Consider the following 72,089-nt stretch of genomic DNA (forward strand, 5'->3'; position numbering starts at 1 on the left):
AAGCAAGAACTGATTTTAAAATCTTTACGGTTCATGTCTTTTCCTTGCAATGTTTCCAAGATGAGGACAGCTTTTAATGGATTCTCCAGCTTTCCCACTCCCAAGAGGCTCTCACAGTTATTGTTTTTGTTTGTTTCTCAAGTCAGTGCTCATTTCATCTCAGTGTGTGTAGGCTTCATTTTGGGGATGAGAACGTACAGTTAAATACTTTTAAGTGTATTTATTTGAAAGAGACACAAAAATAAATATCGTGCATCTACTGCTATACTCCCCAGTTTCCACGACAGGCAGGCTTGGGTCAGGCCAAAACCTCTTTTCCAGGACTCACTTCAGGTTCCCTTCCTGGCTACTATGCACCTGGGCACTTGAGTCATCATTTGCTGCCTTAGCTGGGTAAGCATTAGTAGGGAAGTAGGTTGCAAGTAAGGTCACCTGAGCTTGAATCAAACACTCGGATGTGGGATGTGGGTGTCCCAAGCAGCGATTTAACTTCCGCTGTACCACCCCCAGCTTGTTTTAAGCCAGCATCCTAACAGCCTGGGTGGAATTTATTATTATTAAGCCTGTTTGGATAGGGCTGAATATGATTTTGTGTGGGAGGAGAAAGGGAACAAGTTGCTTATGGGATTCATTTTAGTTGTTGTGAAATACCTGATGCTGGTGCTGTAGGCGCTGGCACAAGAGAACAAATGGAGGGGACAGGTGTAATGGTACAGTGGGTTAAGTTACCTCCTGCATATTCTCAATCTGAGTTCTAGTTCCAGCTCTGCTTCCATCTCAGCTTCCTGCTTACAGGCCTGGAAAAGCAGTGGCAGATGGCCCAAGTACCTGGGTCCTTGCCACTCATGCGGAAGACCTGGGTGGAATTTCAGACTGCTGGCATTGGCAATGACTGGTCTTGGACATCAGCAGCCATTTTAGGGGTGACCCAGAGGTCACTCTGACTCTCTATTCTCACTTTATGTCGTGTTACCTTTCAAATAAACAAATCTTTCAAAAGAGAGTAAATAGTGGTTCACTTAACGTATGGCTAAATGTTAGGCAAATACACCTTGGCAAATATACCATCATAAAAATGTGTACATCCTAGGTTTGTTTAAGTTCTTTTTCAGGTCCAGGTTTAAGTTTAAAATCCTTGGATTCCTCAGAGCTCTGTAACCGATTTGGGAGGACGTGGAGATCCAGTTTCTGATCCATGGCCTGTTTCTGCTCCTTCCTAGCCCCAGTTCAGCCAGATACATGAGAATCTTACACATGTATCCAAGCAGATGTTGGCCCACCTGTCTAGGCATGCCTTTCTGCTCCTCAGGGAGCTGGTTTTTGGCCCTTCTTCTACCAGGAGTGTTGGTCATCATTGGCTGCATGGTCAGACTAGAGCACAGGCCTGTGTGGAATTTGTGTGATATTTACCTACACAAATGTAAAAAGGAAGGGTGGAGGCCTGGATGGGGCACTTCTTCATCTGTACGGTTGCCTATTTCTTGGGGAGGTCCTGACCAGGAAGACCAGAACAGGAATCTTGGCTTTGTGATGAACAGAGCACAGCTTTTACGTACCCGAGTGAAAAGGAGTCACTGGTCCCACGCAGTTGTTTATCTTAGGTGTTGAAGAAGGAAATGCTATGTTAAGTTCATGGTGCTTTTCATATCATCCTTCCCAAGCCCCAAACACTTGTGAAGTACAACCATGATGATAGTGATGGCCTCCTGTCACTGGCTCTTAAAGATGGGTAGCTGGTGGGTCTCAGTTAAGGATGCCTGCAGAGTCTGAACTTCAGCAGAAGTCTAGAGTGAAGTTTATCTGCAGTTCCCTATGTGGCTCATAGAAAGTTCAGCCAAGGAACAGAGTGACTGAGCTCAGAGACAGGTGCTCCTGAGAGACTAGCACTTCTTTTAGCCACGTGTGGCATTTCATGATCGTGCTTCAGCAGTATCTAAGGAATCAAGGAATAAATGCATATCTTTTTTATAAATGATGACCAGCCCCAAATTATGGTGAGAAGAATGCTGTTTTAAATGTTTAACCAGTCTGAAAATTTTACTCACTGTTTCTAACATATAATCATGCAAATGCTAGTAGCAGCAACATTTTAAATTGTAGCTGAGATAATGAAGAAATTGATATCTCATATATTTATATGTAATTGTCAAATGTTGAGAGCACTGATTTTGTGTAAATCAGAGCTAATCATTGATTTCATTAGTGTTTCGACATCTTTTCAGTCTTCTGATTCAATATCTGATGATTCTCTTACAATGCAATTCTCTGCTTTTCACATAGAAACAATCTATGGGAAATTAGAATAATGACTTTGTAATTGTTGGTTTAATGAGTATATATTAGATATTGTAATGGGGGAAATTTTAAATGAGAATGGACATAAATACAATAAACTAGATGAGTACAAAATGCAGGTTAAAAATAGCTTTGTTCCCTCTTTGTGATTTTAGCGGTACTGCATTTATGTTGGTTCTTCATGTTCATCCCATCAGCTAAGCCTAGTGTATGGATTATTGCCCAGTTCCATGATAAGGAGAATTGGATTTTTTTTAAAGATTTATTTTTACTATTTTTTTATTGTAAAGGCGGATACACAAAGAGGAGAGACAGAGAGGAAGGTCTTCCGTCCGATGATTCACTCCCCAAGTGAGCGCAACGGCCGATGCTATGCCGGTCCGAAGCCAGGAGCCTCTTCCGGGTCTCCCATGCGGGTGCAGGATCCCAAAGCTTTGGGCCGTCCTCGACCGCCCTCCTGGGCCACAGGCAGGGAGCTGGAAGGGAAGTGGGGCTGCCGGGTTTAGAACCGGCGCCCACATGGGATCCTGGGCGTGCAAGGCGAGGACCTTAACCACCGCGCCAGGACCGAGAATTGGATTTTTAAAGAAACTCTTTGTCACTTTGTGTTTGGCAGTTCTATGTTTGATGACATCTGCTCTAATTATTTCCCTTACCTTAAGAATATTTTGCCATATTCTGTGTAGCCATTGCTAATCACAGAAATATTCTTCTTAAAATTTTCTGAATGAACATCATTTATCTTTGCTGTGTTTTCTACAGCGTCTTCTCCTTCTCTGAGGCTTTTGTTAACGCCCTCAGCCACTCCATTTCCTGGTGGCCAGGAAATAGGTTCCTCACCCCCTTGGGTCTGATGCAGCTGCCAGCTGTTCATGGGTCTGATGTCCTCATTGGCCATAGGTGTATTCTGGTTAGCCAGGACCTGTACATTGCTAACAGTTAAATATTTTTAAATTTCACCCTAGAAAATGACGTTTGGTCTCAGTCCTGACTCAACAAGATTATATTTTAGGAAAGTATTTGCGATCTTATTTATCTACATGTTTCTAAGCCTTTGGGTCAGAGTCACACAGTTTCAAGGGGACTACAATTGGGAAATAGTTGAAAACGGGGGCCATTTGTAAGAGCTGGTAATAAGATCACTATGAGTGGTTGATGCAGAAAGGAAAGAAGTCACACTCCTGGAAAGTTTACTGTGCTAAAATATGATCTCTTATCTGTGCATTTCCAAACTTGCTGCAGACTGAATTATTTATCTTCACTTTTAGCCAATATATTTTCAAATGAGTGGTTCTGAGAAATGGGATACTAAATTTTTATTCAGTTTAAGGCATTTGTTCAATTTTAGCACTGAATAAACTTGTTGAATGAAATAGCATAAATGAGTTGAAAACAGTGAAAACACATAAAAAGAGGGTTTTATTACCATGGCTTGTAGAACACTGGGGAGATGGCCAGGAGAGTTTAAATAAAAAGGGTGTTATTTAATGTACAAAATGGAGTGTTCAGCTGGTAGTGAGGGCCTTGGAAGATCCCTGTGTGTCTCTCCGTTGTTGCTGTAGGTCCTCCAGAAGTGGCAGCATGACTTGTTTTCATTCTTTCATCATCTTCCCACTCAGCACTGAGTAATCAACGCACATGAGCAAACAGCTTAGGGTGACTTTTCCCTGACATCCCAGGGAATGAGGTGATGCTCTTCTCGTCCCACTGAGCTTCAGCTTTTGGGTGGATTTCAGGAAGGCTGGGTTGGCTGGTGAGCTGCAGGAGGAGAAACGAGAGCTGGCATGCGTGCTGCACGGATGGACAGCCTTGTAGTGCAGACTTCTTTGAAGCTGACATAGCAGCAGAGAGCACCTTACACCTTCGCTTGCCAATCTGAATACTTGACTTCGCTGGGTCAAATATGAATACTTACCACTTGCCAGGTTGCTTCTCAGCTCAACCTCTGTACATCCCTTCTATGTGGTATGTGCTCCGAAGTTTTTCAGTCTCTATGTCTTGTCTTCCATGTGGAATTGGTAGTTCTTCTGTGTTTTGTAATTGCTGACCAGATATTCAATAAACGCTTACTCAAAAGGCATGTATTCTGGTAAACATATATCTAGCCTGACTGCATCTAATCTTGTTAGAACAGCATTGAAGAGAAATATAAACTTGACTATTACTATTGTTTTTACATGCTAGTTGTGGTTGACAATAGAATGCTCCTTGGAGTTGTTATATGAAGGGACTTCAAACAGTTTGTGGAAAAAAAATAGAATTAAAAAATAAATCTACTTGGTACAAAACTTTTTGAAATTCAGGCATAGTGTCTGTAGCATCTGAATTATTCATGATTTTTGAAATCCCTCATATATTCAGCTAACCAATTTTAATGTCAAGACAGTGCGTACAGAGTATAAAGAGGGGTGAGCGTTTTACTCTGTGGCTAAGATGCCACTGGGTACACATACATTTCCTATTGGAGTGCCTGGATTAGAATCCTGGCTCTGCTTGCAGTTCCAGTGTTTTCTTAATGTGCACCCTGGGAGGCAGCAGATAATGCTTCAAGTGCTTGGGTCCCTGCCACTAATGAAGGAGATCCAGTTGAAGTCTCTAGCTCCTGGCTCTGGCCTGGCCCGGCCCACCCACGATGGTAATGAGCATTTGGGGAGGAACCTAAGGATGAAAGAGGCCTCTCTTTAAAATAAAGCAAAAACAACCAGACAAAACCCTACCGTCTGCTTCTCCTCTCCTTAACTATGAATGGGTCTCTAAATTTTCTGATGGAAAGGATGATGCTTAACTGAGGGTCCCTTTGAAAGGGCAGCTTCCACCTGGGTCCCATGGGAGACACTCTGGAAACCTTCAGTCACAGCGTGAGCTGTCTGGCTGCCCTGAGGATGTCACATAGAGACATCCCCTGCAGAGACCAGCAGGAAGGTTAGGCCAGGGGCTCCATCCCTTTGGGACCCCAGCTGTTTGATTGCTTCTGGTCCAAGAGCCAAATCTGCAGGTAGATGAGCTTCCAGGATGGCCCGAAATACTGCCCTCTGCCACTGCCTGAGACATGCTGAACTCGGGCAACTGCCAAATCTGGCTGCGCATTCAGTGACTGCTGTGGCTTGAAGCTCCACTTGCATGGTGTGTGTTACTTTGCAAGAGGGACACATGGTGGGACATGGCCCTCAAAGTGCGTTAGCCAGTCTTTGCAGTCAGGATGTGGCTTCATCAGTGCGTCCATTTCCTTAGACTCACTTGATCCGTTATAATTAGGTAGACTAGGACTGGGACCATCGAGCTCATGGGATTGTGGTGAGGATTAGACAACAGGTAGAGAAGGTTTTTAAAAAACTAATAAAGCATATGAAAGGTGTGGTGTTAACTGTTTTTTTACATTGAACAGAAGGTTTTGATATACAGAAGACGTTGCGTAGCATCACGAATGCCACGTTTTCAGTAATAAAATGGATCAATTTTTCCCCCCTTAACATTCTATGAATTCTGAGGAACTGAGTGACAGATTTGGGTGGCTCATTTTGTCAAGTGAGTGAAATTGATGTAATAAAAGAAAATTCTGTGAGAATAGAAGTTTAAAATTCTGCATGTTTTTATCTGCTCTGTATGCTGCCCTCCCTCCCCCTCAAGCTTTAACACAGCGTGGATGTGTTTGGCACAGTTTTGTATTGGCAGTTCTGTTAAGATCTGCTTTCAGAATTGATTTCTGCACAGCCACCTGCATTTGGATGTGCCATCCACAAGATGGAGGTAAAGGTTTTCATTTGAGTCTGGCATGTCCTTCCCTAATATTTCATAGCGGAGCATGGAGTGCTTCAAAGATCTGTACTGCTCAAATGGAAGCCTTGGAACAAAGACCTAATCTCTTGTTAGGAACTTTCTTCCTGAAATAGCTACAGCACGGGAACCCATAGTCTCTGATCTGCAGATCAGTAAATTAGCACACTTACCATTAATTGCCAGAAACTTCAGTTATGAAACTGGGAGCCTCATGGTGAGTGTGAGTAAAGGAATAATTAGTTGCTGGCTCGGCCTAGTGAGAAAAGACTATTGGAAGAGATGGATAATGATGAAATAGCCCCTGGAAAAGGCAGCCTTTTGACTTGATTATCAATCACTAGGCTGCTTCAGGAAGAGAGAACATTTTCAGTCTGCAATTAAGGACAAAAATGCTGCAAATGCAATGCCAGACTGAGAAATGTATGATTGCTGTGGTGTGATCAGCTTTTAGCCATCAAGCCATTTAATTGAGCTCACATGCTTTCCTTTTCCTGATTGGGATGAGGGCACTTGCCTCTGAAGCCAGGATTTGTGAGACTGGCTGCATTGCAGGTTCCACTCCGAACTGGGAGTGGATATTTCTCCCCCTAAATCCCTGTATGATTTTGAGGAGCAGCCGGGGTTACGAATCACTGATCCATAGGACCGGTGGAAAGAAATGTACGAAGGGAGATCAGATGTAAAAATGACTTTGTAAGAGTTTGCATTTCTTTTTAGCTACTTCCACAAATGGGGAGTGGGTGAACTCTCCAGCTGGTTAAACTCTTATTGCACTATGGCTTCAGGCACTAAATGAAAGAAATGATGGCTTTTCACTTATTGTGTTTATATTTAACGTATTTTATTAAATGAGAGATAGGGGAGAAAAACACAGAGGGTGGATGGGGAGGGGGAATGTTCCTATCTTTTGACTCATTACCCAGCGTGAGTTCATGAGTCGTGCTTGGGTTAAGCTGAAGCCAGGAAATAAGAGCTCCATCTGAATCTCTCACATGGGCAGCAGGGACTCAACTACATGTGCCATATATCTCCCCGGATGCAGGATTGAAAATGGAGAAAGTGGGGATCAAATTAGGCACCCCAAGGCTGGATAAAGGCACCCCAGCAGTTTTTAAAAATGTATTTAAAAAGTTAAATGTATATCAAGGGAAAAATTTCACATATACTGTTTTAAGAATGTAGTGCTTCTTCCTAACCTACTCTCCCACTTTCTTCCTTTCTGTAAATTTTTCTGTAAATTTTTGCAGTGGTATATTTTCAATTTGCTTTATCATCACAAGCTTGACTAAAAGAATTGAGTACGTTGAAAAACCACAGCTGTGTCAGGTGAGCATCCCTGATTGCCTTCTGGAGTTCCTTCAGCAAAAATCTCCACGACTGTGCAGGTGGAATGTTAACACTGACCCTGTGAAGATCATTTAGCATGATGACGCTGGGGTATCTCTCAAGAGGCACCTGTAGGAGAACGAGGCATCCTGACAACAGCTTAATACGGTATTGTAAACACCTGCAACATTGTGACACAATTGAAAGCTTGTGTGATAGTTAAAGTTGACACGATCAACTTGGCTATGCGCCGGCATCTACTTGTTTGGTGAAAGAATCATCTAGACATGAGGGTGGCTCTGAGGGTGTTGGTACTTGTGATGAATCGTCGCCACCAGCTAACTTGAAGTAAAAACTACGGTGGGTAATGTGAGTTAGCTTCGTTCAGTTGAAGGTCAGTCAGTAAAAACTGAAGTTTCCCAGCAAAGAACTCTGTTACAACTATAATCTAAAAGTTCTGCCTTTATTTCCAGACTGTGAACCAGCCCTTAGATTTCACATTTCAGCATTCCAACTCAACACCTGGGTGAACCAGTTTCTTTCTTTTTTTTTTTTTTTTTGTCTAGATTTACTTTATTCTTTTGAAAGGCAGAGTTATAAGAGAGGGGGAGACACAGCTCTTCCACCTGTTAGTTCGCCTCCCAGATGGCTGCAATAACCTTGATTGGGCCAGGCTGAAGCCGAGAGCCACGGGCTTCTCCCAGGTCTCCAACATGGCCGCGGAGGCCCGGGCACTTGAGCCGTGTTCTGTGGTAAGCCAGTTTCTATTCCTTCATCTTTTAGTCTTCCTTTGGAGAACTTTGTCACACATGTAAATTCTGCTCTTAGATATAAAGAATAATTTCCTCGGATGTTTGCTTTGATGAGACAGGTTTTTGGAAGAAGGTAAAATTTGAAAAACTTAGGACTTGCAGTGTGAGAAGGGAACTAGTGAAATCAGCTATGGTTGACAGTAAACGGAAATGAAAAGGCATTTCTGTATTAGACTGCACTTGGGAAGTAATGTGTTTTGGCTGTGACTTTAGAAAAATGCCGATTCTAAGAAATCGAACAAATGTGGGTATGTTTGTGCGAGGACAATCCAAGATTAACATACTAAAATGACAATATTTGCATCAGCAGTTCTTCAAATCAGAAAAATGGTGAAAGGAATTCAGAGATTTCTGGGAAATATGGGGAGGAACCACAAAAGCGTTCATTTAGTCAATCATGTAATAATCTGTGACTAGTTAGTGACAAAATCCACCCAGTTCAGTCTGGTTATGTGCATAAATTCCTGATGACAGTCAGTTTACAGTAACCATGATCTGTACACCTGTCAGATAGGAGCAGAGCAGAATTTTAAAAATGAAATTCCCAGGAAAATAGTCTTTGGAAAGAAGGGGTTGGCGGCTACGTGCAGTTGAGAAACACTGAAGCTGTACGCAACAAACTGGGACTCTTCAAGAGTGAGGTTTGCACAGCTGCTTTGATTGGGGAACACGTGCCGCCAGCCGTACCCATCAACTGCTCAAGGGTGGAAGTGAAGTCCTAGCTCCTGATTGGTCACTTGCTAACTCTGCGTCGTGGCGGCACTGCTTTGCCTTGTGGAGTCTCTCCTCACATTTTCCCAATCATAGCAGCCTCCCAGATGTTTCAATTTCAGTCGTCCTTTCTCATTGAATAAGCTCGAAAGAACCTGAAACTGCTGCTTAGCTGTGTAATGGATAGGAGCTTCTTGACCTGATGGCAATTCAAGAACGGCTCTCTCGGGGGTTAGTTGCTTATTTTGGAATCTTTGTGAGAAGGCGGCCTCTCCTACCATGGCAGGTGCGAGGAGGTAGGTGTTGGACTGTTCAGTTCCTTGGAGTTAAAAGCATGAGCCCTTGACCTTGCCTCTGCTGGCGAATTGCTCCCTGCTGGGATTTATACGGTTGAAGAGTGATCGGGATGATTGCAGTTGACTTCACTGATTTTTCTGTGACCTCCACTTCGCCTCTGCTATGTATTCTGTATCTACATGAACTCTAATTCGCTGTTGCAGTCACTTCCACAGATACTTAGTTTTTAGTGGCATTTTTAAAAAATATTAGTTTCAGAGACACGTTTATTCCCAAAACATGATCTTACTCTCAAAGCACAATATGGTATTAGCATGTGACTTTAATTTTCCGTTGACAAAGAAGGTGCATGGAATGAATGTCAGGTATTGTATATCAACTTAAACAAGCTGAAAACCAATGTGCCTTCAGAACTTTACTCAATCAATTATTCTTGGGAGTCTTTGGGAAATATACCTGTTCTGGCCACAAAGCTTTTCCTTTTGCAATGCACAGACTACCTAATTAATGCTGTGAGACTACAGCTTGAAGCTGGAAGGAGCTTTCAAGTGACTTTGCCCTTTGTGTTTGTTTTGAAGAAGTGACTTCTTCCAGGCTCTGATGTGTGAAGGCTGGCAAACCCTTCCTTAATGGGTTCTGCGAGTTAGAGAATGGGGTTCTGTGTGCTGAGGTTTGTAAAGTGGATGTGCAATGCCATGTATCTTTTAGAGGGTAGCAGCATGGATCTAGAAAAAGCAGCGAGTTGCAAGGTTAAAGCTGCCTACTTCAAGTGTCCCAATCAAAGTGACAGGCATGGTGCTGAAAAGCAGCAGCATTTCCAGTCATGAATGTGGTTTGCAGTCATTTTATTTGGATGGAAAATTATTGTAAGAAGACATCAGACTTGACAGAAATAGGGCATATCCTTGCTGGTTCCACAGAAACCTGGTGGTCATTGCCCATTGCGGGTCCAGCCATAGACCTGTGAGAATAATGAAAAAGAGCATGCGTGTTAGAAAAATAAAGCTAACAGACCACTAGGCTCCCTGATGACGTATCTGGGAAGGCAGCAGAAGATGGCCCAAGGGTTTAGGTCCCTGTCACTCTTGTGGGAGAGCCTGATTAGCTCGTGGCTTCCGTCTGGCTTACAACTGGCTAACGTGGTCATCTTGGGGATGAATAAGCAGCTAAAAAATCGCTCTCTGTCTCTGCCTCTCTTTCTGTTCCTATTTCAGATAAATAAAACTCTCAAAGCATTTTAGGAAATGGAATTAAAACATTTATCTTGGTGAAAAATGGAAATCCAAGTATCTGAGAGATCTTCAAATAGCTAACCTAGTGTGATTGGCATGTGTTGAAATATTAGAGCATACGTCATAAAATGCACAAAATTTACATGCTAATAAAAATTTTTAAGAGAAAGTAATGACTAAGATGAATAAAAATGAGTATTTTGTACAGTTCGTAGACTTACTGTTTTATACCAAAATAATCTTTTAATTCCATTTTCTATGAACTTTTGAAGTACTCTTGTGTACGATTTGCCTGTGTAGCATTGCCCCCATGTCCATGAAAGCCTAACTCATGGACACAGGAAAGAAAGGTAAGAAAATCCCAAATAATTCAGACAGGTAAAACCACTCCTGTTATTACATCAAGGGATTGCTCTTTAGTTTTCCCCTTCAGAATAAAGATGCTTGTGGTTTTCTGCTCAATGAGAACAATTAGTCACTCCTGGGGCAAAAAAAAAAAAAAAAAAAAAAATGACCTCTAGTATGATAAGCATATTTCCCCATCAACAAATTTAGATGATAGTTTTTAATTTTAGTTAAGTACACAAGGGTGTGAGTTTCTGTCACATTATCATCTTTGTATTGTGGCAAAAGTTCCCTTCCCTCACCTTATTTTTTTATTTTTCAAGAAAGTATAATAGTTATATCTGCATGGGTTTCTCTCATAGGGTGACCGTTCTGTGCCAGGTGGGATTTAGTATCTAAAACTTTTTAATTTCATTGCACACTCTAGTCTTAAGGATGTCTGAAGTTAGCCAAATGCAGTTTCATAAGATCTCTAACTTTTCTCCATGCTTAATATTCTCATCCATAAAGTGAATTTGTTTCTATAATAAATAAGGTCTGTTTCCCATATCATAGAATATGATATTCATGGGTTCTACATTAAAGAAAAATCTACTTACCTAAGTAAGATAAGACAGTTGCATCAGAACTTTGGGACATTTTTCATTTCAGCATCAATCTGACAAAGAAAATGGAAAGTTTTAGTGACTGCGAAGTATTTTGAATGTAGATCTTAGGGAAGGTATTCATATTTTTGAGACACTGTTTAGAGAAAAAGATTCTGGCCAAAAAGTACTTTCGCACTGCTATTTTTATCGCCATTCTTCCCATTAGTTTAGGGCTAACCTATCTGTGCCTGGGTACAGTTAAGACTATTGGGAAAAACAAGAATCAATGGCAATGGTGTTTAGTAGTTGGTAATTATTGGCTGCATACAAAATGTCATTGGACAATGAAGGTGTGTGAGTGCCAGAGTAGTAAGTGTCTAAATTGAATCCTAAAGCCAAGTGAGACACTTGACTGGGACTGGCTTGAAAATGGTAGGACAATCTGGCCTGAGACACTATGTGCCAAGGCTAGGGGCAAGTTTTTTTTGTTTGGAAAACTGAAAAAAAATCAGCCAATGGTGATGTGTGGGCAGGCCTCAGAGAAAATCACATGCCAAACTCTGCAGTGTCTGTTCTTTCTTGGTTTAAAAAAATGACATTAGAAACAATGGAAGATTATTAGAGGAGTATACATATTTTGATGCAAATAGGAAAGCAATACTAATATATAGCAAAAAGGAAATCCTGAAGCAAGAGAAAAACGTAATTAGTGGAGGAAAATTTACAGTAAGATGAGAAAAATTTGGAAGACACGGTGGGCCTAGTATCAGTTTTGTTATTTTAACATTAGCTTTTTTTCTTTCAATTTGTATCAACAGTTCAGTAGTGTTTTTATATCAATATTTTCCTTTTGTCATCAATATTAAATTAGGGCTGAAATCTATGACAATAACATGAAATAAGAATCACTGCCTAATGTGGAATAATCATAATTTTTGTTCTGTCATATAACTACTAACTCTTATTTAAGCCATTTGTAAATGGAATATTCACATCGTACTTTGTATTTACATAGTATTAATCCATGAGTAGATACATATAAGACTACTAAAATTCTACTATGTGTCATAAATCTTATCTACTAAGAATACAGAAGTGAATATGTCAGTTTTCCACAAGTTTGAGGCAGGAAGGTGATGGAGAGTGGGTTGCTACGTCATCAGCCTCCTTTCTGCCCAACTTTCACAAGACCACCTGCATTTGTCTCTGCTTTCACGAATCCAGTAAGCACCTCCAGCACATCCCAGTGGCTCTGAGTACTGGGGAGTGCTTGCTGTCTGTCAGCACTCTGGGATGTTGCAAAGGAAGTATATTAGTGAGTTCCCAGGAGAACACAGGAGGATGAATGTGGGTGAAGAGAAAAAACAAAATTTCATGTCTTTCTTTAACTGTTGTGTTTTTCCATAGGCAAACAGGATTCTGTGACACACACAAATGGATTAGTCTTGAGAGTGCTATAGTAAATGAAGATTCTTGAGTGTGCCATGGAAAAGCCAGCAGAAAATTGAAGTGAGGGCTCTGTTTTTTTGATCATTGCAAGACGAGGACAAGGAAAAGGGTAGATTTTCACATAGTGAAACAATTTTAGGGGTCCAGAAGCCCCTTTGGCTACTCCTCTGACAGTTGTGCAAAGAATATTTGGAATTGTAAATAGAGATGCATATATGGCGATAAATACCTTGGCATGAGAAGAGTAGACTGCCATTACTTTTAAGGGGAAAAATGCCAAGCAAATACAGGAAAAGCAGATTCAACAGATTATGATCCAGGTAAGCTTAGGGTGATGAGCATCCACACTAAGCCCTGGGAATGACTGCTATTAGAACAGGTGAGCCCCTAGCATGAAGTCAGGAAAGCATGCTCTTCTTACTTAGCTGAGATCAGATTAGGAAGGCTGATGGAAACCCTAGAGGGTCTATTCTCAGCTATAAACAAACACAGAGGCTTAACTCTTGTCACATCTCATCTTCTTTCAGCAATTACTGAAAGATTGGTTATTAAGTAGCAACGTTACTGCTATACATGTAATGATCATAAAGCAACAAATTACAAAGTTACAAGCCTGCCTTCTCATTACAATGTTGAAATTTGGAAAATAGTTTGGAATAATAATGCAGGGGCACATCAAAAGATTCATATGAAATTTTTCCAAAAAAAAAAAATTGAATTAAAGCCAGGAGCTGGGAGTTTCGTATGGGTCTCTCCCATGGGTGCAGGGTCCCAGGGACTTGGGGCATTTTTTGTGGCCTTCCCAGGCCATAAACGGAGAGATGCATCAAATGTGGAGCAGTCAGGACAGGAATCTGAGCCCATATGGGATGTGGCAGCCCAGGGTGAGGGAGTAGCCTGCTCCACCATCGCACCAGCTCTGAGTTCCTAGATTTGATATGGCTCAGTTCTGGCTATCATGGACCTTTTTGGGGAATGGACCAGTAGGCAGAAATGCTGCTTGTGTGTGTGTGTGTCTCTTCTCAAATAAATCAATGAATGGACTTAAAGATCAGTAATTTTATGTAAATGTTTTGAAGTCTAAGCATATTTTTTCTTAATATCTTTTCTGTGAACTTGTACGTTGAATAGAAGAACTGAAAAGCAATCCAAAAAAGTGAATGGCAAATGACTTGAAGGAAGAAAGTGTTTTATATATAAAGTCAAAAAGGGAAATGCACATTTGGATAAGCAGATCATAAAAGGAGAGGGCAAAGTCTTCAGGAGTGATGCTTCTTATGGAGTTTAAACTAAGATTTAGGTTCCACACATGGCCTTTTACATGGCTGAGTTTCTTATATAGCAACTTCTACAGTAACAAACATCTTCCATGTGAGGTGATTTTATTATTTTTGGTAAAACATTTTAAATTCAATTTAAATTAATTTAGTAAAAGCAACTCTGTCCAAGAGACAACAGTTCAATGCAATTGTTTTAAATTGCATTGATAAATAAAATACCTGAGAATCCAAATCTCTCAGCTTTTATATTAAAGAGCTAACATGAATTTTAATGCAGTATATGACATTTGTCAGTGAAATTTAACATATTTTACTGCACTCTGAAGAAGCTGAGTGCATCAGTGGACAAGGGAGCTATTCACAGACCAGGGACAGCTGGGTTTGTGTCTAACCTTGGAACTTCAAGTGGCAGACTGAAATCCCAGTGCTATCTCTCCGTTGAGCCTCCCGCTCGTTAAAAATAACAAAAGAGAGAGTCCCTGGCCTTAATATTATCTTTTCTTATGCTTTCCTTGAGTTGTAAATAACAGGCCCAAACATACCAAGAACTGTGTTAAATGTCTTCTCCCTTATAATCTTTAGTTTTGCTAACAGGAATAATTATTCTAAGAGTTGCTAGCTTCACGTAAGCTAAGGATTAAGGAAAGCGTCTGTGTGTCACCTGCATTCTTTTGGGTTATAAAAGTCTGTGTATTCTCAAAGCGCATCAAAGTGCCTTTGATGGCCTCAGTGCAGATTAATAAAATCATTTCTCCATTAAGCTTTTCCTGGTTGTTTGATTAATCCTCACAGTATTCTTCATTTGAAATTGTTTAGAAATGATTACAAATAGGTTTAGCAAATAGGTTTGAAATTAGACTATAAACACAGGAATTAAAACCAGAATCCCCGAGCTTTGTAATGAAGACACTAAAACGTAGCACTGCTTGTCATACTAATTAAAGACTCTTATTACTGTAAGGTTCCCAATGACAAAACACAACTTAATTAAAATACTCAAAGAACTGTACTTGTAGCCCAAGGAATTAAAAAAAGACTGAAGTGTGACAGAGCTGCTATTTAAAACTGAGAACTGGTGTTTTGTTTATTTATATATTTATATTTTTTTCAAAAGCCAGGATAACGTCAATAGGAATTATGAAAGGAGTATCAGGGCCTAACTGGTAGAAGAATTCCTATAAAGGGAGCTCATCTTGGAAGTGCAGTAGGACATTTCTACTGATCGGAGAAAATGAATTGATAAAAGTGTTTATATGGGAGTTGAATTACTTTGGGAAGGATTAACTGAAGCAGAAGTTATGCTAGATGAATGATCTTCTTAGTTTTCTTCTAACAGCTTCATGTCAGTGATTCTTTTATTAAGTTCTTTGTATTGCCACGTGTTCTAATAAACACTAGGCTTTAGTTTTTTCATGACTTAATGTATGAGCAAAAATTCGTGCACATACTTTCACTTAACGAAAACATTGTTTGGTTGGTATTAAATCATTTTCCAAGGTAGAGTTGATGTTTATCATTAAATGATTTTTTTGTAAAGACAGAAAAGTGATGAGTGAAAAGTGAATTACACCTACTGCTTCTCCAACACAGGAAACAGTGAGCAACTGTGAAAACATGGTCAGAAAACCTTCCACAGTCAGCTGCAGAGTGGAGAAGGCATACAATCGGATGCATGAACTTGAGAAAGAGGTGAGCAATGGAAGAAGACAAGGTGGCAATGAGTTCTTAACTCTGTCTCTATTTTCTAAGTACTGAAAATGATTGCTAAAGAGATAAATGGAGTATGTGAAGCAAAGGGCTGACTCTGATAAAGGTCAAAGAATATTCCTCCAGTGGGTAGGGCACATTTGCCTTGGAGCAGGAAATCTTGAAATCTCAGATGTTGAGCACACCCAGCTCTGCTAATAAAGTGCACTAAGCTGGACTCTCCCCTAACCTCACACCTTCCTCTTATGTAAGGGTGTCTGGACCAGAAAGCACCAGCCTCACACTTCAGCTTATAGGAGAAAAGCCATAGGTTGCAAGTGCAGTGAGTAGGGAGGCACTGCTTCACTTAAAAATCAGAATACAAAATCTCTGACTGGAACCTCCCCTGGTTTGCACAAGATGTAAAATCAATCATCTGGCAGCCATACAAATACATGTAAGAGGGATAGAGCAGGAGAGAAAGAAAAAAAGGGGGATGTGGGAAAGGATAGCAGAAAGGAAGAAAGGGAGGAGGAAAAGGGATGTGTTAGTTTTGTAATTCAGAGAGAGCGCATGAGGGAGAGTACAAGTGAGCTCTCAGGTACTGATTCACTTCCCAGATGCTCACAAAGGTCTTAGCTGGGGTCTCCTAGGTGGGTGGTAGCAGCCAGGTTACTTGAGCTGGTGCCTCCAGGAGCCCCCATTTACAGGAAGCAGGGGTCAGGAAGCTGAGCTGGCTGTCAAACCTGATGTGGACATCAGCATCTTCACAGGTTCAATGCTTGCTCAGAGAAGGGAGATTAAAAGGACAATGAATGAAAGAACTATCAAAATTTGGAGGATTAGGGAAGGACATGGGGAAGTTTGAACTATAGGAGTTCCAATTGCTTTCAGAACAGGAAACCAGTTCACAGAGAAAGGAATCATCTGTACGGAAAAGTGACTCTCATTTGAATATCACTATAAACCTTGACCTTTCAGAAAATGAAAGCTGCTTTACCGTAAGTCGTGTGGTCTTCAGGAATTCTTGCATTTTGTTAAGACAAAGTTGTAGTCAACATTTTTATAGTTAAACTGGAAGTGCTAGTATCAGCTTATTTTCTAAACATTTTTTTCTTCAAACTATGTATGCAAAAGCTATGCAAATACATGCACATTTATATGAAATAAACTTTTCATGTAATATGTCCTTCTGCTAGGCAAGAAGGATTGTTGTACTATGTTTTTCTTCCCTCACTTAAAAAATGTAGTAGAAATTTACAACCTACAGTTTGAAAAACAATGTATTATACATAGCTTTTTGCATTCATAACCACTTGTATTAAAGTATTACACTTTATTCATGAACATATTAGTTGTATATTATAAAGAGATTGCATATGCTTCATTGGTATAATTCAAAGATGATAGCCGTAATGCTTTCCCTCCCTTCATTATCATGTAAGTGTCTTTTAAGATTTAATGATTTAAAAGGCAGAGTACACAGAGAGCTAAGTGAGAGATCTTTCAATTGCTGGTTCACTCTAGAGATTTCTGTCACCATCAGCAGTCCAGGTAGAAGCTAGAAGCCAGGAACACTGTCCAAGGTCTCCACCTGTGTGGTAAGAATTCAAATCCTTGTGTGGTCATCTGCTGTCTCGCAGGTACATTAGTAGGAATTGGCGGTTTCTGCTTCAGCAGCATGAGTAGCTGGCACCCCAACCCACACATTGAAACAGGATGTGGGCTGCACAAGCCAGTTGCCACATATCAGCTCCACACTTGGCTTTTAAATGAACGTAATGGGCACTGGAAAGGATCATCTTAATTTCATTGCAAAGACAACAGTTCAAATAGCATCAGAGAAAGCACACTTGCATTGCAAAGAATGAAGGAAATGAATGTAGGCTTTCTTAAAACCAGCCATGTGATCAGCAGAAGGTAATGGTGGCCTACCTCTGAGTCACAGTAGAGCGGAGGGGAGTTAATGGAACAGCATTTGGAGGCAAAATCTGAATGTTTGTTAACCACATCGGCTAGTTCCATTGATGTGGCATCAGGCAGTTTTGCTCTTAGTTGCTGTGACAATCTGAAAAACAGATTTACTAGATTATTTTATAAACATCTCTAATACAAAATGGCCATGTCAGACCATTTATGATAAAAAAAACAGTGTAAAGGAAAATATTTCTTGAAGCTTCTATACATGTGGAATGGTTTTCAGGGAAACAATTTTAGAGCGTTAATTCCCATGAACCCCCTTAAAGACCATGAGAAGAATGCTGCTGAACTCCAAGATCTGGTCCTGACTCCGCCTCCATTTGTTACTTCAACCTGCTTGGTTCCTCCATTTCTCTCATCTCCCCTGTTTCAGATTTTTACTTCTTTCAGGAATGTTTATTTCACAGGACCTCAGATGCTCTTAACTTTTATATTGTACGTCAAGTTTGTCTATTTCTGGCTGTTGCTTTTAGCTCTATTCTATTAACTCACTGGAGCTCAAGGTCTCTCGATTCTTTGCTTGGAAAACAATTTTTACAGAAATCATTGCCAGCTCAGTGGTTTATAACAGGAGGTGGAAGCGACCCTAAGTTTCCTAGTGTTGTGTGTGGTAAGGTGGGTGCTGGGAAGGCCCAAGATGGAGAGCAGCCTGTTCCAACTGGTTCATGAAGGCATTCCTGGAGTGCACAGATTCCTGGAGTGCAGATTCGAGTGGGGAGGAACTCAAACTAGGAAAACAAGATTCAAATACTTCAACCCTCGAGTCTTGATCTCTACTTTCAAAGTGTAAGTGGGAATTCTACACATTCATCTGGAATGGAGACTATGAATAATTCCTTAATCACCCTAATTCTGGAGTTTAAAACTGTTGGCAGAGCATTCCAATTCCTGCATTTTCCTGGTTAACAATTTCTACAGTGGCCTTGTAATCTTCCTCTAGGTTATTGTATCATTTTCTGATAACTAAAAAAATACATATTTTGATGTAAAATCTTTCTCCTTCATTTGTTTTTGAGCTTTGCTAACATGAATATTAATGAAGGTGTTCTACTTTGGGGTTCTTTAGGATGATATTTGTGTTGCATCGTATTTGTGTTTGAGAGTCCATGTTACTCAAAACAATTCCAAAAGGCAATCTGAGAAACTGATTAGATAATGTTGTGAGTGCTATGGTCGTCTCAACATAGACCCCTCCCATGAAACCAGTACCATCTTATTACATTCTGATATGTTAGAGTTGATGCTTATTTATGAAGCAGTGCCTTTTCTTCCTTTTAATTGGGAAAACTTGGTATTGTATAACATTATTGGTATAATTAGCATTAACTCCAGTTGATGGAGAATTGGTCCTGGGGTGACCTAACATTCTCTTTTACTTAAAAAAATATGTCTGTATGTCAGATAATATGCCATGAGGTAGACACTTTTTAAAACTCTAATAGCTCTTAATTAATCACATATAGCAATTTATACAACAACTGTAGGTCAATAATGTTGCCAAGCTGTGCTAATTTTGCCATTCTGAAGCTAGTTCTTTGACAATTTATATTTCTGTGAATTTTAATTGGCCACGCACATGATATAAACTACAGATATCTATATCTATCTATCTATCTATCTATCTATCTATTTATGTTTTTTTTTAACTCTTCATGTTGCACACCATAAAATTTCAGCCAAATTTTAAGATCACCATAGCAGGCAAATATTATTGAAGAGTGTGAACATTGTCTTACTTTTTCTTGTACTCAGTAAATGTATTTTCAGAATAATCTTTGCACAGTTCTTGTCCCTTGTTAATGAAGGAAGATAGCTCCTTTTTCAGTTTAGGACCCTGTATGGAAACAATAATTAGATAACAAATATCTGTTATAAAACATCCATGAGACCATTAAGCCATAATTTCCTGCTTGGCATCAGTGCAGATATTTATTATGCATATTGGATATTACATCTTATTTGCATAAAGCTGGGTAGTGAATGTTTTAGCCTATGCAAGCATTATGTAGGAGCTGTGATGATAACGTAGAGCCATATTTGCATTCTTAGTTTGGCAGCCACACATGGATAGCTTATGAGCCCAACCTGGATCACAAGTTGTGATCTGCTCCCTGAGTGTGATTTGCAACCTTTGGTCCACCTGGTTGGTAAAGCAGATCTCCCACATGGTACCTTAGCGTTTAAGCAGGCAGTGGAGTCTTCAGAGGCACAGCACTCACTGAGGCTTTTCAGCGTTGGCTCAAGGACTTTGCTTAGGAATACTTCAGGAATCTGAGTCCTTCTACCTAGTTCGAATGTATACCTGGTGGGAGAGAGAAGGTATGCACTCCTTTAGATATGTGACATACCTATTATAAAGACAGAGCACCTGCTTTCTGCATCTTCAAGATTTAGCCAAAACTGACTCAAAAGTTGATTCCAAATATTGGATTGTACAACAGTTCCTAACATTGGGTTATATATTATTTTCACTGAAATAAGTTACCATCTGTTTTAACAGTATTTTAACTTATGAATTAGATGTCTATGTGTAATACATCCATGATATTTCAAATGCATGTAAAACTGTGCAAACATAATGCAAGTGAGTACTTGATGTTGTTTTTCTATGAAGATGAGTTTGTATAACTTCTTTCATTCTGCTGTGTCTCACAGTTGTCTAAGGACTTATAACAACATTGAGCATTTAACAAACATAGAATTCCAGTCCTGTCTAAATACTACTCTGTGGCTGATTGATGAATTTACTTCAGTTCCTTTTATAGATCAATGAAAAAAGATAAAGATCTATTACTTCCTTGCATTTATTCCTTTCCAATTCAATGGTAGCTTAAATATCTATATATGTATATCTATACATTATATGTATGACTTGAATGACCATGTATTTGCTATGCAAAATATTTGTTGACAATAGTATCCCAAAGATTGATATTCATTAAGTTTCTCATTTAAGACTCTGACCTAAAAGTAGTAGTATAAAAACAATTGCTAGTATGATAAACATTTCTTGCATGTATTACACATCTGTGGCTTTTTGTATAAGAATGTTACATTGGCTTCCGACCACGTTTCTATACACATTTATCATAAGGCACCTCTGTGCTATGTACATAAGGGTTAGTCTTACACTCATTAAGACATTTAAGTTCAGAGAGGTCAAATTACTTCTTTTGGTCATGTCTAATGAACAGAGGAAGAAGAAAGAAACAAAGTTTTTTTTTTTCTCTCCATCCACAAAGTCAAATAACAAAGGTTGAGATCTTTGAACAGCATGCACAATATCTTGCTTACAGTTGAAATGAATGACAAGCTGCCTTCCTGCAATCTTGCCTGCAGTGGTTCCTTTTAGTCCAAGTGACTTTAACATGGAAATATATTCCTTGTCATTTCTACTTACTGGTCCATGACATTGGTATTTGCTGAATCACACACATCTTTACTTGTGGGCAACTTCACAGCTGGCAGTTCAGGGGGCTGGGCGGCTGGCATGAAGTAAGTACACACAAAAATGCCCATGGGTGTTTTTTCGTTACAACATTCTTCAAACTTAGAATTCTTTGTGGATAAGCTGTCACATATTTTTACGGTGTGTTCAGGAAGCTATAAAAAATGGGGATTATAGGAATTGTTAATTTTCTGATTGGGTCAGTTCAAAGCAAAGCATACTTGGATTTACAAACCCTAGGATTGTGCTTGTGGAAGTCAGTGTGAATGCTCACAGCGAGATATGTGGTAAAGTATTTGAGAAGGCAATGTGTCGATATGTACTGCAAGACTTAACAATGTGTAGTTTTGTTCCCAACACGTCATACCCAGAAAATAATTATGTGTTAATACATGATCATTCTGATTATTTCCTGGCACATGGCTTATAATATTGAAAACTGATGAAACCTAAGTATGATAATAGATGATTGGTTTAATAAAAATGTGGTTCATTGGGTAGATGTAATATATGTAACAGACATGTATTGGAGTCCTATTTAGCCTTTAAATATCATTATAGAGGAATGCTTATTACTTACACAGGCAAGTATGTTTTAGTGGACAAAGATTAGGCAACACAATGTACCTCATCACTAGAAAGGTCAGTAGAACCTTGGAGACAGACATTTCTCTAAAATAACTGCCACAATTTGCAACTGCGTGCAAGGATTATGCCAGTTAGAAATGATGAAACGCATTGAAGCGGTCATTAAATTATAAAAAGAATTATAGAAACATTAGTAGCCTATAGAATTATCAAGGTTATCCTGTAGTGTGATAGAACTTGATGTGATAATGAAAATGCTTGCTGCCCAAACTGTCCATTATTATTATACATTTCAAATGTGGAATAGCTGACTAAAGATTGGTCAATTCTATTCAATTTAAATATCTCCCTTTATTTATTATTATAAATACATTTCTCTCTCTTCATAAGGACAATATTATGATTTTTGGTCCTTCAGTCTTTCAAAAAAGTGTTTTATAAATTTACTCCATAACCTTAGGAAGAAGTAAAATTTTTAGTCCTTTTTAATAATAGGTATTATGCTGCCTAATACAATACAGCAAGAGCCTGATAATCAGGTATTTTGTGTCCTTGTATTTGGTCCCTGCCACTCACTAGTTGAGTAGTCTCAAAGATCAGTGCTTGCTAATATTTTGTTTCCTCATCTGTAAAATGGAGTTAAGCACATGCAAGTAAGATTGTGTTACCTCTGTGGCCATGCAATCCTCAGAAGTAGACTCGCAGCATTTGGAGAGAATATTAGTAATATCTTCAGCAAGTGGCAAAACATCCTTTAGATCAGCAGTTGGTACTCTTTGGGCTAATTTTATCAGATGGCTACACAGTTAAAAATGAATTTGTTAGCTTATCCACAGTCTCAGTTTTCTTAGATTCACAAGAACACACCGTACACAGGATTCCATCATCATTTGCACTGTTTTTCCCCTAATGGCTGCACAGCTTATATGTGCCACCTAGCAGATCCTATGTAACAAAGTCACAGACTCGAAATTAAGCCACCTCCAATGAAAATTCTCAAATTTAGGCGCTAACATGCAGCTTCTCTTTGGCTAGATATACAGAATTGAAGCCTTAAAATACTGCATCTAAAACAGTAAACAAGTGCTAGTGTTTCTATTCATAATGCCAATGTGATATTTTTGTGGTGCTTCAGTTTTTTGAAACTTAGTAACAATAAATAAAATAATAAAATGTATAGCCCTATGCCATGAATTTAAATAATCCTTAAATATTTCATAATATTTACATATGTAGAAAGAATTGTTCTTTACTACTTTCATATCTTCATTGTCAATGTAGCAGGAATATCTTCAAGTATTATTTATGCATTAATATTGTACCACATTGAGACAATTTTCTAAAATTGTAACAACATAATACTTAACTGACCATCTTAATTATGAGGCATACAGTTTAGCAATGTTAAATATACTCTCATTGTTGTGTAACATATGTCCATAACTTTCATATCTTATGGATTGAAGCCCTTTACTAAGTTATTGTCTTCCATACACCTCAGCCCTTGGCAACACTTTTCTACCTTATTTCTCGGATCTGACACTCTGTGTAAGTGGAATCAGAATACTTGTTCTTTTGAAACTGTCTTAGTTTATTCAGTAGAGTATCTTTGAGGTTCATCCATGTTGTACCATACAACAAGGTTTTCTTCTTGTGAAATACTGTATCATAATATATATATACTAAACATAATATTTAATTGTACATAGATGTGATATTGCCCTTATTCATTCACTTATTGATTCCTTCCCTCACCTATTGTAAATCGAGCTCAATAAACATGGAAATGCAGACCTCTTTTTGAGATCCTGCTTTTATGTTTTTGACATATATGGTATTCCCAGTAGAATTGCTGGGAATTCTGTTTTCCATTGTTTTGAGGAAATTATGTACTGTGTTCCATTACAGATATATTATTTTACACCCCCAATAGTGTAGAATCATTTCCTTTTCTTTGCATCTTCACCAATATTTGCCTTTTCTGTTTTTTTGATGGCAACCATCATCATGGAGAAGATAGAATCTCATGGAGGTTTTGATAAGCTCTTGCTTTATAATTAATGATGCCGAGCATCTTTTCATATGCTTGTTTGCCATTTGTGTATTTTCTTTTGAGAATTGTTTCCCCGAATCTTTCACCAAGTTTTAAATTGACTTTTTTTTTGGCTGATGATGTATTTGTTTTTTGTGTATTCTGCAACACTGCTGTGCCACCGCCGTGGCTTCCCTGTATCCGGGGGTCTCCAGGTACCCCCTGCTTTCTGCCTGACCCCTATTTTTTCCCCTGTACTCTGCTTCTTGTACTTCACCCTGTCTAAAGATTCTCCGTCTTATCAGATGTGTCTGTAACCTATGCCGCCATCTTGCCTCTCGGCTTTTGTGTATTCTGAATAAGAAGTGCTTATCGGACATATGATTAATAAATAAGTCCTTCACCCTGTTGCTTATGTCATTTGATGTGACTTGTGTCATTTTTATTGTTCGTGCTTTGTTGTCACATGCAGCAAATTGTTAAATTCCATATGTAGTTCTGAAAATTTTCTTTTGTGTCCTGGTTTCATGACATTATATTTTACTTTTACAGTCTTTAATGCATTTTTATCTAATCAACTTTTTAAACACAAATTGATTGAAAAGCAGAGGGAGAGATGTAGGAGGAAACAGATATGGAGATTGAGGGCTCCATTTTGCTGGCACATTGCTACACTTGATCTTAGCCAAAAGGCCTAGAAGCGATTATTGGTTCATTTGTAAATAGCCACAACTGTTGGCACAGGGTCAGGTCAAAGCCAGGATCCTGGCACTCAGGACAGTTCTCCCATTGGGTGGCAGGAAGAAGCTCCTGGGCCATCTTCTATTGCTTTGCCAGGCATATAGGAAGCTAGATGGAGCAGCTGAGACCTGAACTGATGCTCAAATGGATGCTGGTGTCACAGATTTACCCTACTGTATCACATTTCTAAGTCAGTGCTTGTATATAGTGCAAGATAAGGTTCCAACTTCATTTTTTTACATATAGAGATCTAGTTTTCCGTGCACAACTTGTTAAAGTAATTATCTTTTACCTTTTGTGTAGTCCTGACAATAAATAATCTGGTTATATATGGAAGCTTATGTTTGAACTCTCTATCTTGTTCCATTACTACCTTCCTATATAACTTCAGGACAATGTCACACCTCTTGATTACTGGTGTTTTGTGTAGTGTGTTTTGAAATCAGGAGACACTTAGAAGATCTCAAGTTATTTCTGCATGAATAAGTAGCACTGGTATTTTATAGTTAGCTCTTTGTTCCCAACAAATAGGATGTTCTTGTGTGGGAGGGTAAATCCCTAGAAACTGTTACAAGTATGTATTAATAAGTAAGTAAGTAACAGATGTATGGTAGCTTTATAACATAATTTCTTATGTTCTTTCCAAATACACAACATTAGTGCAAGAGCAGAGGGAAAGGAGGGGATAGAGCTAATGGTACTGGATGTGTGAGTAGTTTTAATGGAAGATTTTTAAAAGGACTCATATTGGCAGGGCCTGGTGTGATAGATCAATTAATCCTGGCCTTGCAGTCACCAGGATCTCATATAGACATTGGTGCTGGCCTCTGCTGCTGTACATCCCTCTCAGCTTCCTGCTTGTGGCTTGGGAAAGCAGCTGCAGATGACCCAAGTCTTTGAGACTCTGTTCCCACATGGGAGACCCAGAGAGGCTCTTGGCTCCTGGCGTTAGATTGGCTCATTTTCTGAGCCAATCTTGTAGCCACTTGGGGAGCGAAACAGCAGATGGAAAATCTTTTTCTCTGTCTCTCCTCCTCTGTACAACTGCCTTTCCAATAAAAATTAAAAAATGATTTAAAAAGTAGAAGAGTTCATGTTGGTAGTTTTTGTTCTCATGGCAACATATCATTTATAGGCACAAGAGGTAGTTTCCTTCATTGCCATTAAATGAAACAAGTTTATGGATCAGAGTAATACGTAGTAAAGTGATGGCTAATCTTGAAAAGGAAACCTGCACTTCTGCATGTAAAGAGATGGGAGAAGGGTCATGGAGACACTTTGAAAAACAACAAAGTTAACAGTGCAGAAGGAGCCATATGGCAGTCAAAATAGCTGACTATGAGACAGAATAAATTCCTGAATGTCAGAGATATATACTAGACAGTACAAAGCTTCAAATAACAAGGTTCCAGAAAGCCTCATTCTGAGAAAAACTGGGCAAAGCAGATAACAGCTATGACTGAAGATACATCTTAAAAATTTTATATTTGTTACATACACTATTAGTATTGAGAAATAGTTTTCAGTGGTCTGTTTGGCATATAACATGCAAATTATTGATTAAAAACAAATCACATCTTTTATAAGATAGCCCTGTTTCTTAGTGTTTATGCTGTGTAGATAAAGAATTGGGCTGCATTTATGAAGGTTCTTGGAAGACAAGACAATGTTTTCTCTCTTGCATTACGAATATCTGCTTAGAGAAACTTAATTTTAGCTATAACTTGTACAGAACCTAACTTGTAGCTCAGAGAGTGATGTTTAATTTATACCTGCGTCTTGATTTCTCCATCCCATAAACCGCATACTGTGAACAGACTCTATTTGACAGAGTGGTGAGAAGCGATAAATGTTTAATCTGGAGTCTCTGCAACATTAAAGAATCTCATTAGAAGATAAAGATCCATTGAAAATGGTGTAAACAAATGGCAAAAACAGTTTGTTGGTTAATATAATGCTGAACACCAACTCAAAGCCTTATCAGAAAGTTTCCCCCAGAAATGGTATGCTTAATTTCCAATAAACCAAACGTGAAGATGCATTTTAAAGACATTTACTGATTGCAGAATGCCAGCTACCCCTGTTATTGAAAAGGAAATCCATTACCAGGAAAACAAGGAAAGTGGCACATGATGAGAACGTAAGCAACATGGAACCTACCTCTTTCAGGAAGCACACCGTTGGGTTTGGAGAAGTGCAGCAGGTCCCTACCATGGAGAGGTAGCTCTTGGTGTAACTGACTAGAATGGGCAGAGGAGCTTGTCCATAGTTAATGGAATATTCATACAAAAACCTATGGAAAGAGAGAAAACAGGACTGGCTAAAAATTCATGGAGAAAGCAAACCTGAATTTTTCACCAATATTTTGATGAAGATAGGATGCATGTCGTGTATGTTTGTAGTTTTAACATTTAAAAGCAAGTAAGGATTTAGACACAGAACTACAATTAAAATTCTGGGTCCACATATTCATTAAAGAAGAGATTTTTCTAAATTCCCTGTCATCTTGAACAGGTGATTTCATGTGTTTCATTGTGTTTGCGGTGTTCAGCAAGTGGATTGTCCATGGTCGCTGTTTATTAATTAAATCGCTGATGAAATTAAGTACAATGAATATGTTTAATGGATCTACCTTTTAACATCAGATTGTTATTCTAGATAGTTGCTTTCTAAAAGCTTGTGTTTTTTTTTTAAATTCAATTTTCAGATATACAGGTATTCCTGGATTTGAAGGACTCTGAAATCTAGGGGAAAATCTTTGAAAATTCACAGAAATGCATAAGCCAACTACTATTATATAAAATTATGGCCAATTTGAGTAATAGTTTTGATCTAGATCTATCTATGGGTGTGTGTGTATATGTGTGTGTGTGTCAGCTTACTTTATAAAAGTATATAAGTAAGTTGATTTCTTGTTTTTTGTATGTTTTTGGCCTTCTAAGATGAACAATGTCAGCATATAATGCAATTGCTCCTACGTATTAAACAATAAACTGAAAATCGTACATGCACTTTTGTAGTATCTATGTCATGATGTTCATAACTGTTTTGGGGACTCAGGGGTTGAGGAAAAAGAAGCCATATCCTGTGGTGTGTGCGGCTTTTTTTTTTTTTAATTCAGTGTTTAAAGTCTGTAGCATAAATTTGCTTCTGTTTTCTGGAACGTACAAGAATTCCTGTCACAAGGGGAATCGATAGTTGCAGACACATGCTTGAAGGTGTCATGTGGATAGAGGATCTATGTGATTCTGCTTCAGTTAACAGAACTAGGACTGATGGGAGGGAATTTGGGAAAATGGAGCTCCTGTACGACTCAGAAGGCATTTCCAATAATCTGCACTGACCAGGGAATGGGCTGCCTTGAGCTGGAGTCACATTCTAATTAATACAAATTGATTACTATGCACTTGCACTTGGGGTTAGATGAGATTAATTTCTGCTAGTTTATGTCTTAACGTTCTGTTTATAATGGCCACAGCTCACTTGTCAGCAAACTCCATTGGATCTCTCCGGAATGCCTCGCAGATTTCATCATTTGTTGGCTCCACGTAGGTAGGAAACTCCTGCGGTGGATGTTTCAGGGCTGCCATGCAGAGTTTCCTTTCCAATCCCTCTCTGGTGCAGCACTCAGCAGTTCCGGGGTGCACTGGGAATGGAGAGTCACTTTCACAGGACGTGACAGACAGTGCTGTGGTCTGGAGGCAGTGAAGAAAAGCTCAGTGGAACTTCAGTAGAACATCTTAGTCTGTAACTTTAAATTCCCATAACCAATGAGTTATACCACATGACAAGCTAAATAATTAAAGGTAAGTGTGAGGTTCTATTTACGTCAATAAATGACTGTCCTCAGAGTAGAATTTAAAAATAGGTTCTTCATAAGCAGGAAGTTTTACGCAGCTCATCAGATTTGTACCCTGTTTTTAAGATTGATGTATTCCACTAAGCATAATAGTTTCTAATTACAGCCAGTTTAGTTGCAAAAGAAGATTACATTCATTTTTATGTCTGTGTAGCATTCCAGAGTACAGATATACCATGGTCATCGGGGTTGATTCTGTGCATTATCTATTGTGCTTCAATAAACACTGTACCCTTGTTTATACTCTTCTGGAGACTATGGTTTCCTGTGTTTCTTTGTTGAATATTATGGTTAGCAGTACATTCAATCTGTGCGTATGGAGAAGACTGCAAAAATTGTGTTAAAAGGCCACAGGAAAAGAAGAGAAATTGAGGGAGGGAAAGAAAATGGGATGTGTGGTTATCTTAGAATTGTACCTATGAAATACATGAAATATACACTCTACATGAATAAAAATAATTTGAAAATAAAAGAGGCCTATCCTCTAGCTTAGTGCTTTCCCGGGGGATGTCTACATCTCTGAGTGGAAGTGGGTTATTTGACAAAGTGCTGGTGGTATTGACACCATCTCCCAACTGCTTTCTGCTGCACAAACCCCAGTAAGAATGACAGATCCCGTCTGCCTCCTGTTCTCCTTTTATTAAGTGAGCAGACACTTGATTCTTGACTGCTGTAGGATTATACATTCCTATGCATTCTGTTCCATGATGTTTCTCCTGATACTTTTATATCAGAATTACTCAGAGTAGATAGACATGAGAACTACTTGGATTGTATGGCCCAGACATTTTAATTGAGCAGGCCCAAGACTGGACCTGAAATCTGGTTTCTCCTAAAGCCCAAAGATTTAGCCTTCAGTTCAGTCTGGTTTATCACTCCCAACTCTGACATGGTGATATGTGTGTATAGACTAAGTACCACCAAAGCAGGCAGCTTTGGTGATAATATGATATTTGAAATAAAAGTGTAAGAAAGAAATAATGGCAATTAGAAAAACAATAAAGATGAGCAATAGTCATCACCAAGAAATTATAAAGGAGTTATTTGACTCATAACTCTTATTTTACAAATTACTTCTAGGAAAAGCTTCTAGTGATCTCCCCATATTAGTGATAAATTAGTTGTATTAACCAGTTTCTCATTCTTTTACCTTTTTCTGCCATCCTTTATCATCATTTATCTACCATCTAATGATAAATTATCTACCATCCCATTACTTAAGCAACAGATTCTTTCTTTCACCCAATTTTCTTTTCCTCTCCACTTTTTTCCATGTCAAGCTTCCCAATTTTCTTTTTAAAATTATTTCTTTTCAAAAGTAAAAGAGAATGAAAAGGAAAAAGTATCAAAAAGCAAGGTCTAACACATTTTAGAAAATGCTTTGTATATTTTCCAGTGATTCATATTATATTTTCTTTATTCATCTAATGATGGACATCTTGTTTCATTCCACAGTTTGACACTATGATCAGTACTGCTTTAAGCATGTTGAATGTATTTTGTACAGTGGCTTTATGTCTTGATATATACTTAGTAGTGGGGTTGCCATAAAAAATGAATTCCTGCTATTTGTAGCAAAATGAGTGGAGTTGGAGGGCAGCAACAGAAAGGGAAGTACTGCATCTTCTCCCTTTTATGTGGAAGTTAAACACAAACAAACCCCAAATTCTATTAAACAAAAGCTGATTAACAGAGGCTGGGGGAATGGCAGAAACAAAAGTTTGGATTAGAAAAAGGGACGGCAGTGTGGCCTAGCGGCTGAAGTCCTCGCCTTGAACCCACCCGGGATCCCATATGGGCGCCGGTTCTAGTCCCGGCAGCTCCACTTCCCATCCAGCTCCCTGCTTGTGGCCTGGGAAGGCAATCGAGGACGGCCCAATGCCTTGGGACCCTGCACCCACGTGGGAGACCCAGAAGAAGTTCCTGGATCCTGGCTTCGGATCGGCATAGCATTGGCCGTTGCGCTCACTTGGGGAGTGAATCATGGGATGGAAGATCTTCCTCTCTGTCTCTCCTCCTCTCTGTATATCTGACTTTCCAATAAATAAATAAATCTAAAAAAAAAATGAAAAATAGAGAAAGTTGGATATAGTACATTAACTGTGACAAACACAAGAACATGAGACATTGATAATAAGGAAAGCAGAGTATGGAGTATGATAGGAATTCTTTGCACTACATCAGTTTTTTGTTTTGTGAATTTAAAACGACTTTGAAAAAAAAAGTCTTAAAAACACTTTGGCTAACCCAAGGAGTGCTGTGCAAAGAATGTCAGTGCCATCCCCACACTGAAACTTCAAGAATGTAGAGATGTTGGTCAAGAACCCAAATAAGAAAAATAAAAACATGCTATGTTATTTTGACCTTAGTTGATATTTGTTTTAAAGATAATGTAGAAAGTCAGATATAAATGACAGACTTTTATGAGCTTGATGGTGGCATAAACTGAATATGAAATTCTTTGAAAACATAGTTGCTAAATTAAGCAGTTCTTGCATAGAATACTCACTGTAGGGGAGGGGAGACATTGTGGTGCAGTTAGTCAAGCCACTGCCTGCAACACCCTCATCCACTACAAGCAAGTGCTGGGTTGGGTACTAGCTGCCCAGCTTCCAATCCAGTTCCCTGCTAACATGCCTTGAAATGCAGGGGCAGATGGCCCAAGTGCTTTGACCTCGGCCACTCCCATGGAAGAACCGGATGAAATTCTTGGCTCCCAGCTTCTCCATGGCTTTATTCTGATCCTTGCAGCCATTTGTGGTATGAATCAAGATGGAAGACCCCACTCCCCCTCTGCCTCTCTCTCTCTCCTTGTAACTTTTTTCAAATAAACAAAAGCATAAAGAATATTCATTATGCAGACTGTATTCTCAACAGATCTTTGAGGCATTGTTTGTGCTGTTGCAGGCTTGAGTAGTGAGCCTGATTTGTCTGCAGAGACCTTTGTCAAAATGTGTGAAAATGTCATTTTAGTCAGCTGCAATAACTGTATTAATGAATTGCTGAAACTATCCATGGTTTCTTTTCTGCGGTTACTGTGTAGGTTTCTAAAGCTGTAATTTAGCATTTAATTTCTGCATATGTATTACATGGGAGAGAACCCAGAAACTAGTATTTGTTAATAGGATAGTTTTTGAGCCTGTAGTAATTTGAGAGAAATGTTAGACTATTCTAAGGCAGTTGGTATCAGTCCCGACATTTTGATAGGTGTAGGGACAACATAGCATGCATTAGTTATCTTTCCAAAGGAAATGTTATTTTCATTGAGATAACAATTGGCTTTCAAATAATATTTGAGGAGTAAAGTGAAAGAGGGATCTTGCATCTTCTAGTTTATTCACCACTTGTCTGAGCAGCTGGGAATGGGTGAGACCAAAGTTTTGAGGTGGGAACTCCATACTGGTGTGCATGGGACCAGGCTCTTTGGCCATTTTCCACTTCCTTCTCAGGCTTTTAGTAGGATCAGGCTTTTAGTCTGGATCGGAAGCAGAGCAGCCAAGACTCACTCGAATGCTCTGGAATAGGATACCTACCAACTTCCAACTTAGCTTAAGATTCTTTCTGGAGGTTGGTATCTGTAGGCTCAAATTTATACAGATATAAGGTTTGGACTCAGGATTTATATTCTATACCCACATCCTCCTTCCAATACATGTTAACAATCGCCAAGTTGGCTTTCTGGTTTTAACACTTGTACATGTAGGCCCAATGGTAAAATAGACCTGCTAGGTCAGAAGAAATCTGGCTCTGAAGATGCCTAGTGTTTCTCCCAAACAAGGAGTTGGGTGGAGTGCTGTGTAAAGTTTCCCTCAAGATAGAGCATGAAGACCTATTTTGAGTTCATTCTCTGGGCTTCCCTGGAGTCGGTCAGCCATGCAACATACCCTATCATCGTAGCAGTTAGGGTCGGCATCTTCGGCACAGCAGTCTTCTGTCAAGGAGACAACCTGCTTCACCAGCTGAGTGACCTGCTCAAATGTCCCAGAGGGGAATTTCCTGCTGTACAGGATTAGTGACCTGAGATAAAGAATAAGTCAATGTATTAGAAAGGGTGTGTTTTTTCACATATTGCTACATACCACATACTAAAACATTGGGCTGTTAGAGTCAACATTGTTGTATAGCAGGTAAATTGCTGTCATGTGTCGCCAACATCCTGTATAGACACACATTCACGTCTCGGATGTTCCATTTTGGATCCAGCTCTCTATGTCAAACGATAGAAGATGGCCCACATGCTTACACTCCTGTCCCCACATGGGAGCTCCTGACCCCTGGTGTTGGCCTGGTTCAACCCTGGCCATTGCAGCTGTCTGGAGAGGAAAGCAACCCGTGGGAGATCTCTCTGCCTCTCCTTCTCACTGTGTAACTCTGGCTTTCAAACACATTAAAAAAAAATGAAGTCTCTTCAAATATTTTAAGTGGGATGTATCTACATTTACTGATTTTAATTTAACTAATGAAAAGAACATGAGGTTAAATTTTTCTAAAACACTTGTTTTTGTCCCAGACCCATTTATCTCAAAGCAGTACCGATTGGACTGGACAGTTTCATCAGCCCAGGCTGATGTTACGTTCTCAAGCCTGTTCCTATGAGTCTATTTTCTGGATTTCAGGGCCTTTGTTTGCCAGAGTTGTAGGAGGTGCTATTGCATTTTAATTTACTTTAGATAATTGTGTTTACCAATTTTGTTCTATCTCCTTTGAAATCTTAGTGGTGACAGGTTGTCTGACCACAGCAACCATGTTGATCTGGATTCTCTGGCCGTCCCCCTTTTGACCTCTCTGCCCCGTTGATGCTGGGGTGTGATCTGAATCCCAGAAGGGAACAGCTTGTTCCTCCATGCTGAATGCCAGTGATCACGTCGGACGTTGTTGGGGTGGTGTGACCAGAGTGTGGATGTGGCACACTTACAGAGATCTGAAGTCGTCTTTGCCCAGAGCAGCGAGTTCCTTGCAGACTTTATCCTTTTCATAATCTCGGCCTAGGAACCAGAAATAGAAGCACTGTCTCTCTTTGATCGGAATGACCAGTAACTGAAATCTACATGCACAGAGTGATTTTCCATGTCGTCTATGGCAAAAGTAACATTTTCTCAAAACCCAAATAGGATTTTGAGGTGATTTTTAAGCTGTTTTCCCATAACTACCATTTTATGATCAGCTATTGTATTTCTGTGGTTGTGAGGAAGAAAACAAAGAGTGAGCTGATACTGAAAATATGTGTCAATGCTGTAAAGCCCGTGAGTCCGGGCCTGAGGATGTGTCTGCCTCTATCACAGCGCTGGTGTGGAAAGTTGCTGCCTTTCCATCTGCCTTTTCCACCATGTTTTCTCTCATTTTCTTCTTCTTTTCTTTGGTGACAGTTTCCCACAAGACTTAACAATTTTTTTTTTGAAAAAGCCCTACTCAAATAGTAAGTTTTCCAATCCGATGTGAGGGGCAAGCTTCCCTAACACCGTGCTTAAAGATGGTGAGTTCTGAGGACATTGTCACTCAGCTGTAAGGTTTGTGAAAATGACCAGCGGTTCGGCTGAGGAAGAGATGGGAACTCGCTGAAACATTATTTGGATTGAAAAGCTTGTCAGTGCGATGAGTCTGGGGAGTTGTGTGAGAGGCGTCTGGGAAGCCAATCAGACACCTTAGTGGATAACCCTCAGAGTCTCCGAGCAATAGACAAATGTTTGGTTCAGGCCAGTGAAATCAGAAAGGGCAGAATGAGAGAGAGGGCTGCGGGTGGGCGGCCATGGTGTGATCTGTCAAGTTCATTGGCGGGGTGCTGTCTTAAATGCTGCTTGTTTTCCAAGGGACACCTGGAGAGCAGTGTGTTGATAGTAGAGGGGGGATCTCTGTATGGAGGTGGGTGTTCTGAAAAATCAGAGACCCAGGGTGCTCTAAAAGTGCCATCTAAAGGTGAGAGATCTGTAAGGATGATAAAAGAGGGCTCCCAAAGAAGCTACCAGCACACATGTCTGCTTTGAAGATGTCAGCATGGGGAGTTAAAATGGCTCACCATGCAGCCTACTCAATGGGCTTTCCCTGTTGCTGTCTCTCCAGCTAGCTCCTCCTTTCCCTGTGTTGGCCCTGAAGGAGCTAGAAGCAGCCTGAAGAGTGTGGGAGGGATGAGACTAGATCAGACGGGGGTGGAGATGAGGAGTGGGAGCGAGGTCTGTGTGTGTGCTAACCTGAGTTGTTGAATGCTGAATACAATCAAATCTCATAACTGAAACAAAGGACAAGAGAACTTTTTTTTTGATAATTGAGACTGATCCCCAAATCAAGAAAAAATGTAGTTTGAATCCACTCTGAAATAGATAATACCTGCAGGAAGAGATGAGTTATATTCCACTGACAGACACCTGTTCTGTTAACATCCTGATTTCATCAGAGTGGATATATAGAAGTCACTCTTAACCTTTCCTGCTTTACTGTTTATGAATCTAAGTTCATGAAATTTCCCAATACATTTAATTATGTCTTCTAAGAATATATGGGAAATATACAAATAGCCTTGTCCCTGTTCTAGGTGGTTTTACTACTAATTTATTTTCCTGGCTAAAACATTGGGAAAATCAGCTCAGATGGTGTGATGGCGATTGTTGTCCTGGATTTAAGCTCAAAAATGTCTATTTCTCTAGCTATTACAATTTTGTGGAAGACTGAAGAGACACAAGCCCTGGCGGAAATTTTTATTTTAGGGTTTGGAGATGGTGGTATGGGACTTTTTATCTCTGTTTTTGTTCTCTCTTTTTAAAAGGATACTTTTTGGATGTTCATTTAGTCACAAAAATTGCCTGTAAAGAAATGCATTGTACTTTTCATGAGGACAATCCAGAATGTATTTTTGAGGTGAGAAAAGACAATTGAGGGACAACAAAATCCTTTTTAAATGATTTTTAACACATAGTCAAAAACTGTACCTATTTATAGGATATTATGTTTCAAGATGTACAGACTTTTTAATCAAATCAAGAAATACCTACTTATTGATTTATTGAGAAAATATTTAACAATTTTTAATTTAAAATATACAGTATCTTTAAGCATGGTAATCCTATTGTGTTATAGAACACGGGGACTTTTCTTTAACTGTAACAATACCACCTTATCTTTTCCCCTTTATTCCTTAGTCTCTACTCTCCTAGCCTTTGATAACCAGCGTTTTGGTCTCTATTTCCACGAAATTAATTGTCTTACTCAAGACAATGCGACACTGTTTGTATTCAGAATATTTCACTTAACATAAGGATCATCAGTTTCATCCAAGTTGTTGTTGATGATAAATTTTTATCATTTTGTGGCTAAATAGTATTCCATTGTTTGTGCCACATTTTCTGTATTCGTTCATCTGATGTTTAGGTTGATCCCATGTCCTCCTGTAAATCGTGAATGGGACTGCAGTTGTCTTTTGACAGACTGATTGCATTTCTTGTGGCTATAAACCTGGTAGTGGGGTGGCTGGACCCCAAATTTCTAGTTGTTGTTTTTTGAGAAATGTGTGTACTATTTTTCACAGTGGTTGTACTGATGTATGCTCCTAGCAATAATGTAGAATGTTTTTCTTTTCCCACCTCCTTGCCAGCTGTTGCCTTTTGTTTGTTTGATAATATCCAGTGCAACTAGAGTTGGGTCAGATCCCAGTTTAGTTTTTACCTGCATTTCACTGATAAGTAGTGATGTGAAGTGTTTTTCCATGAACCTGTTGGTCACTTGTATGTCTTACTTCGATACATGTTTGACAATAGCATTCCCATCCTGGGGTTTCTGAGAAGGACCCAACTAAAATACAACAGAATCACATGGAAGAAGAAAAAAACCCACATGCTCAGATTGGGTCTTATCCTGCAATCTTGGACAATGTGATAGGGTTAATGAAGCTAATGATCTGTGCAGTACAAAATGTATTGTGCAATGAACCTATTATGTCTGTCAACCTTCACATTCATGTGCATGTTTGAAGTCTACTGATTGTTTCATAAGGTTGAATGTTGTCAGGATCAGTGGGTAAAAGGCAGGCAGAAATCTCCCTGTTAATCATTGATGCTGGCAATCAGAACACAGAAGACAAGAACTGGGATTCGAATTGTCCTCACTTAGAAAAGAGCTGCACCTTTGGATTGTCAGTGTAACTGTTCATTGGTGTTTTAAACATGGAGCTAGGAAAAGATCTGGTAGTTATAAAGCAGTGGATTTTATTGTAATAAACAGTTATTGTTGAAATGATAATCTTTGAAGAGTTCATTTGTTTTATCACAAAATAGTCAAATGTATTAACTAATATATATTAAAGGTTCTTGAATTTAAAACAAGAACATTTCTTCCTAATCTTTACTATTGCTTCTCAAGAATTATGTTATTCCCTCCTAGTAATAATATCCTATTTTTCTCCAAAGCTTACTGAGCTTTAAAACAGAGTTCTAACAAAATATCTTCCCTTTTAAACAGTATGAGATAACTCTGATTAATAAACTCTTCATTGTAGCTGAAGAGATCATTTTTAGTACTTTATTTTGAATGCTCAGTAATAGTGCGGTAATATAGATGAACAATTGCAAGGCATATTTTATTTCTGGACTTCAGATTTCTCTGATAAAAGAAAGATAGCACTACTTTATCACCATGATTTTGACAGTATATGTGCATGTGAAGGTGGCATAATAAAGCATTGAGATGATTCCTTACAAAGCAGCTTCAATTAAATCAGTAAAATGTGTTTGCTCAAGTTCTTTGGCTGGATGTACTGCCTTGGTTAGAATGCATGTTGAAGAGATAAAAACGGCAAATTAAATGATTGGTATAATTGTTACGGTGGCTTGGGGCCATTTTTGCTAGAATGTTCAAGCTTGAGAAAGAGAATAAAAGATGGATGCTCAAAGGGGAAGCATAGAAAATAAAGGGGTGGCGCAGAACAAAAAATGCTAAGAATAAATTGGTCTTATAAAAGTAACTTGTAGAGCCTGGTGCGACACCCTGGTGGCTGGATCCTCACCTTGCACATACTGGGATCCCATATGGGCATCGTTTTGTTTCTCAACTGCTCCAGTTCCCATATAGCTTCCTGCTTGTGGCCTGGGAAAGAGTGGGGGATGGCCCAAGGCCTAGGACTCTGCACCTGTGTGGGAGCCAGGAGCTCCTGGCTCCTAGCTTCAGATTAGCTTGACTCCTGCCATTGCGGATACTTGAGAAGTGAACCAGTGGATGGAAGATATTTCCATTTGTATCTTCTTCTCTATGAAAATATGCTTTTCAAAAAAAAAATTTGTAGAGGAGGCTATTGTGCCATGATTTTTTAGTTGAACTATCCATAATGTAGTTCTGGTTTAAAAAGTGAAGATAATTTAGCCATTTGCGGATAGAGAAGACATGTAGCTTACAACACTAAGCATGTATGTTAATCATTTATCATCTTGCAAAAAAAAATTTAGTTTGCAATGTGATTTTTGCAAATTAATTCCTCATTCCATAAAATAAATACAATTTTGTTAATAGTAATTGAACCTGCTCTGATGGAAACAGTTAAGTCACATGTGAGCTGAATTGTAAATTACATACTCTTTCATGTGTAATTTGGGTAGAAAGAGGGTGATTTGGACTTTGATATGGCACCAGTAGATATTGACAATGTTGGGAATTGTGGTGTAATTATTTTCACATCAAATAATCCTTTAGTACCTAATGTTTACGAATTTCATGAACAGTTTCTTATTTTTCAAAATAGTGTGACTCATTTAATTTCTGTTATGAAACATTCTGTTAAGTCCTGTCTAATTCTGAACTCTTAATCAAATGCAATCCACTTGTGAAAATCTTTGCACAACAGATAGTGTTCAAAACTTCCTTTGTGTCAAGACTTGGATTCATATTGGACCTGAATTGAAATACAGCTGGAGACCAAAATACACTTTTTCCCTTCATAGAATTTTCATTCTTCACAGGAGAGTCAATGAACTTACAGCCTTGGTTTAAAGTCTCCCAATAAGGATATTTTGGAACTCAATTTTTTTCCCTAGATTAGTGGTTGATGTATCATGGGTGATGAACAGACCTTGGATAACATTGACTTGACAGGATGCTAGAAGCTATCTCAAGTTGCTATATTTCTGCAGTGCTTTGGGAAACAGCCTTTAAGAGCCCTGATGGGCTCTGCCTCTTAACTGCTCTCGCTGAGCTTTATTTCAAATTTGGAAAGTTAGAAAACCAGTGAAAACAGTGGACCATAGTAGGCCCGTCAGTTAGCTGCTCAGACACTGCAGAAGCAGAGAAAAGTGGTCTATGCATCCTCAGGCAAGTGGTGGCACCTGCTCTGGGTCATTTGCCCAAGTTCCAAAGGAGGCATTTTCCTCCACGCATCTCTCCCCGTTTATCTCTCCTTTCCTAGGCTGCCTACTGTCTCCCCTGCTGTCATTGTCACAGGGGTAAAAGCAGAGAAGGAAGTTTGCTCTGCCACCTTTGGAAGGTCTTAGGTGCTACGGCTTGTTTCTTAATTTAGAAATTTTGAACACAACAGTACCACAGTAATAATCATGGCAATAATGACATTATAGTGCCAAAAGGTTGATAGAACCTAGTGTAAATATTTGACCCTTCAAACCCTCTAAAAATCCTGTGAGGTTTGTAGTTAGATGCTATTGGGCATCTCTTCGAATGCCTCATTTCTGTCTAAAAAATAATTTTTGTGGAAAACTGACTTCTATTAAAAAAACCAATAATTAACAGAGTTTTGCTTGTAATACATAAAATCACTCTTTTGGAAGCTAGTGCCATTCTGCATATTGAAGGATTAATGACTATCCAAAGACTTAGTCTATGAGTTGCATTCTTGAAAATAGTTAATTCTTACTCATCAAAACAAAGATGAGATGATTGGCTGCCGAGCTCACTCAAGTTTTTGGTTTCAGTAGGTGCAAGGAACTGAGGAATAACAAGAGTTTGCTGCTTGATATTACAAAGGAGTCAAGAGTTATGCCCACTTTCAGCAAGGTTATCTGTTTTCTTTGCAACCTCTCAAGACAAATTACGCCCAACTTTTAAGGTTCTGAGTGCCTGACACATAGATGATGAAATCTAATGAGTATCATTCAGTGTGGGTGGCAAAGTCATAACCCATTCTCCTCAAATGGTCACTTCAGTTCATGACACTGTTACAGAAAACTTCAGAAATCATCAACTCAAAAATGGAGTAGGGACTTGCATGCAATGCTTGATCCTATAAGACTACCAGGAGGAAACAAAACTACACAACACAATATGCAAATGGAAAGGGCTCGGACTACAAGCGTCTACCTGGCAAAGAGAAGAAGTATCAAGGTGCTTACAGACCATGCACCTGATGGGTAGTTATTCTTCTAAATATGGAAGAATCTGTATGAAAGCAAGCAAATGCTGATGCAAATAACCCAAACAAGTATTTCTCAGATGAAGACTTAATAAGCTGACAGATCTTTTTGAAAAAATAATTCAGTTTCACTAGTTCTAAGGGATGTTCAAAGTTCAAAACAGAATAACTACCACTTCATACCTGTTGACTGGCTACTAGCGAAAAAATAAGAGATAACATGTTACACATTCCAAGTAACTTACAGAATAAATTTCAGATGTTTCAGCACAAAAAGTAAGCAAAACCTTAATTTGCTCATCCCACGCGTTGTGTGTCTGCACCAAACTGTCAAACTGTCCCTACCAAATGCATGAAACTGTGAATTATCAGTTTAAAATAATACATTAAAAATCATTGGAAAATGTTGGACATAGATGAATTTTTTTCAGCCTTTCCTACACACATAGCAATGGAAACTAAACTTGTAAGTCCAAAAACTGAAAGCCAATCATGTAACCAAATTGAAAGGGTGTATTTACGTCAGTATAGACGCCCTACTACTTAGGTGATTTTGTCAATTAGCCGTCTGGACCACTTAAGTATATTTATAACCAAATGTATTACCAGAAATGGCTTTATCTTACTTAGGAAATTTTTTCATTTTCAAAGATTGATGGTTCTTTATTTTAATCATAGAATCTAAATTTATAGTATTAAGGTCAAAGCAATTATACAATAATTATTACACTGATAGAGTAGCAAGACTTTATTTCCTGAGTGGAATATAATTTTCTAGTTTTTTCCTAAATTCTAGTAAGAACTTGAAGGTTCATAATTAGACAGTTGTAAGAAATATAATTTAAGTAGGATATTTAATATGTATGAAGTAGTCATTCTATTTAATAATAAGCTCTGTGGTTTATGTATCTTTAAGTGGTTTGATAGCTACTTATCCTGTTGAGGCTAAAAAGAGCTTTTTAAAAATATAAATTAATAATGAGCATTGCCAGTTTCAAAGAGGTAGAAAATAAAATGGTATATACATTCTCTCTACATATATTTAATAAAATGGATATATATATATATGGATCATATATGACATTGGGTATTGATTTCTAGCTGCTGGACAAGACTGTGGCGTAAGAGTTTAACTCTGCCTGCGATATCAGCTTCCCATTTATTTAGCCATTGGTTTGGGTCCTGGTGTTTCCACTTCCCATCCAGTTCTCTCATGATGTGTTTGGAAAGCAATGAAGTATGATCCAAGTGTTTGGGTCCTTGCACCCATGTGGGAGACTTGGAGGAATTTAGGACCCTGGCTTCGGAGTGGCCCAGCTCTGGCCATTGCAGCCATTTGTAGAGTGAACCAGCAGATGAAGACATTTGTCTCTCATGTTATCTTTCTAACCCTGTTTTTCAAATAAAAAATATTTTTAGCTGTCACTGAATATAATTTCTTGGTTACATTTACTAAGAAAATTCCATTACAATGGAATTGTAACATCAACAATTCAACTTAACAGCAATAGTGCAACTGTTTTGTTTTTAAAAATCCAGTGTGGGGACTGGTGTGACTTACCAGGTTAATCCTCTTCCTACAATGCCAGCATCCCATGTGGGCACTGGTTCAAGTCCTAGCTGCTGTACTTTCTGATACAGTTCCCTGCTTGTGACTTGGGAAAGCAGAGGAAAATGCTTCAAGTCTTTGAGACCCTGTACCTGGATGAAAAGTTGGAAGTTCTAACGCCTGGCTTCAGAACAGCTCAGCTCTGACCACTGCAGTCATTTGTGGAATGAAACAGCAGATGGAAAAGCACTCTCTCTCTCTGCTTTCCAAATGAACAAAAATAAAATATTTAAAAGGTAAATAGTTAATATTTTAAAATAATCCATATGTATCATTTATGAATAACATAAATGGCTGTTAATAAACTATTTCCGAATTTAACATAAACTGACATTTTTTTTTGTTAGGTAGTATTAAGTCTGAAACATACCAAATATCTACAATATCTATAACTGGGATAATTTATATCCTAGCCAAATGCAGAAAGTGTAAAGCTGTATCTCAAAAGAGGTAATTACAATTCAGCTTCTCTTGTTTATTGCCATGCAAAAACTTGGGCCCCTCCACACACGAGCATTTTCTCATGCTTACAGAAAGGCTAGAATCGGAACATTTTGAAATGTTGGAAGCCAAGTCAAACTTGGAGATGGTTTCCTAGGTCCAACTGTGAGATCCTTCTCCACCCCAAAAATCATATTGGCAAGTACCATGCTGACATGTTTTGGTGCAGAGACCCTGGGCACCCAAGTGATGGGCCAGTTGCTGTTTGTGTTTCCCCTAGGTTTCTCATTTGTAAAAGGTAGATTGGGTCTCATAGGATTGTTATAATGATTAAATGAGTTAATATGTGCACAATGCTTGGGGCAGTGCTCCTGCTGCCTGCATAGGAGCAATCTACTACCTGTCAGTGTTATTACTGTTGCAGGCTGAAGCCAGTTTGTGATGACAGTGAAACATGTGCATCAGACGTCTTCCTGGGCTATTACCAGCAGTAAGGCATCTTGCAAACTCTAAAATGCATGCACTTTTATATATAAAAGGACAACTTAGAGTTGCAATTAAGGAAGAATAATTTCAGATGTAAGATCAATTGTATATTCTTTAAGAGGCAATTTTATAAAACATTAATCCGTGTAAAAACAGTCATTTTCTGCCTAACATATAGTGTCTTAGTCACAGCTGAGGCTGTCAGCACATTTGGCAAGGTTCTTCTTCCAAGTCTTGTTCTTACATGGCCTTCCTTGGTGGATGGCAAAAGAGAGGTCTCTCACATCCCTGTTTTACAAAAGACACTAATTCCATGGGATCAGCTTCACCTTCCTCTCTCCCTTTGATAAACGCAACAGGCTCTCGGGCCCAGCGCGGTGGTGCAAGTGGTTAAGGTCCTCACCTTGCACGCCCGGGATCACATATGGGCGCCGGTTCTATCCCGGCAGCCCCGCTTCCCTTCCAGCTCCCTCCCTGTGGCCCGGGAAAGCAGTCGAGGATGGCCCAAGGCTTTGGGATCCTGCACCCGCGTGGGAGACCCAGAAGAGGCTCCTGGCTTCGGATCAGCATAACATCGGCAGCTGCGTTCACTTGGGGAGTGAATCATCGGACGGAAGATCTTCCTCTCTGTCTGTCCTCTCTGTATATCCGCCTTTCCAATAAAAAAATAATAAAAGTAAATCTTACCAAAAAAAAAAAATGCAACAGGCTCTCAAACGCCTCACCTTCAAGCACCATCACCAAATACCATAGTTAGGGTTCCCCAGGTAATTACTGGGAGGACCCAGTTAGTTCATAGCACATGGGAAATGCTTAGTGAATGTTCATCATGACTTTTGTAGTAAAATAAGGTCAGGAAGCATTAGAAATTGTGGTATTTGCTTTAGTTCTTAGGTGGTAAAATAATCTGTTTATTTCTGATCAGAGGAATATGAGAGCTATGGAGAAGAGACAACTCAAGGAAGTGGGAACTGGACTGATATCCCACCTGGTCGTCTCTTGCCCAGCCGTCCTAATAGACAATGGCAGGTTCAAGCTCAGCCATGCCTTGCCTGGGTGCTCTTTGCTCTTGGAAGTCCCAGTGAGCAGCAGTATCAAGTAGCACACTGGATTAGTCTTTTATTTATTTTTTTTTCTGCTTCAGCTTATTACCACACATGTAAGGGTTTAATGTGAAAAGGAAGGCCATAATATAAGAAGTTCATGGGGCCCAGCGCGGTGGCGCAGTGGTTAAGGTCCTCGCCTTGAACGCCCGGGATCCCATGTGGGCGCCGGTTCTAATCGGCAGCTGCGTCCACTTGGGGAGTGAATCATCGGACGGAAGATCTTCCTCTCTGTCTCTCCTCTCTGTATATCCGCCTTTACAATAAAAATAAAATAAATCTTAAAAAAAAAAGAAGTTCATGAAGCAAACATTACCAAATACCTGTTCACACATGATTTTTTTTGCACCCAAATGAGCTGATCACCCACTTTCCTTTTTGTGCCAAATCGCTTCAATGCTTAGAGCTTCTGTTGGCTCCTCCAACACAGCTGTGGGCAGGGTGTAGTGTGTAGGGGCTCCAGGGGAGTTTATTTGCATGAATACTGCAGCTTGTAGAGATAGTTCAAGGCCTACTTCTATCTTCAAGACCTGGAACTTTGCAATTGGCAGTGTGTTTTTTCTTTCTCTGGTCTGGTCTGAGTCGCCTCTGTTCCCCTTGTGCACTTCTCAGGACTCTCCGGACTCAGAATTACTTTGTCTTCATATAGGTGATCTTGCATCATCATTTTAAGGTCACCCTGTTAGCAGCATTTATTGAAACTGTGACTTTAATTCCTCTTTGTGATGATCAAACCTCAGCGAATCACAGCCTCCAGCACTAGGATGCAGATGTTAGTGTGGAGAGATCTGTTTGCCAGGTAGCTGCTGATGCTGAAGCCTAAAGTCACATTAACAATGCGGGACTCAACAGAGGCCAGTGTGGAGATGCATTTTTATCAGCCTGGCTTCTGGAAAGCCCACTTACCAGCTGTTCAGGCTCAATCCCGTCATTTCAATAATTTCACAATAATGACATTGATTTCTGTGTAATTCATTTTATGAATAAATGCATCAGATTATTAAAATATATATATTTTTAATGATTTCAAATGGAGAGAGAGCTTCCATATGCTGGTTCAGTCTTCAGTGCCTGCAGAAACCACGGATGGGCGTGGCCAAAGCCAGGAGCCAGGAAGTCCATCAAAGCCTCCAACATGGGTGGCAGGGACTCAGATAATCAAACCATCCCCTGTTGCAATAACAGGACCCAGAAAACTCCAGGCCTTCTCGTCTAACAGTCACAGGATGAAACATTAGCCTAATCTGACTATCCTATGTCAGCTGCTGCTGCTTTTGAATAATATGAACTGACTGCCTGCAGTTTTGGGAGGTTGGCAGTTGGTACTGTAGGCAGGAGACATGCAAGCAGGTCAGGTTAAGCAGAAGGTGAGGAGATGTAGGACTTGAGCTGGACTGGACGAGCAAGGCTTGAGAACTAGATCTGCTTATCAGGTGAAGGTTAGGGTCAACTTGAACAGGTTCTTGCAGAAGCTTCCATGGAAAGCAGCTCTGAACAAGGCTAAGTGTATGCAACGTGAAAGTGACTGGACATAGAGAATAAAAATAAGAGTTAAGGTTCAAAGGATTGAGTAAATGGTTCCCATAGGTTAGTGCTAGGAAAAATAAATGGAGAGTTTAGAAGCTAGAGCCAGCTTGGCGGAAAGATGAAGAGCCAGAGCTTGGGCCCATGATGGATGAGACTGGCCAACAGCATTCATTTCACAAAGTGTCTGTGATTGGCTACTTCTCTTTCTCACACTTGGTTTGGTGGAAGAGGGTATCTCATGCGAGACAGCTGAGAGCATTGTCTTTGGAACCCAGCTACTTTATGTAAATTCTGGTTTTGTTAATTCCTAGCTCAGACACCCCAGGTAATATACTCATCTCTTTTTCCTCAGTTTCTTCATCTGTAGAATGGAGAGAATAACAGTACCAAGCTTATGTTGGTAAGAATGAAATAAATTTATCTAAAAGACTCATATACGTTCTGAAATACTATAATTTAAAAATAGCTAAAATAACAATGAAAAACATAGTTTATTCCCTCCAGACTATAGACTGTGTGTCCTTGATATATAGTTTTCCTTTGATACTCAAAAGTACCTCATAACATCAGTAGTTGGGTCCAGTGTGGTCGCCTAGTGGCTAAAGTCCTCGCTCTGCACACACAGGGATCCCATATGAGTGTTGGTTAGTATCCCTGCTGCTTCACTTCTCACCTAGCTCCCTGCTGTGGTCTGGGAAAGCAGTGGAGGATGGCCCAAAGCCTTGGGACCCTGCCTCCAAGTGGAGACCCAGAAGAGGCTCCTGTCTCTTGGTTTTATATGGGCTCAATTCTGGTCGTTGTAGCTACTTGGGGAGTGAATGAGCAGACAGAAGATCTCTCTCTCCTCTGTGAAACTTGCTTTTCCAATAAAAATAAAAATTTTTAACAAGGATTAATAGTCATTCTAACTTCTGTGATATTACACAAAACATTTACTAAACATTGACTACCTGCCAAGCAATGTTATAAAACTAGGAATTATAGGAGGTAGTAAAAAACAAACTCCTCCATTCTATGCAATCTAACTTCCATGTTCAGGAAAACCCTATCTAAGTTAGTAAATGCTAAGGAGAAATGGAGTCGGGTAGAGAGTAATGAAATGGTAGATATATCTGAAGTCAGTTTCTCAGGGACGCCCTCTCTAACTAAAGTTTGGTGGAAACACCTGATGGGGATGAGGAAAATATCTGCATGGGAAATCCATGCAATCAGTGTTTCAGCAAGAGGGAAGAATCGGTGTAAAGTCCCATGGCACAAAAGATGTAGAATATGGAAGAGTGTGGGGGCCAGTGCAGCTGCCACAGGGCAGGGGAGAGAATGGGGAGGCGGGAGAGATCGAAGCAAGACAGAACGGAGAAGGTAGGTGACCACAGTATCCATTTCCTTCAGGGATTTCTCAATGTAATCCTCGCATAAACCTGGAGCCTTTGCAAGTCATGTACACACGTGCCTATCTCAGACACAGGTAACAGTGATTACACACATGGCATTGCTCTTTGTAGCAGTGGGATGCAGCGCCACTGTGAATTTCTGAGAAGCTAACTCGTCATGATGAAGTTAGTTCCTTCCCTATTGGCTTAGGGAAAATGGAGGAGAAACAGAGCTTGCCTGCCATCCCAAAGGTGACTTCACCTTGTTTTTGCAGTTTGATGCCACGTTTAGTAAAAATACACATGCTGAGAACAAAATGCTTAAAGTGGAAGAGGAAAATATTTATCTTAAATGCCCTGTTTTTGTCAAGAAGTGTAAAATTGCAGTGTTTTAGCTCCTGCTGGCATTGTTACTTGAATAATTGTGTGCCTGTATCAGGGCCTTGGATGCTTTTGGGAGGGGTGGAGGAGAGGGAGATGGAAAGATACTTTGCACATTAAAGCTGAATCCATCTCAGTCACAGGAAAAAAAAAGTCTTGGGGAGACAAAAGCAAATGCTGCAGTTTTACCTCCCTCAGTGCAGCCAAAGTGGCATTGTCTTCTAGCACCATAGAGGCTTAGCAAACTTGGTAAGCTCCTTTTTTTGCAGCATATATGAATGAAATGCTGTTTTCGTGGGAGAAAACCTGCCCAATAGGAGTTTATGTTCAAGTTGAGCTGCAGCAGTATCCACTTTAGACCGAAAGTTTAAAAAAACAGCTCTGTGGGTATAGGCATTTGGGCAAAGATTTTCTCAAGATATTTGGGAAAGTCTAAATTGAGTAGCATTTATTTTCTGTAGGACATCTCAGAACATTCAGGACAACCAAGACATTGATGGTGAACACATCAAAAAATAATATATGGCTAATTTTTGATATGTTTAGTCACACACGGAAACTTTCTTCCAAACTTTCTTCAAAACTCATCTCGAGCTACCAGTTCTCAAATAGAATAAGCAGACATAACTGTTAGCCAAGCCAATTTCCGCCCTCCAAGCTTATGCTAAACCTAAGAGTCCCTGAACTCTTTTAATCTATGTATTTTGTAACTTCTTCCTGGAATAGTACATACCTAGCTTTTAGGCAAATCACTGCCTTGTTCTTTGGGTCATGCTCATGTATCAGAGGACAGGAATTTGACTAATTATGACTGCCTGTCTTGAATCTTAGACATATATTGTATACCAATATGTTTTGTGTGTCTGATCTATTTCACCTGTGTAATTGAAGTATGTTCAGACTGTTACGGGATCTGACTTATGGTTTTTAGAGTTTCATCAGGATCCAAGAACTACTAAGGATGTTGAAATAGAGCTTCCAGAACACTGTTGTTTTCCAAAGGACACTGATGGTTTGAGGTGAAGCCAAAGCATGCTAAGTCAGCAAGACCAGATGGTGACTCATGTCCCAGTTCATGGCTTCCATACGTAACTTGGTTATGTATCCATCACGGAGAATAACCTGATCTGAACCTACTGCAGTAGGATTTTTCACCATCATATTTGCGTATTTGAGGAAAATCTTGGGAGAGGATTACACTAGCAGGATTTCTTAGAATTTGATCCACTCAGACGTCTTATAGGAGATTGCCACATAACGATTCACAATTTACTTAGGTGTCTATAACTAAAGGAATTTTTAATAGCAGTCACATAAAAATAAGTTTAAGAAAAAAAAAACAGATATAAAAGAGTAAGAAATAGTCAGGAATCAGATTGTTCATGTCATTTAACCAATAATCATTCCTGTGTTATACATTTTATTCCAGCAGTTAGATGAAAAAATTCTAATGAGTGACTTTGGTAAGGCTATAACTGATAGCATTAAATAAAAACTTTAATTTCAAGAAGAATAAATGTAGATTCTGTGATAAACATCAAATAGTCAGCTATCAGAGTCAATTGGAAACTGATTTTGTAAAGTTCCTAAGATACAGAATTCATAAAATGGAATATTTCTTATGTCTCAGTTTTCACACTTTGCCCAGGGTTGGGCTGGTGGTCAGGCTGCCACGTCGAGCTTCCACGTCAGAGTGCACAGCAGAAGGCGTCCCTGCTCTGCTCTCCTCCAGCTTCCTGCTGCTCCAAGACAAGCAGCACGTGACAGAGTGAATAACTGGGTCCCTGCCGTCTGTGTGGGATAACTGGGCAAATTCCCAGCTATTAGATACTGCCTCATCCAGCCATTGGTTTCATGGACATTTCTGGAATAAACCTAGCAGATAGGAGATCCATGTATATGTGAGTGTCTACCTTTTATGTAAAAAAATTATTTCAAAAATTACCCAAAGTGGATGATACCAGTTGAAGAATAATTGCAAAAAAGAAAAGATGATTTTTTATAATGGGGTTGTGTTGTATAGCTATAGAACATTATTTTGTGAGTTGGAGTACTTCAAAACTGTAATTCATTTTTTAAATACTACATGCACTATATTCCTTCTAAGGGACCAAGGAATTCTATTGACTTCCTGCATCACTGATGTTGTGTATTATGCTCTCAAAGTCAGCAAATACTGGAGCTAGGAAATACGACCTAGTGATAGATGACAGTTTCTATTTGTATTTTACTGTAATACTGAAATTTCTACTTTTAATTAATTTTCTACTTGATTACTAAAAATGCAGGGAAGGATGGTTCATGAATCATGTCATTTTGTTTCATTCTTTTTGTAAGATTCTTTTTCTATTCTTGTTCATCACATATGGCATCATCGAATTTAGATTGTCTCTTAGGTTCCTTCTCTCCCCAACATGAAACATGCTTCTTGTTCTTCAATAAATATTTTTAAACTTATAAAATGACAAAATTAAAATTAGGAAAAAGTCTTGTGAGTGATCACGAGAAAGTCTTACCTCTCTCCAGAGCATGCCCGTATGCTAAGGCAAGCAGGAGAACCAAGATCTTCATTGTTCTGAGACTGGTCCTTCGGCAGTTTTCTCTCCTGTGGGTTACTGTGTACAAGATAGCCCAGAACAACTGGTTCCCCTTGCCTGAGATTCCTAGTTTTGAACTAATCAATCATTAATCTCTACAAAGCAGCAAGGTTTAGTTATCCTTGTTTCGGGAGAGAAAACAGAATCATTGTTCAAAGCAAATAGAAACCCTTCGGGGATTGTGGTGGAAAATCTAGGAGATTTTAATTATTAACTTGGGGAAACTGAAAAAATAGAGTCAAGGTGCTCGTGTATGGATTATTTCCCTCTACTGTTTTTCATTAGAGTTGACTGAGTCACAAAAATGCAAGGGACGTGTTTCCTTCTCGGAGTTGTGTCTGTCTGGGGTTTTCTCTAACCTTCTAACTTACAAAACAGAGGGATTATATGACATGAAGGTTATATTTGCAAATATCTTCACCCGTGCCCCCAAATCTTCCACTAGTTTAAAGGCTCTTCTAATAATATTTTATGATGAATATATTTTATGATTCTATAACTTGAGCACTAACAGTATTGAAGGGCAAGGAGGCGCTGTGACTTACCCAGGAGACCAAGATGGTGCTCATTCCTGGTTTTCCTAGGAATTCTGTTTAGGAAATAGGCAGGTACAGGTTGGGTAAGGAGACTCTGAAGTCAAATTCCTACTGAGCTGCCATTGTTCTAGAATATGTTATCTTTCTGAACAGCATTTTCCTTATAAGTAAAGTGATGATAGCACTGAGTATTTCTGTTGTAAGATTTCTGTGAGATTAATTAGGCAATTCATGTGTAGCAGAATATAATAAAATGCCCTGACATATGCGTTCATATTTCGTACTGTTCTTTACCTTTCCCTGACTGGATCTCTGAATTTATAATATTGCAGAGGGTTACTGTAATTAATGGTGTATAGAACTCAGCAGGGAAATTTTGAGGCCAGTCTGTGTCCTGGATCTCACAGAGAAGCTAAGTCAAATTCCAGGGATGAACTAAATGGACACACTCCACCAAAATTTTAAGCAAACACACCATGCAGTTACATTTTTTGTTAGATATTGAAAATGCTTGAGAGTTAGGTTTAGAAAATAGAATCCACCTTGCTGGATAAAAGGACAAATGAATAAGATCAAAGCAAAAATACCTCTGGAATCCAATGGAAATTGATATGCAGAGCGGGTTAAAGGATACTGTGCACAAACATCCCTGGAAATAGACTGGGAAGATGGCTTTTCTGTTTAAGGATTAACTGCATCTTCTTCAGATATCAGGTTACTGCAGACCTCAAATCTTAATATTTCTTCCCTTTCCTTTTAGCTCAACCCCCTAGTTGAATTTGCAAATTATTTCAAGACGTGTTTCGGTTTTAGTGTGAATTATTTGGAAATGAAAAATATCTTTGATTGCCACAAGTTAAGACATGAACAAAAAGTCCCAGCATTCAGGAAGAACTATTATAAACACATTAGTATTAATACTATGGTTTCCATTTGTATGTAAGTTGTGTGTGTGTGTGTGTGTGTGTGTGTGTGTGTCCACAGCATTCCTTCATTTTCTGGTGATTATTTCATTTGTAGAAGCGTTTGGTTATTCTTTGTGAATTTTCCTATAACATTTAGGTTTAGTTGTTCTTATTATTTTTCTGGATTTATCTTTGCTTTTGCAATAGCACCACTTTTTGTTTAATGATAAACTGTGTTGCAAGAGTTGCGACATCTTGTTTGGGTGTTCTCTTGAGAAATCTCTGCCCAACCTGCCGAAATGCAGTCTTCCTCTACCTGGAAATGACTGCTGATCTATCAGTAGCTTGTATTTAAGCCACTCCTCAGATAACAGGTATCATATGTAAAAGTCATCATTTAATATTGAAGTTTCAGAGGATATATATATATATATATATGATATATGACATATGACATATGTATCTAATGTTGAGTGCCTAATGTAATTCTGAAACCAGGAAAAACAATCATAACTGCCTTCAATGATGAGCCTCAGAGGGATGAAAGTAGACACTCAGAGGGCAAATCAAGCTTTTGAAAAAGTCTGTTAGAGCACCAGCCCAGCAATTCAGAAATTGACTACAGATAAGTGTTTAATAAGCATTGTTCAGTAAATATCAAAGCAGCAAAATCTTCTGGAAGTTATTTTACCTAGAGAGAGCTGAACTGGAATAGCTTCTCTCTTCTTGTTGCATGTTGCCATGGGCCAGGACTGTCCGTAACCAGGACCAGTTCTGAGCAATACTGAGACACCAACCAAATCCACTGCAGGTTGATTTCTCCATGATGTTTCTTGTCTTTTAGAAACTCTTGGATTTTACAGTCTTTACCAAAGAGTATCGCTCACATTTTATTTTCTCTAAAGGCTGCTTAAAATCCCTTTGGCAGAAATGATTTCATTTGTCATTGCTTTATCTTATAGATTATCTTTGCACTATGGAATGTACTATTAAAATACATTGTGAGAGTCTTTCCTTGATAAATGATCTAATTAAGTGGAAGTGAGTTGCTTAAAGTAATGCCCTTGAAGTTGACACACAGAGAAGAACAGAGCACAGTATAAGCTTCCAAATATTCTTGTCGTAGCCCTTTCAATATTTTTCAATTCCATCAGATAGTCTGAGAGCCTACCATATGTCTCATTTTACTTCCGTTTCTTCAAGCCTATCTGACACCTGGAATGAAACCACTGTAACACATTTTTAAAATCACTTTGCCCCTGTTTCTATCACTGTCTACAAGGGGTTACTGTGTCATTACTTCCCCACTTTATACCCTTCAGGCCAATTCCTGTGTGTGTGGTTCATGGATTCATCTTACCTATGTCTAAATGGGAAATCTTCATTTTGTATGTTAAAATTCAGTACTTTAGTACTTAAAGTTCAAGGAATTTCTGATTCAGGTGTTCAATTTTAAGAAAATCTCTGTTTATTCCCTGTTAGAAAGTTAATTTCTGAATTGTTGCTTCAAATGTGATGACCTTAGATAAGAAACTAATGCATAATCAGTAAAGACAGACAAATTTACCAGAGTAAGTTTACTTGAATATAAAGGTCTACAGTAGAGTGTAAACATTGCTTTAGACTTTACAAATCACTTTCTTATTCCACAATAATTTCATGAGCTCCACATGGCATGTTTGTATAGAGAACATAATTTTACATGTAAGGAAGCAGAAATTTGTAGTATTCTAATGGCATTTGATAGGTCACTGGAATTGTGGCATAAGCCTGACTCCAAGGCCATCACATTTCCCATTGACTGGTTTGTCTAGATTGAAACCCATCATAACCATCCAACAGAGCTGAAGGCTTTCTCCCTGCTGAAGTAGGCAGTCTCCTAGCAAAGGAGAACAGTAAATCAGCATGGACTTCGGTCTCAGACAAAGGTCTCTATGGAAGCCCCACTTCTAATGTTGATTATATATAAAATGGGTTTAGCAATAGCAGGTTACTGGAGTAATCTGCTTGACTCTCAGTGCAAATATGAATATTCAATTCAAGAATACAAATGCAGATTCTGTTCCAGGATATGTAATTTTTAAGCTATGTATCATTCCTAAAGATTATATTGAATCTTTTCATTGTACAAATTTTGACTCAAAGGAAGAAGAAGCCTCACCATATTCCAACAAAATTTTCTCCAATCTGTATTCACGTTGCATTGTCATGGGATGCACTGTAGAAAAGACCACCGAAAAAGCTAATTTAGAATTTGGAGTGTCTTTATTGGTCAGCTGATGACTGCCCCAGGTCAGAACAGATCTGATGGAAGCAGCCCTGAACTGTAGGAGCAATGAGTTTTTAAAGGAAAAAAGAGCAACATTCTGGTGGACTTTATGCTGGCAAACTAGCAAGCAAGTAAGTGTACAGAAGCTACAATAAGCAGGTTAGAGCCAAGATGATCAATTTTATAGTTACAGTTTAAGTTTCTTGGAAATTGGTTCCAGTTTTTAAGGGACCTCTTTCCAGTACCTGGTTCCTCCTTAGGGGAGGAGGGTCAATCTAACATGACTGGGTACAATTGGATGCCCTCACTTTATAATTTTTTACCCTGTCATATAATGAGAATGCTGGTATATTTTTCATAACACATTGCTTGTTATTAATTACACTAATGGAATTATCATCAGTTACACCTGTAGTTATTTAGTCAAGATTTTTTTTTATGGATCCAGATATTCTAAGTAAAGCAATGGAAATGAAGACAGAAACATTTACATTTATGGAGTTTAACTCTAGAGGGAAAGTGGATAATTATGTTTTAATAAACAGCTGTTAGATAGTGACAAATGCTATCTGATTTAAAGTTCTTACTGAGAGCTCATTAAGCTGATAATTTGCATGAACAAACCTGATACTTACATATAGTACATTTTTTCCTGCAACTAATCATCTACTTCTAAATGAATTCACATGAATTTAATTCTAAGTATTATTGGACCACTGTTGTACAAGGAAGACACTATTATAAAGAGCAATTAAAGGGCCCGTGCAGTAGCCTAGATGCTGACGTCCTTGCCTTCCATGTGCTGGGATCCCATATGGGCTCCAATTCATGTCCCAGCTGCTCCACTTCCCTTCCAGCTCCCTGCTTGGGAGGGAAGACCTGGGAAGGCAGTCGAGGATAGCTTAAAGCCTTGGGACCCTGTGTCCACATGGGACACCCAGAGGAGGCTTCTGGTTCCTTGCTTTGATTGGCTCAGCTCTGGCTGTGTGACCACGTGTGAAGCGAACCAGCAGACCGAAAGATCTTTCCTTCCATCTCTTTCTCTCTGTAAATCCTTCAAACAAGAAATAAACAAATCTTTTTTTAAAAAAGCAATGCAAAGAAAGGTACACATTTAATAGCATTTAGAAAACAATGGATAATGCACAAAAGGTTTGCAAACATTAAATGAAGCACTTTTTTGTCTAACAGAAAAAGCAATTATTTGTTTTCATCATTTGTCCTCTGCTTTTTCTTATTCTTCCTTCCCGACGTGTTAACTGCCATGTGTACAATGTTAAAGGATCTCAGTTAGTTTTCCCAAGTGGTGTGATCATATAAAGAAAGTTTGTGTGTGCGTAGAAGTCTTACTAATGAAGATGACTGACTTGTAATATGACCTGAGAAATCATGAAAACTATTTTTAAACATTTTTATTCATTTTAATTCTCTTAAATATATTTGCTTTCAATTACTACCTTATGAGTTGGATATTCCTTAAATTTATCCTCAAGGTTGTCAAATTATATATCAAAATGTATTGGCCTATAAATAAAATTCTTAATGAATTAGCCTAGAACTCTTCCTAACACTGTATAGATATGTAAGTGATACTGCTTTCCTATGCTATATCTCTTGTGGTCCAAATAGTCTAGAGTAATCAAAGTGATTTTCCAAACTTTTGGTTGTGGTTGTGGTGGTGAGGGGGAGGATTGAAGAATCCATACCATTGAAAATAGTCAATTGACTTATATACATACTAATAAAATTGATGCAAAGGCTTCCTATGTATACATTAAGTCAAACACATTACATAGCTGTTTAATTTTTACAACAGGCAAGTTTTATTAACTCTGTTACAGATGAAAACACTGAAATGCTTTTGATGGGTTTGTTTAAAATCAAGCATTTTGATACAGAGGCAATTACTAAACCATCACTCTGTTATCACAAACAAGCAATTGACTATGTGTGAAATAAATTTTCTGGACAAAATCATTACCTACCCTCAGATTAATGAAATGCTAATTAAAAAGAATTAAGTATAATTGTATATAGATTTTTTTTGCAATAAAAGGTGATTTGCATACTTCAAAACTTGGATGCCATAAAAGTAGTTAGCAACATTAATTTCCCATAAAATGCTTCTTATTCTTATAGATTATTTATGATAACTCTAGCTAATATATTAATATTTTGCCTGAAAAAACGAAGAAATTTAAGTGTGGTTACAGAAAAATCATTTGCACAATGAAAAAGAATGAAAGCTGAAATCTTCCCATGTGATAGTGGAACCTCTGCCTCGTAGTGACAGCAAACTTGGGCTCCTTTATATTCATGTCCTATTCTTTCCATCTGACATCCTATCTCCTAAAAATGAAACACATGAAGATATACTATTAAGGGATCTAGGAGTTCACATGTTGCAGTGTCTGTGTCTGATACTGGCTCTAGATCCCGACTCCTATTTCCACAACGCAGCCCCTTTGAGGCAGCAGTGATGGCTCAAGCACTTGGGTTCCCGCCACCACGTGGCAGACCTGCATTGAGTTCACAGCCTCTGCTTTGCTGCCCTGTTCCATCCATTGAATGTGTTTAGTGATGAACGGGCAGGTGGAAGCTTACTGTATTTCTCTGTTTCATAAAGTCAAATAAATAGAAATTGTGCTTGGTATATAAGGATATGGAGATTTCTGGCAAATTACGTAGTTTGTGATTATGCTAGTTTTGTATATCACTTTGCTTTTGAACTGAGAAGAGCATTGTATGTTCTCAAAGCCCAAATTTCAATAAACTGGCCGCATAAGCCAAGTTGCTAACCTTATCTAATCTCCACTGAATTTCAAATATGTTCTCCTATTAACTCAGGGGAGAAAGAACAGCCCCAGATCCTTCACTTATATCTTCCATAAATACAGGCTTGCGTGTTCTACAGATTTAGGTTAATTAGATCTACAGACAGAGTCTTCTGTCTGAATGCCTAAATAATGCATATTTTATAAAGCATGATAAGATATTTTAGTTCACCATTGCTTGATTGTAAACAATCATACATCTACACATTTATATTTTGTTTATTTTATTATTAGAGTTGAATTATAGGCATCCTTGCTTGTTCATTCACTGTTCATCATTTATCAAACTGAATATACATAAAACAGACTTTTTGCTTAGTGTCTATAGTCTCTGTTCCTTTAAGATATTTAATGAGATCTATAATATACCTATTCAGTGATGACTGGATTTTTAACTTTCCTTTCCTTACAAGAAAATGATTTGCTCTGACCATTGGTTGTGCCTTACCTCACACATCCTTTCTGCTTTCCCTCTGTTCTATTCCCACCAAATATTTGTCTAGAAAGTTGATGTGAGCAAGTGTAACCTGGTAGCATCTTACTTCAGCTGTCTTTGGGCTTTCTCATTTTCTGCATTTAGCTTCTCTGCCACATCTTCACGGGATATCTACAAAACCTTATTAATTTTATGTGTGTCCAAACTAGGAGTGATAAGGGAGATGGCATCTGTGCGGCAAGCCTAGACAATGCAAACAGGAGTTGGTAGATAATGTGACTATTTTATGTTGATAGGCAGGAGATATAGGGGTTCTTGATTTATGGATAAGCATGTCCCCAACTAAAATATATGAATGAAAGCACTGTCTCAGCCTCTTCTTCTGGGGAAATCCAGTCTAGGAGAGTTGATGACTCTAGTAATGTCTTTCTAAGAGATCTCAAGATGGGACCTGGAACTGAAAATCAACTGCTCACAGTGATCAGACCCATGCTGTGGGTGAGTAGCAGTAATTCTTTGCATAAAGTAGCATCAGTATAGCTAAGGTGGTACCTGATCACGGATTATGGAGAGCCACTGGAAATAGTGAGTTTTTTGCTTATGCTTTAACAGTAGCAATAAGTAATAGCGTGGCAACTGTAATTGTGGAGTGGCTGATTTATGCTTTAGAGACTAGAAAAGAAAATGGTAGATTCGGTCTTACCACTTGCTAATTCAGGATGTGCAATGAGGTAGGGAACACCAGTGGCAGCACCGACACTTTGCCATGGATAGTGAGCGTGCTCATTCGGCAGTCTCGCAAATTCATGTGCAGCTCCCCTGTGCACTGTGGCTGTGTGGTCCTTGGAAACCTTGGGTTTCTCAGCACTGTGCTGAGTATCATGCAGATTCAGTTCTATGCATTATGGACACAAGATACCATGCACTCTTTGGCATGAGGATTGAATTCAAGCACATCCCAAAGAACTTTAACATAAGCTGTTTTCAACAGTTTGTATAAAAATATATTCAGTGTTTAGTAACCTCTTTGGAATTTGGAGACAGCATATATTAACTCAGGAGGACTCATTTACCAGTGACTTAAAATTCATTAAGATTTGCCTGGGTCCCAGAAAGAGATGGCTTTGGAAAGAAGTCAGTTTTCTAGCACAGTTGATGGGGTCATCTTTCTGAAGCAAGTATAGGTATTGAAATGATGATTGAAGCACTGTGTTATATAGCCTTGTCCTCAATAACTATAGCAGGTAGATGTGAATTGTAGATATGATTGTGTCTTCTCAACATGATTTCAAGTGATCTTTGAGAGTTGTACTACCTATTCCTTGGTGCTTTGGTAAGAGAATCTGTTTCCAACCTAGAGAATAATTCTACCAGAGGACCTGAAATCGTTATCACTTTACTTCCTAATGCCTCTGTACCATTAGTCAAAGGAGGAGTCCCTGTGTAGATGGGAGGTTTTGATTCTGATGACATGATAGAGACGGATGAATTTATCTGAAATCTATACCATAGATGAGGGATTAGAACTATAGATAAGCCACATTGAGTGACTGAAACTCTGGAGTTCCCATGAAGAGCCATATTTATGTCACTAGATAAGAAACATGGACTTGTTGCTCAGGGTGGAGTACATAAATTTAAAAATCCTAACTCAAATAATAGACGATGAGATACATTTTTTTTAAAGATTTATTTTTATTATTTTTTCATTGGAAAGGCGGATATACAGCAAGGAGGAGAGACAGAGAGGAAGATCTTCCATCCGATGATTCACTCCCCAAGTGAGCACAACGGGCCGATACTATGCTGATCCGAAGCCAGGAGCTTCTTCCGGGTCTCCCAAGCGGGTGCAGGTTCCCAAAGCTTTGGGCCGTCCTCGCCTGCTTTCCCAGGCCACAGGCAGGGAGCTGGAAGGGAAGCGGGGCTGCCGGGATTAGAACCGGTGCCCATATGTGATCCTGGGCGTGCAAGCTGAGGACCTTTAACCACTTGCGCCACCGCGCCGGGCCCGAGATACATTTTTAAATAAGCCTATTGAGACTCACTTGAGAAGAAATCATAGAATTGTGCTTTCTGATTCCCTGTGTTAGTTCTGCCAGTTTATTCTTATTTCTAGGATTACTTTACAAAATTAACCATTTGGAGGCATTCTTGTCATTCAATGTTTGCTTTTTTTATGTGATGATGATGCAGGCTAAGACACGGCCCACTTTGTTTAATGAACTTATTTAAACTAAGTTAGAAAGAAGGACACACTTAAATGCACACACACACAAAGGGAGAGAAGGATGAAGGCGAGAGAGAAAGAGATGTTTCATTCACTTGTTTACTCCCTGAATAGACACCACAGTCACTGATGGGCCAGACCACAGTCAGGAGTTTCAGCTGGCCTCCCACATGTGTGCAGGGGCTCAAAGGGTTCCCTTTGGCTGCCTTACTAGTCATATTAGCAGAAGAAGAGGATTTGAAGTGGAACAACCAGGATTCGAACTGGCACCCAAATGGGAACGAGCTCATAGGTGGGTTTTTTCGTTTTTAAAGATTTATTTATTTTTATTGCGAAGTCAATAAAAGAAGAAGAGACACTGGATGATCTTCTGTCTGATGATTCACTCCGAAGTGACTGCAAGGCCAGAGCTGTGCCGATCTGAAGCCAGGAGCCAGGAGCTCTTCCAGCTATCCCATGCAGGTGCAGGGTCCCAAGACTTTGAGCCATCCTCAACTGCTTTCCCAGGCCACCAGCAGGGAGCTAGATGGGAAGCGGGGCTGCTGAGATTAGAACTGGTGCTCATATGGGATCTTGGCACATTCAAGGCAAGGACCTTAGTCACTAGGCCATGGCACCAAGCCCCATAGGTGATTGTTGAAGTTAGAGATGGCCATGTCATCCTCTTGGCCAAGCTTGGAAGGGCATGAGATCCTTAAAGCAATTATCCCTTGTCTTTTCCTTGGTAGTAATATTGCTTTTACTTGCAAGAATATGTGACCAATTCAACTGTGGAGACAAAATAAGGAAATAGAAGTGAAATCTGAACTTTCAGTTACTCATGCCATGAATATTTGATTGCTTCTTTGGGAAGCATAATCTCTCTCATTCTGGCTAACAGCGGGAATCAATTGCTAGAGAAATAGTGCAAAATGTAAAAGGAATATAATAGCTAAAACCAAAGCCCATGTTGAAGAAAGAAAGGTCTGTATTTGTGCCTTGAAATCTTTTCCTCTAAGACTCATACAGAACAGGAAAATGCAAAAAGAATCTGATGATAATCTGGACACATGACAGTCCAACTGAAACACTTTTTATCCAACTCTCCCATCTTCTTGAGATAGGGTCTGCAATTTTTGCAGTGCTTTTCTTTTCCTTCCGATGATTCTCTTGATGTTTTTATTCCAAAGAAGTGATTCACTAAGTGATATCTAATAGTGTTTGTCTATACTTCATGTAAATTATCTCAGCACAGTTGATTTTTGAGGTCTGTCTTTTCTTGCCTAGCGGCAATGTTTTTGGGATTTGCTTAGGTTGTTGCTGCTAACTCTCCTTTATCCATTTCACAGTTCTGGTTTAATTGTGTGCATGTGTCACATTTTATTAATTCATTCTCCTGTTGACATTTGCGTTGTTTACAGTACTGAGCTAAGGTCTAAGCATCCCCTCCTGCTCTCTAGAGAAAGTAAAGAGCTTTGTGGTTTATGCACATTAATGGATTAAATTGTTTACCTTTGTGAGAGCCATTTCTGAGAACTATTGGGGCAGTGGCCAAACCACTCAGTAAGTCCTAGCACCAGATACAGAGGAGAACTAGGTCTGGTGGAACTGTTAAAAGTTTGTTTTTTAAATTCTTCTACTGTTAAGATTAAGCAATTTTTAGCATTTAGACAGCTTCACTTTATACAGAGACAAATAGGTATACATGTATAAACTACCTTAAAACAGAGGAGTTACTCTTGGAGTATATGGGATTCTTGGCAATGATCATAAAATAGATTATTTACTCAATACTACATCAATTAATACCATAACATTGTATATTGTTGCTGATGAAATGTTGGGGCTTTTGATTGATTGGGTTTTTACTCTGTTGGCTCTACATTCAGACCAGAGAAGGTCTCCCCAACAAGCCATTGAACTTATCTGGACAATAAGATGCTGGTCTTTATGCCTGGTATATGCTTGCAATGAAGGAATCTCAACTGAACTTGAACTGTGGTCATGCAACAAAGTGGAGGAATCCACCATGGGGGTAGGGTTATGGGAGGGGTGGTTGGAATCCCAGTACCTATAAAACTGTGTCACATGATACAATGTTATTAAAAAATAAATAAATTTTTAAAAATGAGGAAAGAAGGATATGCTGTGATGCACATAGGGAAAGATTCTGGCTAACTGGGTTGTGGGGTTGCGCAGGAATACTTTTTTGCATGAATACTTGGTCAGAAATTAGTGGACGCTGTCTTTTATTGTTCTTTTCATAAAGCACAGTTTGTATTTTAAGGAAGTTCAAAACTCTAAGATCCAGGCACTGGATCTGTCAGACAGATGCTGTAATATCCATTTCAGATGCCATTATGTTATTATACATTATTACCCCCATTGGGCTCTCTCATAAGCTCTCTTTGGACTGTTTGTGTGATGTGAGCATAGTTGGACATTTCTATCCCATTCCCCCATTTAGAGAGAAAGACAGGGGGAAAAAACCCCAAAAGCTTTGTATTCATAAAACCTTGTGTCATGCTTGATCAGTGCTTCTCATTAAGAAGTGATCATCTTCCTCTTATATCCTTAATAACAGAAATTACATTGCAACTTTTCATTTTTTGTTCTATTACCCCTGGAGACTGATAGGTGTAATTCATTTGATTGTTAATATGTGGGCCAAAGGAACAAACCTTGGGGATAATTCCACAATAAAAGTGCTAATATCAAGATCAGAAACCACCTTCTGTTTGTTTTCACTGTTTGTTTGTGGTTGACTTTACATAATGATCCAGGAATACAACAACCTGATACTCGGCAGAAGCAGCCCTCGCAGTTTACCTACTCCACAGGTTCATGCATGAAGTTATTTGTCATTTGTCAAATAGCCAAGAGGCCCTCACACTGTGCTGCACAGTGGATGTGCTACTTCACATAAAAGCTCATCCTGAGAAAGGGGAACAATGGTGCATTTGGGACAGTAGAGAGCAGGAGAGTGAAGTATGTCACAAAGACCTTGTTACTCTTGCATAGCCTTTAAGAAGGTGCTTCCACACTAAAGCACCTACTACTGAAGAGCATAGAGATTCAGAACAGATTTAATTCACAAGAACGCAACTATGTGTGCCATCAATCAGAAGTGGAGGAAGGACTTACACCCAGCCACTCATGTCTGGGAAGAAAACATATCAGCTGGCATCTTAACCGCTATGCCAGATGCTTGCTCCTAGCTCAGAATCTGAATTCAGACAAGGGTCAGTAAGACTACTGGCAGGTGTTATCTTGTCAGCAGAGCTCTAATGAGAACTAGAGCACAAGAACATGTCTTGAAATGAAGGTGCCACACACAGGAAGTCTCATCCTTCTCCCTGGGTCTAGAAAGCACATTGAGGGGATTGATGTACACACTCTTGGGACATAATTAGGTAAAACACTCTCTCTATCCAGAAAAACTCTCCACAAAGATGGAAAAAGAAAGTGGTTCTATTACTGGGTATTAAACCACTATCACAATCCCCTGAAGCGATGGGAAAAGAATCTGAACTGCTTTTTTAATCAAATAGATTTAACCCATTACCAACATTTTCCAAATAAATAGTATCTAATCCTCAAGTCATATGACTTCGCAACATCAACTGTCACCAGTAGTTAACTGTACCTAGTGACCATCTGTTGGACTGTTGGACTGTTGACTTTATCTGAAGGAGAGATGATCAACTCACACTTTGAAGAAAAGAGGTAGTTTTGGATCAAGGCAGCCAATGAAGTTGGGTTTCTCTCTCTCAGAAACTGGGACACAGAAGTACTGTTTTGATGACTGTATTCCAAGCTGTTGGATCCCAGATTCTGGAAAAATTACATTCCTGAGTTGTAAAGTTGATAAAAGCCTACTTAAGTACATTTGCATAAAAAATAAAAATGACGATTTGTAATGAGTTATCTAAAGCAAATGTCTTTTTTAAAGATATTTATTTATTTATTTTTGCTGGAATGTCAGATTTACAGAGAGAAGGAGAGACAAAGATCTTCCATCCACTGCTTCACTCTCCAAGTGGCCGCAACAGCTGGAAATGAGCTGATCCAAAGCGAGGAGCCAGGTGCTTCTTCTGGGTCTCACATGTGGTTACAGGGGCCCAAAGCTTTGGGTTGTCCTCTGTTGCTTTCCCAGGCCACAAGCAGGGAACTGGAAGGGAACTAGAGCAGCTGGGACACAAACCGGCACCAATAAAGGATCCTGGCATGTGCAAAGAGAAGATTTTAGCCACTAAGCTACTGTGCCAAACCCAGAGGTGAATGTCTTTAAAAAGAAGATGGATTGGCATATATCTTCTCTTACAAACAAAATTAATTCTCTTGTTTATTTTTAAAATCATTTTTAAAATGTAGAGAGAGCTACCAAGAGATGGAGCAAACACACAGACAAACACACACACAATTTCATTTTCTGAAATAGGCCAAAGACAATTGGAGTTTAATCAGGCACTCCCACGTGTGTGGCAAGGGCCCAAGTACTTGAGCAGTCACTGTTGACTCCCAGTAGAACACATTAGCAAGAAGCTGGAATTGGAAGTGATCTGGGACTTCAACCCAGGCCCTTACACAAGCTGATATCTTAAGAGGGGTCCCAGATGCTGTGGCAACTAAGCCCTCCTATTACTTTAGACATGTATTTGCACTCACAGCACCTAACGGAGAATGGAATTACAGCTTGTTATCTATCAACAAAATCTTATTTTGAATTCCTTATTAGTAATCTGAAATTCAGTGTTTCTTCTCTATGTATACATTGTGACTTTTTCCCATAATGCTCCAAGGAATATATTAAATTTTCATGATTCTTTGGAGCAGGCTTTAATCCTAATATAGATCTCCGATCTTTATGTGGTTCCATTTTTAAATTTGAAAGCCTTTTTTAAATAAGAATTATTCATCACTTAATAATATATGATCTCACTCCATTTCTCTAGAATTATTCCATTTCTTTTTTTAAATGTTTATTTATTTTTATTGGAAAAGTGAATATACAGAGAGGAGGAGAGACAGAGAGGATGATCTTCCATCTGATGGTTCACTCCCCAAGCGGCCACAACAGCTGGAGCTGAGCCTATTCGAAGCCAGGAGCCAGGAGTTCTTCCAGGTCTCCCACATGGTTGCTGGGTCCCAAGTCCTTCGGCCGTCCTCAACTGCTGTCCCAGGCCACAAGCAGGGAGCTGGATGAGAAGCAGGGCCGCCAGGATTAGAACTGGTGCCTATATGGTATCCTGGCATTTGCAAAATTGGTTTTATCATCATCACTTACCTTGCTGAGTGGAGTAGACCTGGCTTCCACAGAAGCTGATATTGCGATTGTTCAGTTCACGGGAAGTTAGTCCCATGTCTAGTAAACCCTGTAAACATGCTACCAGCATCAGTGCAGCCTTCACCGGACTGAAATAGCTCCTGGCCACAGCAGTTGTTTCAGGACAAGGTGTGAGATCCACAGCAAGGGACCCTAAGATTTGACCTTTTGAGAGAACTTATGACTGATAGCCTGAAAATATTTCAGCCTTTCTTGCAGTTTTTTTTTGGGGGGGGCAAGGAAATGGTGAGAAAACAGGTTGACAAACCTGCTGGGAAAACATGCTCAGTATTTACATCCATCCTTTCTTATAGACTAATTCTCAGTCCATTAGCCAAGTTTATCTCAATTGCTTTGTTACACGGTCAAGTATCTTATAGGAAAAAATAAAACCCAACCACAGCCAGCCTCTCATTGTCCCCCAGCCACCCCCCTTATCTCTTTTCCCTTTGAAGTCACATGTGTTCTAAAGAATGTCTCCACTCACATACATCCATTTCTTTATCTCCCATTCTCTGTTACCTAGTGATTTTCTTCTATTCAGCATTTTGATTGCTCATTTTAGTCTATATTAAAGAAGCATTTGATTCAGTCTACAAATATTTCAGTCCCTTCTACAAATATTTTCCCCACCTGATTGTCTCGTTACCATACCTCTTATGCTTGGATAGTTCTGATAGGTATTTTCTCATGCTTGTGCAGGCTCATCTTCCTGCCCAAACAGCCCTTTAGATTTAAGAATTGCTGCAAGCTCAGTCCAGGCTGGCCCCCTGTTCTACCTGCAGACTGTGCTCCTGGATGGCCTCTCGGACACCCAGTGGTCATTCTTCGATGTGTCCTCCCATTTTTCCCTCCATACGGGCATTATAGTCAAATTAGGAATGGGTTAGAGTGTGCTGTATAATTCCAGACTTCTAAATCTGTTCAATATTTTTCTTAGCTATGAAACAAGAAAAGAATACCCATCTCATATAATTTACATAAAGGTAACAGGAAATTAAAACATTTTTTGGTAATTATTTGATTTAGCCAGAAACACACTCTTCTGTCAAAGCAAAGCCAATGAGACATTTTCAAGGTGAGTGATTAATGGTTTTGGGATAAGATACCACTTACAAGCTCAATCCCATATGGTAATGCCTGAGAGCAAGTCCAGTATCTGCTTTTGATTTTAGCTTTCCACTAATGAGTGCTCACAGAGATAGCAGGCGATGAACTGTGTAGGTTCTTGCCACCTGAATGGGAGACCTAAATGTACTCCTGGCTCCTGCTTCCGCCTCACTAGCAGGGGCTGTTATAGATATTTAGGGAGTACATTAGTAGACGGAAGGAAAAGTTCCTCCTATATGTCTCTATTTCTCCATGTTTCAAACAAGTAAAAATAAACAAGCTATTTAAAGTGTATAACTAAGGACAGTTTAATGTAGTTAATTATATGAGACAGTATTTCTCAGGAATGAATCATTTAACCTTGACATTTTTGTAAGTGGGATTAAGAGGTACAGAGTACTTTATCACAGCCATGCAATTTCAAAACAATTATCCTCTGGAAGACCTTCTGACATGCAGGAGACGCTAGACATATGAGCTCAGGTTTTAGGGGTGGGTTTTATGGTGGTGTGGGTTGACCTGCGATACCCACATCCCATATCAGAGTGCCAGTTTGAGTCCTGGTTACCCTGCTTATTGAATTTCATGCTAATGCAACAGGTAAGGCATCATGAGGACCCAAGCACCTGGGAGCGTCCCTGCCCCTGACCTAGGAGACCCAAATGAAGTTCTTTGCTCCTTGCTTTGCTCTAGCCTAGCCGTGACTGGTCTGGGCATTTGAAAAGTGAATAAATGCATGGATAATTCTCTCTCACTCTTATGTCAAGTCAATATATATTCATGCTTTAATGTGTATGTATGTATGTATGATATATGTATATGTCTTTAAAACCTGATTGGGGACCAGAGAGGTGGCATAGCACCCTAGTTCTTCACAGGCGGTGCCAGAATCCCATATAGGTACTGGTTCTAGTCTCAGCTGCTCCTCTTCCCATCCACTTCCTTGCTTATGGCTGGGAAAAGAAGCAGAAGTTGGCTCAACTTCTTGGGCCCCTGCACTTTCTACTCCTGGTTCCCAGCTTCAGAGTGGCCTATTGGTGATGAATCAGCAGATAGAGGATCTTTCTGTCTCTGAGTCTCTTTGTAACTCTTTCAAATAAAACAGAAATAAATCTCAAAAAAAAAAAAAAAACTACCCACAAATCAAAACAGGTTTATTTAGGAAACAGCAGTCTCCAGGGAGTTGAAGTTTGAGAACTATCTTTCCCTAAGATGCCTCCGGATATTTCAAGAGAAATATCTGCCGAGACTTGCTTGAGGAGCATCTGGAAAGAGCTACGTCCTTTCCTATCAGGCCATTTTGAATGGGGTGGTAAGTATTTTGTCATTTGTGTCAGGCTGGTGTGTTTTGTTCCTTACCTATGCATTGCCAATCAATTCCCAGATGTGTCCTTTTAAAATTTAATCTGTATTCCCTTCTTTAGTAGTCTCTTTTTGGAACCAATATTTGTTTCTAAAAAAAATAATATCCAATCTGCAGGTGATTAGCTTCTGCCTATCTAGATCCCATTTTTTTCTAGTATTACTGTATATGTCAGCTCTGTAATGATAAATGAAATCTTGTTATTACAGAATGTATAAATTCTAACTAGAATATGACCATTTTGGATCACTTCTCATTAAGTCATTGGTCTTGTGTCTCCAAGGCCTAAAACATTCATTTTTCACTCTAAATAAATTTTCTTTTACCTTTTTACACTTAGATATTCACATTTATTCACATATAGGCAATCTCAAAATGTCCTATTCCTCCCTTTTTAGGTGAAATTTTTTTTTTTGAGATAGCTGATTTCCAACTTACCTGATAGAAGTTTAATGGCCTAACTAGATAGTTCAACAAAGCAAAGTAAATGCCATCATTTGCAGTAAAATAGCTGAAAGTGAGGGACATCCTGTTGAGTAAGAAAGGCCAGGCACAGAATGACAAGCACTGCCTATTGCTATTAAGAGTTAATTTTGGTTTTTGCACTGTAAAAATATGTCAGAATGACAGATGTTTACAAAAGGGAAGTTGTAAATATGAGAACAGTTGAGCTACATAGAAAGATCACTCTGAGGTGTTGGTATTTTAAATTATTACGTGGTTGGATTGCCATAGTCCTGAAGGTCACGACCACATTATGTAGCCACTGGTTTCTCATGTAAGTCAAATGTTATTGGTGCCTAAAAATAAATGTGAGTCATATTTCCTTAGGTGTCTTTTGATGAAATATAAAGAAAGTTTGACAGAGTTAAGGCACAACCAAATACTTCATTGAATATTCATTTAAAAAAATACTAATGAGGAAACCTAACCTCTGTGCAGACTGTAGGGAGGGCAGTTTGCCTGCTAATTAAGTTTGGTGAAGGTGAAGCCAATTCAATCCACGCAAGTGTTCACTGAAAGTGACCTTCATTTTATTTTGACTTTTTTGAGAGAGAGAAAAAAAGTGTGCTTTAATAGTGGTTTAATTGGATAGCATTTATTTCTGGCATTTTATGGGACAATTATGTTCTAGCTCTAAAGAGCTCACAAATAATTTTATAGGGACTGTAATTTATAAGAACTATCCAGTTAATAAAGCTATCAGAATTTTTAGTAGCTATCTCAAATTTTAATCATCCAAAGTGTTGACTAGAAAGGTTTCCACATAGAATTTTCTTTTTAAAAAATGCATTAAAATACACAACCTAGGTCAAAATAATTAAACAAGAGAAAGATTTTATTTTTGGAGGGGAGTACAAGAACAACATTTAAGATTTATTTAAAATTAGTATGGATTTGATTGTTTCTTATGACTCCCCAAATTTGTATCTATAGATTTACACAATAAAATTTTCTTTTCATTGTGATGACCTTGGAACTTTGGAAGACAAACTATGCTGGGCAGCTGAGGACACAGTTAAGATTTATTTGAAAGGCGGAGTGACAGGAAGAGACAGAGGTCTTCCATTCTATTGTATAGCCCCCAAAGTACCACAGACGTGGGAGCTGAGCCAAGTGAACGCCAGGCATTGGGAGCGCCCTTCAGGTCTCTGTGTGGCAGGATCCAAAAGTCTAATGCTCAGAAGTTGAGTGACTTGTCCAAGGCCATACAGGGAGACTTGAATCTGTTGAACATTTGGTGGACTCATACCAGTCCATTGCCCTTCGCATGTGATAACGACTGTTTCTGATCTCTTCCTCAGTCCTGGGCACTTCTTGGCTGCAACTTGATCATCCCCTTCGCTTCTACATCCTGCCTTCATCAGTTTTTGTTCTTGGTATTCTAAATTGAAAGGTGTTTTTGTTTGTTTGTTTTATTTTGCCTTACACAAGTAGCTACCTGATAGCTAACAGGATTTACTGATAGTGTTTTACTAATTCAACTACATTCCCCTAGGCTTTCTATCACTCAAAGCTGCTAGAATCCTTTGAGTGTACAGCATTACTTGAGCCATAACATTGTGCATTTTGGTCTATATTATGTGAGGAATATTCTTACATTTAATAATGGAAAGATGACAAAAAATTTGAGGTTATTTAAGGCAATATTGATCAGAGTATGAAATGAAACGTCTAAATAAATGCTAGTTCAATCTTTCAGCACTTTTTCACTAAAACAAGAAAAAGCAGATAACTTCATCTACAATCTTGCTGTCAGAGATGTGAACATGCACAACCTAGTATGGAATGTGCTCTAACTCCTACCAATGCTCAGGACAATTTTTGAAAAGTGGTACGAGTACGAACATCTCTACAAACACTTGTCTGTAGGTGAAATAAAATCAAGGCAGCCCTCAGTTAAGGGAATACATGGCTTTACGTACGTGCATTCACGGGCTGGCCATGTGCTTGTGCTCACCTGGGTTAGAGTATCTGCTGTGAATCACACCAGTAAGTAGCGGCATGCTCTGGCTTCCTTTGGCTTACCCATTGAATCATGGGTCTACTACATTTTAATAAAATAGAATTCTCAGGTCCTAGAACTAAGAATATTACAGTTTCTGATTCAGTATATCCAGGCCAACAGATTCAAAGTCTGAACTCAAACTCATGTCATATTTTTCTTTTTAGGTGATTTTAGCTTCTGTTATAGTAATATAGTTTTACAATTGTTGTAACTTCAGGATGAAACTACATTTTCTGAAATGCAATGGACTCTTTCATCCTAACAAAGCTTTTACCTCAATCTTTTTCTGGTTACTAACGTAACATCAGTGCCACCTTGTATGTATTTTCATTAAAACAATTTTTGATGGTGTTTACATAGTTGATTAGGGTGAGAAGGGTCGAGGACCAGGACGGAATGGATGAGACCATCGTTTCCACACTTTGTTTTTCTTCCTCCTGGATCTACAGGAAGGGGAGAAAACAAGGAGAGAAACCACACCCAGGCTCCCATTTATTTTCATATTAAGCTATTTGCAAATTGTCTTTGCTCTAATTTTATATTTGATATAAACAGTGAGTTGCTGTATATGTTTTTTTTCTTTCTTTTTTTAAATTGATTACATTGCATTATGTGACACAGTTTTATAGGCACTGGGATTCCCCCCACCCCTCTGCAAACCCGCCTCCCTATGGTGGATTCCTCCACCTTGTTGCATTACCACAGTTCAGATTCAGATGAGATTCTTTCATTGCAAGCATCTACCAAGCATAAAGTCCAGCATCTTATTGTCCAGATAAGTTCAACGGTTTCTTGAGGAGACCATCTCTGGTCTGAATGTAGAGCCGGCAGAGTATCAGTCCAATCAATTAAAAGCCCCGATATTACATCAGTAACAATTTATAACGTTATGGAATTAGTTGACATAGTATTGAGCAACCAATATGTTAAAAGAGAAAAGAAAAAAAAAAGAATGCAAGTTCTGAACCACATCCTGTGACTTCTACATTGACCTTTCAATTATTAGTCTATATACAATCGGGTTCTATACACCTTAAAATGGCTATAGATTACTACTCAGCTGTCTCATGTCTATTTTAATTTAAGTATTTAGCAGTTTATGGCATTGAAGCATGATTTTGCTGAACCTGGCTGTTTCTCAGGTAGTCTAACTCCATAACTCTAACAAGACATATGTCAACAGTTGAGGTGCAGAACAGTTTTAGGAGGGGTGTGCAGAGAAATCTTCAATACCCTAGTGAGGAATAACTAATCTTTGTGTCCCACCCAGTGAGTTATAACTGCATCCCCGCTGTTTCCTGTCTGATTCCAAGCCTTCCTTGTTGTTCTCTGTCTATCTGGTCTAGATTTTTTGTTTATTTGTTTTGAGGGGTTTCTGGAACGATCCTGATGGTCATTATGAGAGAGGGTGGGGACCCAAAGTCGGAACCAGGCAAGGACCAGAGTTGCTGTGTATTTTTAAAGTTAATATTTTTAACTGGTGAATTTAATCCATGTGCATCTACTGTGAATGGTCTTGTTGAAAATAATGTGATTTTAATTTCATCCTAATCTGCTTGTTTGTTATTTCCTATACTTTTTACAACAGCTTTATTGAAATGTAACTGACATAGAATAAATTGAGACCACTTAAATTGCATAACAAAGATGGGTTGGCTTATGTTTATATTCAAGAAACCATGGCAAAAATAAAAGGAAAGCACACATCTCCCCTCAACTCATACTAGCACTGGGTAATCCATTTGGTCCTCTCTGTGCTTTCCAGAGATAACCTACTTATCTAATTTCTGTAGTTACAGATTAATAAATGGAATTATTAATAGTTGGAATCATGTAGTAGAACTTTTTTCTAGCTTGCTATGTTCAACATAATTGAAATTCAACCATGTTGTCATACTCTGTTCTCTTGCAATGCTGATTAGTATTCTCTGTGGTTGTATTATTTGTTCTTTCATCTACCTGATGTAGACATTTGAATTTGTTTCAAGTTTTTGGCTACCACAAGTAAGGCATCTATGTATATTTGTGTTGACATGCTTACAATTCCCTTAGATAATGATGAAAATGGAGTGGTTGTCTCACATGATGTGCACTTAGACCCTTCCAGAGCTGCCAAGCTGCTTCCCGAGATAATCATGTCATTTTCCATTTCCACTAAGAGTCTGAGAGTTCCTTTTGTTCTGCATTATTACCAGTACTTGGATGGCAAGCCTTTCAATTTTAGACATTCTAATAGGCGTGTAGTAATGTCTTATGGTAGGATCAAATTGTATTTCTCTAATCATTACTGAAGTTGAAACATTTTCATAATGTGCACATTTCATTTTTTTTAAAAATCAAACACGTTTATTTCCTTCAGGTCAAGTGCCAGAGCAGAAAGTCCAGACTGGGTACAAAGGCCACCATGGGCATCAGCACTCAGCTTCATTCTCTGAGCTCCTGGTCTCCATCCTCTAGGTCATCTCATATCACATGACTGCTGCAGGACCAGTTTTCTTATCCATGTTGCATTGGACAACCTCAGCCACAGAATGCACTAGAAAACCTAGTATTTTGTGAGCACAGTTTTGCGTAGCATGAATTTGAGTTTCTGTTAATTCATGAAGAATGAGAGGAAGGATCAGCTAGTGTGTAGCCAGCAGTGTTAGATGTGCCTTTGCCTTTCATTGCTGGGTGAACTTTTCTCATCAGCTTCTTTTCTATCTTCTCACTCAGCTTTGCCAACTGTCTTTCTGCCATTTTTGTCTTGATGGAGCTCAATTTTTCATTCTCTTCCAGTCTAGATGCTGGACCTCCTTGTGATTATATTTTGGAAGTACTCATTTTTAACATTTCTTCACATTCTAGACTTCGATTTCTCTTCATTACTAGGTTTGCAGATGCAGACTTGTAAGTAATATTTATTTTAGACAAGTATCTACAACAAAATTGTAAGGGCATATGATGAATTTTTACAACGTAAGGCACTCATGTAAGCATTATCCAGACTGGTAGACGTGGAAACTCTCACTATTGTTGCTATAATGGATCATTGTTATTGAAATGTGAAAGGTATTCTTAAATATATTTTGAATTTGTAGCTGAGACATTTTTTGCCTAATGTAAGATGGAAAAGGTTTTCTTTATCTAAAAATTAAAATAGACTTGGGCTCTTTTTTTTTTGTAAGATTTATGCTGGGTTTTAGGTTAATTTTTACCAAATTGAAACATATAGTTTGAAATTCTGCCCCATAAGTCTATGTCATTGTTACAGAAAAAATAAGTGGAAATGCTATCATTTTTTACTCTAGTGCAATCAAAT

The 72,089-nt window shown here is 38.9% G+C and overlaps 1 protein-coding gene across 1 annotated transcript; it reads right to left on the reverse strand.

Moving 5' to 3' along the window:
* Positions 1-10,055: 10,055 nt before the first annotated feature.
* Positions 10,056-49,438, reverse strand: GC (GC vitamin D binding protein). Its single transcript, XM_040966944.1, has 13 exons — positions 49,214-49,438; positions 33,361-33,430; positions 32,330-32,462; positions 28,070-28,281; positions 26,747-26,879; positions 26,359-26,453; positions 22,482-22,611; positions 21,178-21,380; positions 19,950-20,079; positions 19,514-19,611; positions 17,733-17,865; positions 11,395-11,453; positions 10,056-10,179 (listed from the first exon to the last, which is right to left on the reverse strand). The coding sequence occupies exons 1-12, from the start codon at positions 49,266-49,268 to the stop codon at positions 11,418-11,420; spliced, it is 1,428 nt and encodes a 475-aa protein (XP_040822878.1). The 5' UTR covers positions 49,269-49,438; the 3' UTR covers positions 10,056-10,179; positions 11,395-11,417.
* Between the last annotated feature and the right edge of the window lie 22,651 nt (positions 49,439-72,089).

This window comes from Ochotona curzoniae, unplaced genomic scaffold, assembly GCF_017591425.1.
Source record: "Ochotona curzoniae isolate NIBS_2020 unplaced genomic scaffold, NIBS_Ocur_1.0 scaffold_4506, whole genome shotgun sequence".
Classification (NCBI taxonomy): Eukaryota; Metazoa; Chordata; class Mammalia; order Lagomorpha; family Ochotonidae; genus Ochotona; species Ochotona curzoniae.

Bases quoted from the DNA above. Each gene is read 5' to 3' on its own strand.
- GC (XM_040966944.1), bottom strand. From the start codon at position 49,268: ATGAAGATCTTGGTTCTCCTGCTTGCCTTAGCATACGGGCATGCTCTG. The intron at 32,463-33,360 runs GTAAGTGTGCCA...TCTTTATCTCAG, and splicing joins AAAGACGACTTCAGATCTCT to GTCACTAATCCTGTACAGCA. The intron at 26,880-28,069 runs GTGAGCTGTGGC...CTCTTTCCATAG, and splicing joins CCAATGGAGTTTGCTGACAA to GTTTTTGTATGAATATTCCA.